This window comes from Chenopodium album, chromosome 26, assembly GCF_948465745.1.
Source record: "Chenopodium album chromosome 26, dcCheAlbu1.1, whole genome shotgun sequence".
Classification (NCBI taxonomy): Eukaryota; Viridiplantae; Streptophyta; class Magnoliopsida; order Caryophyllales; family Amaranthaceae; genus Chenopodium; species Chenopodium album.
The window spans coordinates 12,546,802-12,602,492 of record NC_137859.1 but is presented as its reverse complement, the minus strand read 5'-3'; the positions used below and the strand labels follow the sequence as shown (position 1 = coordinate 12,602,492).

Sequence of the window (55,691 nt, the reverse complement as noted above, 5' to 3'; positions counted from 1 at the left end):
GGATGGTGTGTTCTTGGTTTGTTTGGTTTGTTTTGCCAGCTAGTCTAGCAGAGTTTAATTTATTTTGTATTGGTGGTTAAAGATTTAATTATTCTTTTTATTTTTCAATATAAAAAATATTATGATTATTGAATATATGTTTATTGAACTTATTGAAATATATGTTTATTGAACTTATTGAAAATATGTTGACCTACAATATATTTCCTCCAACATTACATATTAAGTAATAAGAAGCCTTATAAAATCAAAAAAATTTAATTGTATGAAAGACACTTTGGCCATTATTGAATCTATTTTTATCATTGATTCAAGGTATCAATTATTGCTGTTATTAGTGGACATTATTGGCAAGTTGTGGGTTAAGAGGTGAATTAAGCTATAAGTTAACTAATTTTAGGTTATTAAAGTTAGCAAAATTAATACATATGATTTATAAGGGGTATTTGGTTAACCCTAAGAAAAAAGAAAACTAAAGGCGTGGTTAACCCCAAGGGATAGGTGTGTCATTTGCTTTGATTTTTCTATTGCAGTTGATCATTTCTCTATTGAAGCTCTTCGAATTCGATTGATGTAAGGGATCAGGAGAATGGAGATGTTATTGAAGAGTCTAACGAAAATTTTTGAGGTTAACTTTACTAATTGACGAAATTATCGTGCTACCCTTAAATAAACATTACTTGTTTTTTTTTTGTTTTTTTTTTTGATGCAAATGAGGGGCTAAGCCCCGGGAAAAAAAACTAAACAATAATTAAACGTGGCAAAGCCACACCAACAATATCATCATGTAGAATACGTCCTAGCTCTATAGGAGGGAATTGAATCAACTCGATATTGTTGTTCTGGGTAACCCCTTGATTTGCGAGCCAGTCTGCAGCTCGGTTCGCTTCTCGATAAATGTGAATTACTTGAACTTGCCAGTTTGTGTCCTCGATTAGCTGTTTACAATGACGAATGATATGGTAGCCCTGCCCTCGGTGTGTCTCTTCATTATTAATGGCTGCAACCACGAGTTGACTATCTATTGGCGTTGGTCATAATCCTATCGTGCATTGCTAGCCAAAGGAAAACTTTCGCTCGTTGTTGAACTTTTAGCTTCCAGATTAGTCGCCACGAACCATCATCACCAATGTCATCATCTCTTTGAATAATTCGCATTGCTGATTTTATGGTGAATTTGCCTTTGGTACCATTACCCCAGTAAATAAGATCCCCCATATCATTATCCTTTCTTAACGCATGAGCCTCAATCAAACGAAGAGCTTCAGCAGGGAGTAAATTCGCAAAGGAATCCCACTTCCATCCAATTTGTTCATCCCAAAGCTCCTCCACCGTTGCACCATCAAGGTGCTCAGGAATTTCAGCAGTAGCAACAGTTCGCAGAGGATTAGGCATTGCCCAATTATGATCCCAAAAAAGAGTAGAAGCACCATTCCCAATAGCTACTCTAGAACCCTTCGAAATATAAGTAGCATTTTCAGAAATTCCCCTCCATACATTGGACATATTTGTTTTTTTTTATGAAGATATATAAACTTGGACTTTCTCATTCCTATGTACAAGGGAATTGATTAAGTTTTCATTAGAGTTTATATAAGAGTATAATACAGCGAAATCCAACACTTTGTGGATGATACATGAGTATGCTTACCAAAAGTGTTGTAAGAAAAAATATTCTTACCATAAAAATGTATGTTGGATTGATTACAATTCTACCTACGAGTATAAAACTGACAACAAATTATATTTCAGTAATTTCACACAAATCAATTAATAAAAAATATCATTCAAATGTACAAAATACTAATTTTATTAAATAAAGATTACTCCGGAGTACAATTTTTTAGATTTTGTCCACCTCTCCCTTTTATTTTATTTTTTTTTTTTTTTTTTGACGGCTTGTCCACCTCTCCCTTAATATGAACACAAGAATCTCAAATTCCATTTCTCTAACAATTACACAGTCACACCAAGAAACCAAAAATCAAATGAAATCAAGGGAGAAAAAGGAAAGAAACACGGGTCTAATAAATTTGCTTTTAGAGGAAAGAAACATAAATACGTTACCTTTTTTGTTGTAATCTTTTTTTAATTTTTGATTTTTTCCCATATTTATTATGAAACCACCACCTCCTATAAAACCTCCAACTCTTTCTCTCATTTTCACATTTTTCACCATTTTCCTACACTCCTTCCCCTTTTTTAAGCTACCCTTTTTCATATAAGACCAAAAATTTTAAATATCCACTAAAAAAATCCTTAATCATATTTTTTGTTGTCTTTTTTCTCATAAAAAAGTGTCTTTTGTATATTTTGTTCTTCAACAAGATTGAATTTTTTTCTATCATTTTAATTTCTGAAAAAAAAAAGTTTATCTTTTTATTTTCTGGGTATTTGTTTTTTTGAAGAAAAAAAGAAATAAAAATTAAAAAAAATTAAAATTTTAAAAACCATGAAGTTTTGCAAGACATATCAAGAGTACATGCAAAATTGGGAGAGAGAATTTCCAGGAGTTGGATTCAAAAATTTGAAGAAAATTCTGAAGAAGTGTAGACATGACATTGAATCCCACAATTCCTGTGATGATAATGGTGATTTGATTCCTTCTAATTGCCCTCATCAATGTCCTGGTAATTTTTCTTGAATTATTTTACACTAGTATTAATTATTGTAATTAATTAATTATTGAATTTACTCAATTTCTATGTTATTTGGACAAAATAGATTAATTTGACAGAGATGTTTTCGAGTGGATTTTTTTTTAGTTTTTTCTGGATTTTGATTGATGGGGATTTGATTTAGCTTGAGAAACAAGTTTGTAATTATGAATATTGATGAATGAAAATGAAAAGTTTTGCCTTTTTGATATAATAATTAGCTGGAAATCATTAATTTATGGAAAAGATTGAATCTTTTCGCACTTTGGGTGATCAAATTTAATTGTAATTCCTTTTTTGGTTGATTTGGCGAAATCCTCTGTATTGGTGCTTTGCAATGTCAAAAGTGTTTATATTGTTTTTATTCAATTTCTCGACCCTTGTAAAATACACCTTTTGTCCTTATTTTTTTGGTTTTTGCTTCAACAAGTGTTATTTTTAACTGGATTTTATTTAACAGTAGTCCATTTTGTATCATTGTCAGTTAATTTTGTTGTCGTACTTATATTAATCATGTTGATTTGATTGTCAGTTTTTAGTTTCGTAGTCGTACTTATATTAATCATGTTAATTTTGAAAGCCGATACTTAGACCGAACCTATAGAAACAAAAAACATTAATGAACATTGAACATACTCTAAAATTCATCTTATGCATTAGTTTTTTTAGGTGAAAATGTAGGACCAAATCATGTGTTCAACGGCATTATTAGATGTTTTTGTTCGTTATAATTGTATTTTTTATTAGGGAATACTTGAGAAATGGAGGAATATTGCTTATGGCCCTATTTGGTTAGCTGGTTGTATTAACTGATTTGATTATAACATACGGTTTCTGAGCTGATTCGAAGGTGTATGCGAAAGAAACTTTGAGATGATGGTGTTACAAATGCAAATTGGAACATAAGACAATAATGTTTGTTTTTCCCATGCCCTTGTTCAAAGTAATATTATTGCTTGGTAGAGGGGAACTGGAACCTAAGGGTGGGTTTTTTTTTTTTTTTTTTTTTTTTTTTGCGAGCTTTTCGTGTGGTTGTTGTTCGGTTTCTAATGATGAGAACTGATGATCCGTGTTTGCAGTATGCGATGGTACATTTTTCCCGTCACTTCTCAAAGAAATGTCTGATGTAGTGGGCTGTTTCAATGAGCGTGCTCGAAAGCTGCTTGACTTGCATTTAGCAACGGGTTTTAAGAAGTATTATGTATGGTGTAAAGGAAAGCAAAACCATGTATCTTTGATTCAAGAGGGGCAAGACCTTGTCACTTATGCCATGATCAATGCAATTGCAGTTCGGAAAATTTTGAAGAAATATGATAAGGTAGAATCTTGTTATTCAAGAGATTCTTTGGGATTCTTTAGAATTAATTAATTATTAAAGAATTAGTTGAGTGTATTATAAAATATGCTGATGGTATGCTTGCAATTGGATAGGTTCATTATTCTAAGCAAGGTCAAGAATTCAAATCACGCGCTCAGAGTATGCACGTTGAGATCCTCCAATCGCCATGGCTTAGTGAGCTCATGGCCTTTCACATTAATTTAAGGGATAAAAAGGCAAAGGCAAGAACGGGAGCTTATTTGTTTGAGGGCTGCGCTCTTAAATTTACGGACGGAAAGCCGTCACTGACTTGTGAGCTCTTTGATTCTGTGAAGGTGGATCTTGACTTGACTTGTTCTATTTGTTTGGTGAGTATACTTATATTGTATATACTAATGTCTTTTCGTTCTTCATTTGCATCTTCAACTTTATACAATCTTAGGTGTATGTCACTGAAAGTCTGAAATTAGCACGATATAATTAGCATGATCAAGTTGTGTTATTTTTTATAATATGTGTGAGTAATTAAAATTAGTTGCTTAATTTTGTGTCTTTTAAGCAATATTAAAGTATACTACTGACTTTTTCAATCATCTTAATCGTATCTGACTCATGTAAATACTCTTTTAGAACTTCAAAGGAAGATAAGTACTTCCCAGGTCTGGCCTTGTGAAACAGCTGCCTTGCAACATCATGTTGAAAAGTTGAATAGTTTTTCTTGTCACGAGTCATGACAGCATGTTACTCTGTTTTCCTCACCCTAGAAATTTGCTTTGTTTTGTGTTTTCCTTTACTCCCTTCATTCTCTTATAATTGCTCCATTTGACTTTCATGTTTGACGATACACAAGTTTGATTGTTAATATTGTTCACTCCATATGAGTTAAAAAACCCGTAAAAGTTAGTAGTATACATTCCTCTAATTGCAAGTTGCAACACTTCTCATTTCACGTTTGCCAATACATTATTTCAATTGCTAATATATTAATTACAAATATGTAAAAATTATAAAAATTTGACACTATGAAAGTATAAATTGAGAAGGATCTAACAAGGTCTCACAAGACTTTTTTTTTTCTTTCTTACTTATGATGTTATGAATCATCAAAGTTAGTCAAAGTGGAGCATAGGGATAGGTTAAAAGTCAAAGTGTTCCAAGTAAAAAAAAAAAAAAATTACAGTAGAAGTATGATTCAAAGAGCATAACAAATAAAGCTCAAAAGACACCGCTAATCTTTTTTATTTCCTGGAAGACCCCCTTGTAGGCTATACCAAACAACAATATGGAGGATGTTCATCAATATTAGAGCTCATCAACAATTATTATAGTTTTACTAAATACGATACTAATTGATTAAAAAAAAAAAAAAAAAAAAGTCGTGTTTGCTACTTTTTTATATCTATATGTTGTATGATTCTTGTATCTAAAAGAAAGTAAGTCATAAAACGATTAAGTTAGCTAATTTTTACTTCATATTAGTTACACCTTTTTTAAGTTACCCATTTTAAATTAGTTGTCTTTTTTTTATCTACATTAGGTTTACTTTTTATCCTTAAAACTATGTGTGTTAGATTGTGTACAATTGTGGCTTGCGAATTTGATCAATATGATAATTCTATCTTGTGTGTATTATCATTAATATTATCTGTATGTGCTGGAACTTCTCTAATTTTTTAGTACATAGCTGATCTGGGAAATTGACATTGTAGTTTCTCTCTTCTAATATTATACAGGATACAGTGTTTGACCCTGTTGCTCTTACCTGTGGTCATATATTCTGCTATATGTGTGCCTGCAACGCTGCATCTGTGACTATAGTTGATGGCCTGCAGGCCACATCTCCAAAAGAGAAGTGTCCATTGTGCCGAGAGGTAATCATGAATGCCCTTTCTAATTTGTTTATGTTATCTCGTTCAATCTTTATCGTATCATTTAGGACACCTACAAAATGCAAGCTTCCAGATGTATGTGTAATGACATATTTCAAGCTGTCAAATACATAACTTTATAAAGTAGAGGAGTACCTCCTACTATTGCCAATTGGTTTTAGTATGGAAGCTCCAAAGCCTTGTTTGTGGACCTAACTCTCCTCCTCCTTGTTCGGGTCACCCAGGCCCATTTCATATTATTTCGAAATTTAACATGGTATCAGAGCCCGGGTTGCGAGTCTCTTCTAAACTGGGTATTTAATCGCTACTGGATAAGGATTTACCTCGACAGGATGTCCAGCCCCTAAGAGGATTATTGATCTGGCCTTATCTAGTTAGGTCTGAAGTTCTAAGGACACTCATAAGTGAGGGGGAGTGTTGAAACCCATTATAGCCCACTTATGAGTGTCCCACATTGGAGAAAGAAGAGAGATAGTTTCACTTTATAAAGTAGAGGAGTACCTCCTACTATTGCCAATTGGTTTTAGTATGGAAGCTCCAAAGCCTTGTTTGTGGACCTAACTCTCCTCCTCCTTGTTCGGGTTGCCCAGGCCCATTTCATATTGTTTCGAAATTTAACACTGTCAAATACATAACTCTAGCTGTTATGAGACATGAAGTATTTGTTCTGACTGCAACTAGATAACATTGCTCCAATCGCTCACATTTGAGATAATTACATGATATTACAAGACTTGTTAGAGTGGAACCATTTTTTTATCACCTCCCCATTATTTGGACTAAGTAGTGACAGTGTGGCATTTTAGGAGTTCTATTAGAATCAATTACTTTGCCAGGAAAGGTGACATTGTGGCTTAAATAGCAATCATGGAGTATATGGATTTGCAAATAGGTTGCATCATACTTTGTATTTAAGAGGCGTTGATAGACAGCTTGGTCATTGTAATATTTTTTTCACCCCAAGTATCTGTTTTTCTTCATATGTTCCATTATTACTTCAGAGGGTGTATTTTAGTGGCAATGGGATATACATGTTTGAGGATAGACTTGCATTAACATGGATTAAGTGTTGGACTTTCCTAAGTTATTTTTAAACTATGTACCTATATCACATTACCCAAAAGGCTGTTAATGGCTTTTGAACACTCGAAGATTCATATTTTGTGGTATTTTCTTGGGGCAATAATTGTGCTAAAATTGTGACCAAGCTAATCTTAATCCTTGTCAGTAGCATTAAACCCATATAATGTTAGGGATTTACATGAGCTCTTTGCGCACAATTTAAAATTTGATCTGTGGTATAGAATCATTTGTTTCTTGAGTGCACATAAGAAAGCCGTAGAAGTTAGATTGGTAGAGACGTAGTTTTAGAGGCTAGTGATTCATCTAGATATTCTCAAATGGGAACTAACACTTTTATTTTAGGACAGGATTTAAAATTAAAAAAAAATCTGCTAAATATGATCACATTTTTATTGGTTGTTCAGGAATATCTGTTTTCATGTATACTAATAGATTGTGAGGAGGTTGCTTTGCTTTTTTACACTATATTCTCTCATCTAATTTGTTTGAAGTTGCTTTGCTTTTTTACACTATATTCTCTCATCTAATTTGTTTGAACTTACATGAATTTAATGGCCCTTATAAGAACTTAATTGAATATTATTTTAGTTGTATGCTGAACTTGGTAGCCCTTTAAAACGTATGTAACTTCTTTTATGGCAAAAACAATGAAGCCCTTTACATTCTTGATTGCTGATTGGCATTGTGGAATAATAAAATAGAGGCTGTTTCCTTTTATCTACACTTGCTAGACAATTCTTTTTTAAATGTCACTAGTTTATTGTCCCTTGAACTTTCAATATTATAAATTTATAATCTTTTGTTTCTATCAGACGGCCTCAAACCCACCTTCAGACATATATTCACTAGCTGCTGTGAAACGGCAACGACATGTCATCATTTGTTCCCTGTGAAATTTTATAGGTAGAACATATCACTTGGATGCTTACTTAACTCATTTGCCATTAATTTCAGGCTGGGGTCTACGAGGGCGCTCTACACTTGGAGGAGCTTAATATTTTATTGAGCCGAAGGTATTTTCCATTATTATATATAATATGCTATTTTTTCTTATGAAACCCCCCCCCCCCCTTCTTTTTTATTCATCTTGCAATTACTAACATATTGTGAGTCCTTTATCCATCACTTGTGTATAGGTGCCATGAGTACTGGGAAGAGAGACTTCAGTCGGAAAGGTTGGAGAGGATAAAGCAAGCAAAAGCACACTGGGAATTTCAGTGCCGAGCTTTCATGGGTGTTTGAACTAAATTGCGGGTGCTGATTCCATCAACCTTGTTAGGTGATCGACCTTTTGGATTTAGCTTCTTGGATTTGCTTTAATTTGATTGTTGAAAGCCTTGGGCCTTTACCCTGGTGCATAATAGCTTTGTCGTCTGTAAAATAAAAACTTTTTAACCAATAAGATACTTCATTGAGTGGTCAAACAGAAATCCTTGGTTGGACTGTAGAGTGTTTTAGGCAACCTCCATTTTAGGTGTTTGGAAAAAAAAAATCCATTTCTCTGGTTGGATTTTTGAGTGCTTTATGAATGTTGAGTGGATCATAAGCGTGTAAACTAAAACCCGATAAGAAAAAGCATGGAATGGGACTATGAATGATTATTTAGAGGTGATAGCGAGTCATGCTGGGAGCTGGAGTTTGGATAGTTTGGTCTGGCTGGCACAAACTTAGATTCGATCTCAAGCTATGTTTGAGCTTGTCAAGCTCATATATATTTTAGGTTTGGCTCTATTCATGAACCTTATTCTGAAGCAGTGCATCTTGTGTGCGGCTGGCCACACCATGTGACCACTTGTTAAAGAACAAAGTAACCCCTATAACACTTACTCAGTAACCCCTTGTAATACTGACACCCCAAAGTAACCCCTATAACACTGACAAAGTAACCCCTGTAAAACTGAACGAGTAACCCCTATAACACTAACGAAGTAACCCCTATAACACTGTGTGGCTAGCCACATATAAGACTTTTGTGATTCTGCAGATAGACAAATCAGAAATTGTCGGCCAGTTTAGACCTTGTAATACTTCTTACATAGTGATTGAAATACTTATTGGGGCAGTTTCTTTGGTCACGAATGATTTGGTGAGATAGTCATAAATGATAATTGTTTGGTGGCTCATGAAAGGTTGAAGAAGAAGAAAGCTAGCATGGAGCTTTGTTAATGAATATGTCTTTTAGTGAAGCGGTTTCTTTCAGTCACGGATGATATGGTCAGCTAGTCATAAATGATAATATGCCTTTTTTAACCATGTAGTTTTAAGTATGATAATTGTTTGGTGGCTCATGAAATGCCGAAGAAGAAGAAAGCTAGCATGTTATCACAATCTTTTATGTAGAATTAAATAAAGCCTATGAGCTTTGTTGAAAAAGTTCTTAGAGCAGCGGGTTTTAAACATCCGGGTGACCGGATGCAGTAATACAGTAGGAAGGCTTTCTCTAGAACATGCTATGTATATTGCACCATAGTTCTCATTAATGGATAGCATTCACGGACCTTCAACATGATTCCATTTCTAGGCCAAGACCATCTTTCCATATTGCTTGAACACCCTGAATAGATTATGTGATCTCGAGGAAAATGGTAAATTTTCATTTATTATCTTGTTCAGTAAATAACAATTCCTATGCTAGCCAAGTTTGTGTGGACCCTAAGGAAGGTCTTGGGAAGTTGATTGAAGAATCAAGAGACACTTGAGATGCTCGACGGTTGTTGATGGAAGGTTGACAAGTGTTTTTCAATATCTTGTTCAGGTGGTCTTACAAAGTTCATGTCGCTTCATCCACTTAGAAGATATATAGTATCAATTTACTGAAAGGGAAAGTAGCTTCTGGAAATTCGCAAGTAGGGAGGATTAAGTCCAAGGAGATGCGATTATGACCATGAACTTCAAAGAAGAATGAAGATACACTTCACTGTAATATATGCAGGAAGTAGAAAGTTACATGCTGTTGTATTTTACAGAAGGGTACTTGGAGGAAGCAAACGTAGTGGCAGGCGAAATAGACAACATATATTACTACCTTGACTTTTCAAGTGGAAGCGTACGCGGTCATCATATCATGTTAGTGTGATGATAACATTGAGGTGTCATGTTTGTAGGATGATAGCATTGTAGGAGGCACATCACTTTTTTTTTTTTTTTTTTTTTTGTCCTAAAATCCATACAACTTTTGAGGATAAACAATATCTTTTTACACTTCCTCTCGTACATTTTGACATATCTACTTACCATTTTGTCACGTGGGATTTTGTTTGATTCAACTCAATTTATATATTTAAAAAAATATAAATTAAATGTTAATATTTTTCTTTGTTACATATATGATTATCAATGTTTGAATGTGTATATTAAAAGGAAACAAAAGATTTACAAGCCTATATATTGTAAATTAATTTCAAGATTCTGTCAAGATGGATTAATTCAAGAAAATTGGGATCCATCTCAAGAAGAGAGAGAATGAAGGGAATGAGGGAATGAGAGAGAATGAAGGGAATGAGAAGAGACGGGAAATCTTAGAACTTGTACGGAGTATAGGAATAAGAGAGAGAAATGAACGATGGAATCCTAAAGTATTTATAAGAACGAGGGAATGAGAAATTTTATAATATGAATATTAATATCTTTGGTTGCGGAGTAATTTTTAAGTCTTGGTACATTTTAGATTTTTTATTATAGAATGTAGATACATCTTGGAGGTCATCGGCTTACCGCTCACAAAGCATGAATATGAGCCTTAGAGAGTTAAGAGCAAGAAATTGGAAAATTTCATGAACATTTTTCACTTGCTATTTTTGACCTGTGATGGATATTATGTAATTTGGTTTATAATTTGTGTCTTAGAAGAGTTAGAACAATATATTTCTCACAATGGCCGCCAACAATTAAGATTGCAGCTATGATTTGCCACAACAGTATTCCAAACTACATCAATAGTAAGCTACAATTCACAACCTTAATAAACCCATTCTAACTTTAGTATACACCACTTGTCAATCACCGATTTCATTTTTTTTTTTGCTACGCGACTGGTGACTATTGTTGCTTTATAACTATGAATATTGCAAGCAAGTCCAAAAACGGACAAGTGTAGGCCATGTGGACCATGTAGTTGCTCGCCTGATCTTAACTTTTGTTATGATTTATATAAGAAGATATTATGTGAGATTGGATTCACAAAAGAGTCCACTTTTTAACATTAAAATGCAATATCAACACTATAATGTCTATTATCATATATTAAAAAATTTAAAATATTGTATCAGATTTTGGAGCATTTGTCACATATACAAGTATTTGTATCAAATATTGCTTTGTATATCATATATTTATACTAGTTCTTGGCCCAAGAAATACTCTAAGTTAGTATTTGCTAATTAGTTTTGCATACATTAAGGGCCTGTTCACATTTACTTAATTTCAGTTCAGTTCAGTTCAGCTCCATTCAAATCAGTTCAGTTCAGTTCAGCTCCTAATTTCCTTTTCTCATAAAATATTCATTTCAGCTCAGCTCAGTTCAGTTCAGCTCCAATCAGTTCAGTTCAGTTCAGCTCCAATCAGTTCAACTAAGTTCAGTAAATGCGAACATGCCCTAAATTATCTATTTACGCTATCAAATTATTTTAGATGAAACACATTAATGTAGAGTATCCCTTATTTTAGTAGGAAATGGACAATTCATTTTATAGATTAAAGAATGAAGATTCAAGGGAATATAGAAGTTTTTTTTAATCTTAGTATATAATTAAAACTTTTGTAGTTTGATGATTTTCTATTTGCAACAATAAATTTCATTTGCATTGATTTACAAACTTTTCTTATTTATTTATATAGCAAAGAAAAATTAATTTATTTAAAGTCGTTGGCATTGCCTGAGCATGCTCGAATGTGTATTCACAAGAAAAAAAAAATTATTTTTAATATTAAATTACTTGACGAAATTAACGCATTAAAAGCTCAAAAAAGCAACATTAAAGCTTGAATTTCTATGTTTCTTCCTTAAATCCATCTATGGAAGATGATTTCGTAGTGTCGAAATTGAAGAGAGAGAATGCTCGAATTCCAGAAAGATTATAGCTCTAAAACTCAATAACTCATTAATGGAAAACAAATAGGCCTGTCAATTTTTTACCCAACCTGGTTTTGTGGGTCTTGAACAAAGTTTTTTGACCCATAACCCGATTTAATCCGAATCAGTATAACCCGCAAATTTGCGGGTTAAATAAACTCGAACAATCAACCCGATTTTATGGTTTTTAAAATAAATACAATTATGGAAAATTAATTATAGTTTATTGATTAAGTTTGATTGTTTGTCTACCATCATTCATTTCATCTCTTTCTCATTTATCTATATCATATAATTCTTGCTCAAATTCACACCAATCAAAAAAAAAAAAAAAAAGTTTCCTCTAGGTTTTCTCCTAGGGAGGGTTTTTTTTGCTCTCACTAGGGTTTCTCCCTTGGGAGGGTTTTCCTAGCCTGCATCGCTATGTTTTCTTAATTTTTTTGAAGGTTTTCCTTCCCTCTTCTTCCTTTTCTCTCCATCTCTACCATCTGTTTCCTCTTGGTCTCAATAGTGAATCTTTGTAGGGGCTTCCACTGGTGTTCTTACCGGTGGTAAGCTCCAATAACCTTTTAATTGCTTTCAATAAATAGATCTCGTCCTTGAGATGATGATCTTTCTCTAAAAGTTAATTTTCTTTTTATGTTTGTATGGCGTGAATTGAAGATATTGGGTTTCATAATCTTTATAAGGATTCGGAGGACCACATGAGTATTTTCACTCAAATGACTACACATTAATGAATTTTAAGCTGAATCAGTGTGAACTCACAGATTGTATTGCTTCAGATAAATTTTTTATTAAGGCGGCGATTGTTAGTCAAATCTATAATGTATTTAGCTTTAAGGTGTGTACTTGTGCTGGAATTCTTGATTTCTTAGGAATTATATGTAAGTGTCGCTTGACTATATTTTATTAATGAAATCATTTTTCTTCTTGTCCAAAAAAAAAAAAAAAAAAAAAAACCAATCATCTCCTACACTAATTATCGACCCATATCCGTATACTCTCTCCGTGTTTTAATAATTGTTACAGTTTCACTTTTTTCACTATTCACATAATGACTTTGACTTGATTATTTTACTAACATGTAACAAACAAATGTTATTGTATAAGACATTGTTGGATTCACTATAATGTATACTTTCATATTATTAATTTTCATTCCTATGATTTTACTAACATATAATTAGATAAACTAGTATGTATCCCAGATTCTCAGGCGATGCCCCTGGTTGCTAATTAGTGCACTTCTTGCTTTTATTTAACAATTATGTTGGACTATTTGTGTAGTTAGTGTGTGTAGTGGTTCGGGCATTGCCTTGGATGTCACCTTTTTTTTTTTGGTTTTTTTATTTTTTATTTTACATTATATGCATTTATATTTTAATCTTGAGAAAAATAAATGAATTATATTACCTCTAATTTACTTAATAAATGAAAGGAATATTATAATATTATGAAAACTTAAACATTAATAATAGTTGGTTGAGATGGTAAAAGTATTACCTAGCTTACGTTGCGCATATACGTTGGTTGATGACATGGCATTGTGACATAGGCACACATACTTTGAAGAGTGTCATGTGGCACCGAACCTTTAAAAGGAACGCCTTTATATATATAGTATAGATTAGTGGTCAAAGTTGTGTTTCGCCATGCATGTTAGGTAGAGGTGATCAATGGGCGGGCCGGGCCGAAGGCAAAAAAAAATTGCCCATTTTCCGGGCCGGATTGGGCCAAGCTTCAGGCCGAAAAACGTATGCCCAAACTCGCCCAAACTAGTCTAATTATATACTCCTAGACTCTAGTGTAGCTATCTATCCCTACACCCCCATCCCTAAACAATACATAAACAAACCCAACAACCCCATTTTCTGTACACACTTTTTACCCACCTATAGATTAAAAAAAAAAAAAAAATATTCAAATCATCATTTCATTTCATTTTCTCTCTCCTTACCCATTTTCTCTCTCTACACCCATTTTCTCTCTCTAAAGCCATTGATCTACTTTTTCAAACCCAAAATTTCTACGAATTTGAGACAAATTATCAATAAAAATTGTTCAATCACTACAAAATTCAACAAAACAAGATTGAAATTCGAAAGAATAAGTGGTTTTGTTCATATTTGGTTCAAAAAAGAGTATGAAACCTAGGTTTTACTAAAAAAAAATTTGTTGTGATTGTATTTCAAAACAATTATTGAAACATCAATTGCGGAAAATGCATCATGTAAGTATTTACTATTTACTATAGTTTTAGTAATTTTTGTTTAAAAACTAGTAAATCAAATCATTACATTCTTCATTTTTTTTTTTTTTTGTACAACAAAGAAAACAGTTCCAGAAAAGGAAAACAAAGATTCTGGAAGAATGTAAGTATTAATAAAATTAATTTGTAGTGAATTTTTTCTTTTGATGAATGTTCATTTCCATTTTGATAAATGCTCATTTATACATTAGTATACTATCATTCACATGTTTTATTTTTCAAAAAACTCTCATTTAATTAATACAAATGCTCATTCAATTCATATGTATTTAATAATTTATAGTCATTCGTGTAATAATGTTCATTTTTTCATAGTTTGAAGTGGAGAATTATTTTGATGAATGTTCGTTTTTATTTTGGTAAATGTTCAATCACATAATAATACATGGTCATTCAAAATTTCACATATTAACATACGATTATTAGAACATCAAAGGTGTTTGATGAATGTTCATTTTTATTGCAATACGAAGGAAATAATTTTAGAGAAGAAAATAAAAAATCTTGAGAAAAGTAAGCATTAATTAAACTAGTTCGTAGTGAGTTTTTTATTTAATAAATTTTCTTTTCCATTTTGATAGATGTTCATTTGTATATTAGTATACAATCATTCACATGTTAATACTCCCTCTGTCCCAAAAAGAACGACTCATTTGAGTTGATTACGCGGGTATTAAGGAAGTTAAGTAAAAAGAAGTAAAAGTATATTGGAAAGATAAATTTACATGAGGTTTGTAAAAAAAATTGAGAGAAAGTAATTAAATAACATGGAAAATCAAATTTTTATAGGGGAAGCTAATTTTGCACAAATATTGTAGCAAATTGGTGGGTGTTTTAATGCAAATGGGTCATTCTTTTTGGGACAAAGTTTTGGCCAAATGGGTCGTTTTTTTGGGATGGAGGGAGTAGATAATTAAACATGTAACAAATGAACACATATAATAGCAATAATGGTCAGTCACAATAATGCATTTGATCAATTACAGTTAAATTACCATATGTAAAAATATATATGATCATCTATAGTTACATAACTGAACATTATTTATGAAACTACAAAACATTGATAATCAATAAAAGTCACATGTACAACTTATAATCCCATAAACACAAATATATATATATATGTATACATTTATATTCAAATACAACTACAATAAACCTATAGTTAACTACTGAAAACAAACATTAAACATAAATGAACATTGGATGATGGAAATGTTCACTTTCGTGTTTATGAAACAATTACATGTAATAGTATAGCTGTATGGAAATGCATTATTATTGTAATTAAATTGAATTTATTTTATATTGGAAATTATTTTTAACAACTCTTTATTTATATAAATACAATTCTAAGACGTATGTATTTTTATACATCTTACTATAAAACTTACACATAGCTCTTGAAATGAACATTTAATGATACAAAAATGAACATATGTTGAAACACGAATAAACAAAAATGTACATTGGATGATGCAATACTTCTAATAATAAAAATGATTTGAACGCAACAATCCATATAAATAAATAAATTTGCTCTCATTTTTATTGATACAAAAATTCTTAAAATGCAATTCATAAAATGTACTTCGTATTAGTTTGAACAAAAACTCCTTATTATAAAAATGAACATCTAATGATTTATAAATGAACATTTACCATTATAGAAATGAACATATTATGAAAATTTACAGAAAATTCATAAATGAAAAGGGGCGGGGGCGGGGCACGCGCGGAGGGGTGGGGGGTGCAGGCAGTTTTTCTTGCCGTAGAGTCTAGGTAAAAATTTGTAAAACTAGTCGGGCCATGTGGGCTTTTCGGGCCAATTTCGGACCGGGCAAAAAAAACAACTAAAAATGCAAAAAATCCATTTTCCAAACCCGTCCATTTTTTAATCGGGCCTCCGTTACAGGTTATGTGCAACGATTTGACATAAAGTAGAGAGGGAAAATGTCTAATCGTTGCACATAACCTGTAACGGAGGTAGTAATAAAAATCAAAATTTTACTTCGTATACATTAATCTATTAGTTTTAATAGAACATCCAACAATATTAAGTTTCTAACAAAATATAAAGTACATGCTTGAAAATTTCTAACATTAGATATTTATTAAAATAAATAAATAAATAAATAAATACATTAAGGGCCTGTTCTCATTGACTGAACTCAGCTGAACTGAACTGAACTGAACTCAGCTGAACTGAACTGAACTGAACTGAACTGAACTCAGCTGAACTGAACTGAACTGAACTGAAATGAATATTTTATAAGAGAAGGAAATTAGGAGCTGAACTGAACTGAACTGAACTGAACTGAATTGAGCTGAACTGAACTGAACTGAACTGAACTCAGCTGAACTGAACTGAACTGGATTTCAATGTAAGAGAACAGGCCCTAAGTTTTTAGTTGGTTAAGTCTTTGGGATGATACCCAAATCCTGATATTGAATATCCTCTACATATTTGTGTAATTAGACTATGAAAACTTAATAAATACTTCATAATACTTTAGTATCAAGACATGCTCATGCGTGGTACTTCCTTATATTACTTATATTTGCATCACTTTCATTTATGCATTATTAACGTACTTTATTCGACTTAATTTTCTTACTATTATAAGCTGAATATATGTTATTGTGTAATGTATCATGGATTAGTTACATCTATAATGTCTATTTTCATATTTCAAATTTTTACTACGAGTAATAGACAATTAAAAATATTAATGCTCAAAATTATGTCCAGACAAATATACCAATTAAGTAATACAAATATTAATAATCGAAGAAGTCTCCATAGAGATAAAGGCTCAAATGATATAAGTTCTAGGTTAATAAGAGTTATCAAATCCATTAAGGTGAATAGAACACACCTTACTACGGACCACGGAGAGCTTTGACCTAGAGTAGTTGACCTAATTTAGGTTTAGTTGCCCTATAACCCTCTCTAAAACCCTCAATCCCTCATCTCCCTTCTCAGCAACACAACCTCAAAAAACCACAAAAATGGGGGGATCAAGAAGAAAATACAAAAAATCAAGAATTCATAAGGTTAAAGTAGGACTTCCAAAGAAGAACCCTAAAATCGTTAAACCAGCCTTCAATCTTCCCCCTAAACTTCGTGCTTTGATCGATCCATTAGGCACTAAATGGGACGAAAAGGGCAGTGTTATCAGCAATTACAAGCAATTTGGAGTTGTTTCTAACCCTAATCTTCTCAGTGTTCGTTCTCGTACTTCCCATATGATCGAGAGTGATTCTCTTCAGGTTCCTCCTCCTCGTCCTGATAATCCTGCTGATGCTAAAGTTGATGAATTTGAGCCGGTTGATTCAGGAAGTGACCTTGAAGAAGACGGTTAGTTCTTAATTTTTCTGGGTTTTGCTTAAATTTTTGTGGGTATTTCTTAATTTGTTGGGTTTGATTTTATTTATTTGTTCTAATTTTGGCCTAATTTTCATGTTTCATTGTTGTATTGTTGGTTGAAATTTATGTGTTTATTGCTCAATGATTATTGGTTTCTGTTGGAATGATTATAAGGTTAATTATAGTGTTTAGTGTAGATTTTGTTGCTTCTTGTTATTTGGTTTAATTATAGTGTTTGGTTAATTATAGTGTATAGTGTAGAAACAGGTATGAGTCTATGAGAGGAGTTTAGTGTATATGAGGGGTTTGGCTCCAATTGTTAGTGTTATCATGTTATTGAAAATTTGGCCTTTTTCGGGCTTTTCGCCGGTTGGTTGTCTCGGCAGTTTTACGGCGAGTCCTAGCCTGTAGAAGTAAGTTCTGCTTATACAGTTTTGGTGGTTGGAGGACCTGGGGGAGGGTGTTTGTGGTGTAGTAAACATGGATCCTTGGAATGCTTTTTGTAAGCATGAGGGAGGTCTTTGGTTGGGTTATAGTAGTGCTTCATTGTTGAAAGTGTTGATTGATTCAACTTGAGCCACATTAAACTATATTGAGGGCGGTATTGACCGCTAAGATGCTTTGTTGTCACAGAATCTACTTTCAGACATTTAGTGGCTAGTAATATTAGCAAGAGAAAGCAAGCAGACAAGACTTATTATTTTTACGGGTTTGGTTCAAGAGTTACCTGAAGTGTCTTATGATGAAATTTGATGACTTTAGGATTGACTGGGGATTCCATCTAATGATAAGCTGTCTTGTTAAAGTAATTTAAGAGATTAAGGGGGAGGGTGGGAGTGGGGGGTGCTTGAGCAATCTGAGCATCTTGGTTGCTTTTGGTTTTCGAATTAGAAAGAGGATTTTGTATGTCTTTAAAAATGGATGGAAAGAATTTTTAATTAAATGGTATTGGACTAGCTTGGACTAGCTTCCTATCCTTAAGATGATCGAGAATTTGGATGTAAAAATGATTCATCAACCAATGACCTAATGTTCTATGTGTACTTGCCTAGTTGCCTCTTTTCGTACAATGTCTTTCAGGAATGAGATGGTTGATCTACCTGATTTAAGGAAAACCTTGTACAACAAATGCAATGAGTACTTGCATTTTTTTAATACTAGGGCCTGGGGTATGGCAGGTACTTTGAAGGAGATCTATATGCATCTAAATATTTAAACGTTGTATGGTCTATACACTAGGAGAGACCTAGGCTACAATGGCGGATCATCCAGGGGGAGCTGCCCCTGGTCCAAGCCCAAAAACTTATAAGTAATTCAATGATATAGCCTTTTAAAAAGAAAAAATGTAGGAGAAAGCCCAACTATATGACTACTACGTACTGTATATGGTTTCTAACTCTGGAGTTTTTGACATTTCCACCTACTTTATTTCCTAGCATATAGATTCTCTAGTTATTATTATTACTTGTTTCCTTAATTTTTTTTTTTTAAAAACCTTAGGATGTGTACTAGTAGTGAAATATAAATTTGGCTATATTAATCTCATTTGTTTTTATTACATCAATTATATAATTGTATTTATATGTAACACATTTAATTTTAATCGGCCCCCTAAAGAATTTTTTTCAAGATCCGCCACTGGACCTAGGGATAATCTTTGAGATATTGTCACGTAGGAGATCTCAAACAGTTTTTAGCCCTATCAGCTGTGGCATGACGGTATAAGTAGTTGATTCTATGTCCTTTCCGTTTCCATAAACATGAATCTTTTTGTTTCCCTTGAATTAAGGAGGCATACACTCCTGAGTCCAAACAGTTTCTTACTTCTTATATTCTGTAACATTGTAGTTTTATGTATTGCTAAAAATGTTCGTGCAAGTAACATAAGTTGCTGCAACAATTAGTCATCTGGCAGTGACAAGCAATTTGCTTTGCTGTTTCCTGCTGCACCAGATTCATTTGAAATAGGGATCGAAGTGTTCAGCTGTAAATTTGACATCTGGCTGAATAGTCTCTCTTGCAAATCAATGGTTTTATTATTGTATACATGATGTTGATCTGTACATAAAACTCTATGAGCAATTAGCTGAGCTAATCATTACTTGACAACTGCTAGCAGGTAGTAACATATAAGGGAGTCTTGATTTAGAAAAACATATATTGTTTAGAGCTTAGGAGCCTTATCTCTTGTTGCTTTTTATGCTACTATCTCTAGTCCACTTGACAGCTGTTTGGTGATGGCCATTTGTGGACTGTATCAGACTTTTATCAAAAAACAATGCATCCCTGACATCTAACAAAACATGCACTAGGGGCTGTTTGCCACTTTTTTAAGGATAGGCTTGGTTGGATTTCCTATTTAGTACTTCCTCCGTTTCTTTATAGTTGCAACACTTCCCTAAAATGGAAATGTCGTAATAGTTGCAACACAATATAAAAGAGGTTTTTATATTGAAAATTGTACTATTATCTTTATTTAAAACACATGGCCCACTTGATTATGCTCCTAACAACCTTTTAACCCCATTTTAAGTGTATTATACCATGTGAGGTCCACTTTTCTTAAATATCGTGATAAAGTGTGTGTTGCAACTATAAAGAAACGGAGGAAGTATAATAAGTCAGCAGCTTTAGAGGTGTCCACTTGTTGAACGCTGTATGGAACACTATCTCATGCTACACAATTTGATTGATTGGTATTATTGAGTTGGAGACTTGGAGGTATGAAATACTCCCTATCATGAATCATGTAATCTATATACACAAAGTCACAAACACATTCAGAGGGCTGATTGATAATTGCTTATGCTGAGTGATTTGAAGTTCCGTGGCCTGTCGGAATATGCTTTCTTTAGTTTTAGACTTTTAGCAAATTTATAAAAGAAAATTCAGAAAATTAGGAGAACAAGTAAAGCAATTCATGTACTTTATTTTATTGGTTGCTTTAAGTCAAGGTTGGGTCTTGATAGATCTACAATTACTTGTAGCCTTTGGGATGCTGAATGATAAGGACACCCTGTTTCAGCAGCGAAATGAAATGATTGTTTTAAATCTTATCCTTTTTTTACTTTTTTGGGCAACTGTATATGCATGATGCATAGACAATTAGACACTGCTGTGGTAATTTTAATTTTTTTCTGAATTTGCCTGGTGTTGATGGGATCATAGTATTATGTTTGTAATTACCAGAAGCCTATACAAGTCTACTACCTCCTTCCCTCCTGTTGACTGATAACAAGTGACTGCATTTAACTTTGTTTCCCTCGATAATCCTGATGGTTTATGTCGTCCTTTAATACTAGCTCCCATAGAATGCAAGTCTGCTAAACACTGGGCAAGCATGTTATTTTGCAGCGTGTATTCTATTCGTCAGTATCATTGATTTGTGGTTGAGAAAATCACTCACCATCAGCACATAATGTAGTACAATCTTTATTGTATAGATTTGAAATCAGCGCTTGGGAAGAAAAGAAGGGATGGTAAAAAAGTACCATCACAGCCATTGACGACTATGCAGCGTGCTCATCTTCTTCCTTTAATTGAGAAGTATGGAGATGATTATGAGGTATGCATGTGTGCTTGCTTTTGTACCATTTCAAATGCCTGCCATCCATTCTTTGTTCTCACAAACTTGTTTTTCTGTGACAGAGGATGTTTAGGGATACAAAGCTGAATAGCATGCAGCATTCAATTGCCACACTGAAGAATTTGTGCCAAAGATATTATCAGTGGAAAGACACAAATCCATTGATAACGGGCAAGCTTGCTTGAAATATTTTAGGTAGATGGAAGCACCCTGAGCCCCTGACTCAAAGTTCCAACTTCATGCATTGTACGATGAGATTGATATTAGTGGATCAAATGTATTTTTTTTATAACTCCCTACAGTTATATCAATTTTAATGACCGCAAAGAAATTGTCCTAATGTTACGTGTGATATCTGGCATTTTTGAGTCTTGGTGTATGCTGGTTCTACCATCATGTTCGATGCGAACCATGTCATTTGGCTACCAGTCTTGGTTCCCAGCTCGTGGTCTTGATTGAGGTTTTATGTGTCGTACTTAAATCAGTTTTATGAACTTTCTGTGAAAATTGGAGACTTCTTGACTCAGTCTATCTCATGTTGAATTTCTAGGATATGAAGTATGAGTACATTTTTTAGTAATGCATATGAAACAAGTTTGCGACTATATACCCACACCGACTATATACCTGTGTATTAAAAACTAAAACAATTGCCCTAGTAATTGTGATTTTCAACCCAAACCATATAGCCCTCTTAATATTGGTTAAATATTCTTGTGTTCTACTTTCAACTCCCTAATGCCTTGGGTTTCATTCATTCCTCAGAGGTGCAAAAATAGAGTTTTGCAGCTACCATTAATGATGCATATAAACACTAAGGGGACGTCTGGTATAAATTCCGTAAACGGAATGGAAAAGATTTATATAAGTAAGGGAAAGGGTAATATGAGTTGATTGGTATTATAAATGTTTTTTTTTAAAAAAAAAAAAAAATCATATTTAAAATTTTAGTTTCTTATATGTTTAATGTTTCCCATATATTATGTCTTAACCATCCATCTATGACAACAAGAACGAGGTTGAGGTATTTCTTACAAAAATTCTACATCAGTGAAAAAATCTTCTTATTCCTATTATTGAAGTATAATTGTGTGTATTCTTTTTTTTTTTTTTTTTTTTTTGGCTATATTTTACACCCTTTTTCATTTGTCATTTTTTTTTCTACTTCATCAAGTGTAGATGTTTAGCCATTCTCTATTTTGGTGAGACTCCATATTGGTGGAGACATTAGTTGTTTGCTCTCTCCAAGGGTCATTGCGTGTGATAAGTGTAAGAGTTTCTCAAGTTTTGCCTTGAAATTGATCAGTTCGTACAGATTTGTTTGGGATTGTATTGGTTAACAAAATTTCGAATAGGTTAGATTTTTTTTTTTTTTTTTAAATGTTGCATTATTTCATCGACATGTTAGGAAGATATAATATTAGAATACAATGGAAGATCTATTCAATGTTTGTTATTTTGATGAAAGAACCTTTGGTTGATTAAGTTTACTATGTATATGTTAATTTAGGTTTTTCTTGTAGATGTTATATGACCATTTTTTAGAATAACGAATTTGATTTTTCTGTCGAAGAAGAAAAAAAACCTACAAGCCTTGTCTTTTCTGTTCGTTGCTAACACCTTGGACTTATGGAATTTGGGTCATACTTAACCAAATAATGTGTATGATTAAACTCTCCTTTAGCACAAAGCTATGTTGTCGGAATGTGAGAAGTTTTATTAGGAGTAGTGTTTTTAAGGCATTGCTTTTAAAATTAGATTAATAAATCTTGCTCATGTAATTAAGATATGGACCTAGTTTTCTTTTTTTTTTTTTTTTTTTTTTGATGTAGGTTTCATAACACTTTCATTGAAAAATAATACAGTATCTACAAACTATATTAATAACATTTATGCTTGAGAAATTTTTTTTTCTCTCTTTAATATTATTTCTCGTTCCAATTTACTTGTAATAACAATTTTACATTTATGTTTAGCAATAAGTTCAACCATTTATCTCTTTAACTATTATTTAAAAATTATAAAAAGTTGACATTATAATAATACATTAAAACGAATTTAACTCACTTGACTAAATTTGTCCTACATATCAATCACTATAGATAATCAACATAAATATGTGAATAGTAGCACATGTCAAAATGTTCTACCTACTAAACTTAATACTCCATCCGTCTATTTTCTTAAACTTAACAATGTAACTAACTTTCTAACTATTTTACTATAATTTTTAATTCAAATATATATTATAATAATTAAGTAGGGTCAATTAACCCTACGACAATTAATAATTCATAATTCATGATAATAAAGCAAAAGGTCATCCATCAAATGTTCACCTAAAGCAAGTTCTTGATGCTTGACAAACACAATATTATAGGCCAAAGAATTGTGCTTGTCAAACAAGGTATGAATTCCATTATTGCCTAAATGAAATTTCGAAGAAGAATATAAACTTCTACTAATAATAGTTTATAGTCGAATATTCAAATTCTTGAGGGGCAAAACATGACGTTATGGTTGTTAGTTTGTTACTCTATATTGAGTAGTATTGTTCCACAAGAAAATTTACAATAAATTGAAATTTTCTAAAAGTGGACTAAAATTTTTTAGTGCTTTGTAATATTCTACAAAGATTCGTCGTTTACTCATAATTTAGAGTTGTTCTGTACTTTGTAATTTATATGGTCTCCACATAAATTGGTACGATGAAAACAAAAATAAATTGATAGATAGATAAATAAATAGATAAAAACTAAACCACATAAAGAAGAAACTAACCGACGAACAGGCTAAAAAACTAAAATTATCAATCGTTTTGTAACACAGAGTGGTTGTAGTAAATTGCAAGTAGTAATCAATTTCATGTGATCTCACTCGTGACGCAATTTCATCAACAGCTAGTTTTTGAGCCCGGGCGATGCCATGGGTTATCATATAGGGTTGACATTAATATACATTGTAATTTATAAATCAATTTTCTTGTAATTAAATTTGTTGTTCAAATTGAATAGTCATTTGTTACATATTAATATTTTTTATTCAAAACAATACATAAAAAATAACTTAGCTTGGTGGTGATACAATTAGTTTCAGAATTAGGGGTTGTGTGCATGTGCAAATCTTGTGGAGAGCTTTTTTTATTTTATTATTTATTTATTTTATTATTATAAGTGCATGATGTGGTGTGGACGTTCTTAGGAACACCTTGTGCATGACGTGGCCTAATGAGGGGAGTCTACGTGACACGTGGACGTTTTTATAAACGTCTTTTAATATATTAGTATAGATTAGTTTTTAGGCATCGGGCAATGTCCCGAGTTATTACATTAATTTTAATAAAATTAAATGACATATAATATGGTATAGCTTAGGGTTCGTTTGGCATCGTTTTATTAAAATGACATATAATAAGGTGGCTAGCAATATAGTTTTGAAACTTGAGATCTTGAGTTCAAACCTTGTCTGATGCATATTTTTAATCACATAAAATGAAATACTTGATTAATTGAGGAAGGTGTCACGTGTCACCTAAACTTATTTATAATACCTTTTAATATACATAGTATAAATTACCCACCTTTTTCTTTTTCTTTTTTTTAAACAATCATCCATTATTAAGTAGCGCTTTTAATATTTTATGGATACTAGGGCAGCTAACGCGCGCGATACGCACGCATAACTAGTCATATTCGAAACTCTTTCAGTTTGACCTCACATAATAAATTTAGTTGTTAGCAGCATTAATAAGAGAAAATATATAAACACATATATTATTTAGGGGTATACATGTCTAAGACTTAAATAAAATAATTATCATCAATGAGGGTAAATAAGAAAAAATCAACATTTAAAGGAGTATAATTGTCCAAACACTATTCATTAAAAAAAACTTATACGTACATATTAATGAGGGTACGTATGTAAATACAAATTTTAAAGAGTATAATTGACAACACACTATTCATAAAAGTATTCTTATACTACCTCCGTTAACTTTTAGTTGCAACTTTGGAATATTATATATCTCACAAATAATACCCCAAAGTTTATACTAAAAGTTAACGAAGGTAGTACTTTTTATAAGGTAGGGTAGTAGGGAGGTAGGGATTTGTTAGTGCAAGTTTTAAGAATTGGCTTTAAATACTTAGATCAAATGAAAATTATTGTCCTTTTGACTCTTTTATTATACCATAAAAGGGAATTAATTCTTAATTTTATATGGAGACACTAAAACATAAACCAAATAACATTTTGGAAATATTTGTGCAAGAATATATGTTGAATTTGACAACATTGTAGTTAAACTTTGGATTATTGTATTGACAAATCACATTGTATATACTACGTACTTCCTCCATTTCTTTTTACTTGTAACACAGTCTTGTGGCACGTGTTTTGAGGTCGGGTTTATGTAATGTAAACGGATGAATTATTCATTATAATTTTTACAAATGATACTTAACCCTATTCTAATCTTCGTGTAAAAATTATATTGATAAAATCGCTCGTTTACTCTCACTAATCATCTCCTAAAACTGCGTGCTTAAAAGGTGTGTTGCAAGTAAAAGAAAACAGAGGAAGTATATTTTAAGAGATTTATGTATACATTGTGGGTTTCCAATTGTAGTTGATAAAGTCATTCATCAAGTTTTAAAAGATTTACTGCATCTTGCATTGTTTAGAGTTAAACTGTAATCGCAAAATTCATTCAACTAGACTTGGCTTCTTGATAGCACAAGAGGGGATTTTTCTTTTTTCAAAGACGAAATGGCACAAGAGGTTTAGCTGAAAGTAATGCATTGGTAAATGTGAGATTGGTTATAGTTAATAATTAAGCTAATACTTCCTCCGTTTTTAAATACTTGTTTCACTTTTCTTTTCCGGCCGTTTTTAAATACATGTTCCATTTCCTTTTTTTGGAAACCTTTTATAATATTTAATTCAATTCTCACACTTGGTGAACCCAACATAATACTCTATCTCCTCCTATTCTTCCACTACTTTTGCTTTTTATAATTTTTTATTAAACTACCCCACTATCTCCCTATTACTTTCTTCAATTTCTCCTAAAACTCCGTAAATGGAGAAATGGAGCAAGTATTTAAAAACGGAGGGAGTAGATCATAATATGATAGTATAAAGGAACTGTGTGATAGTATAAAGGAACTGTGTGACGCATATATGGGTCCACATGACAACTAAATAATATCCTATACCCAATATAAAAAACTAGGGGTTTAGTTGTTGGGAAGATTAATGGAGATTATAATAATTCATATGAACATCTTTCTAAAATTGACTAATTTATTGTTAGCGAGTCAATAACTTATTGTACGTGCATGGACACAACAGAATAGCTCACATTAGTTTGGAGAGCTATTTGTTAATCATGTAATTCCGTCTCTACTTCATTCCTTTGTTTTGTTTACAATTTCTTATAGGTCAACAGTTTTTCCTACACTGACTTTTAAGAAAATGTACAATAAAGTTTTATAGAAAGCAAACTTACACTACATATTATTCTTAGTTTTTCATCAAGTACTGGTACTAGTTACTTGTATTATCCTTTGTACTTTTTTTTTGGTGTTTAGAAAGCCACAAGGGTGAAAATCAATCTCATGATCTCTTGAAATCAGGTTGAAAGCTCTAACCACTTGAGCTGTCCCCTCACTCTCATCATTCTTTGTACTTGTGTTGAGTTAATATGAGTCTGATTGACCTAAATAAGGTTGGGGTTGATAATTAACTTCTCCACTTTCAATCAATTCTTTTTTTTTTTTTTTTTTTGAACGGGATCAATTCCTTTGTTCTAAGACCATCTCCAATGGTGAGACTCAACTTTGAGTATTGAAATACAAAATGAGTTGTTTTTTACCTCCAATGGTGAGATCATACCCACTTCTCGATTTAGCAACTTATGTTAAGACTAATTTTCCAATGGTGAGACTCTCTAAAATATATAAATGTCAATTTCAATTTATGACCTATCAATTATTGTAAGAATAAAAAACAATAAAAAAAATTGTAAAACTTAAATAAATTACAAAATATATTAGAATTTTGACAAGGGCCCACACTTTTTGTCAAATAAGACTCAAAGTTGGGTATCTAAACTTAACAACTTTTTTTTTGGAGTTGCTAAGTTTAGATACCAACTTATTGGTATACATTGCAAAAAAATACCCTCTCTCTCCTAAAAATACTCACTTGAGTCTCACCATTGGAGAGGATCTTAGCAACTTTCTTTTGGAGTTGCTAAGTTTAGATACCAACTTACTGGTATACATTGCAAAAAATACCCTCTCTCTCCTAAAAATACTTACTTGAGTCTCACCATTAGAGAGGGTCTAAAGTTAACAGTACAACTAATTAACTATTCTCTCGATCTACTTAGAGTATTACTCCCTCCGTCCCTTAATACAATGACTCTTTTTCTTTATTATGTGAAGAATAAATACTCAAAAAAGGCATTGTATTAAGGGATAGAGGGAGTACTAATTATGTTCTAAGGTTAACAACCTCCCTTCATAATTGTTAAATTGGTTATCGTTTGAATAAATTAATTTCCGTAGGTGAGGTCGATTTTATTGCTAGATTTCATCCACATTGGCCACATGTATTTTGTTCACTCTTTATGACACATCATTTTCATTATTCTACCATTTTCACTAATATTGCTAAACTGTTCCTGTCTAGTGCACGTAGTAGGGAAGGGGCAATTACACGTTTTTTTAACAAATAATAATAATAATAATAATAATAATAATAGGAAAAAGCTAACAAACGCTCCGGAAGCGTTAGATAAGCCGATTAAAAGTAGAAACATTAAATTAAAATTAACATTAATTACACCGATCGACGAGTGATTTTAGTGAGGTTAATTAACCTTATATGCTTACCTAATGCAAGCTCTACGTCTATAAAACACAATTGGTGAGGGATAGAGTGGACTAGTGGAGTATGAATTGACTAGGGAGCTCTATCTTTCAAGTCAATTAATCATCCATCAATCTTGCTTGAAAATCAAGGTATAGCAACTTTTTCCTCAATGAAAACTTTCAAAGGATGATGCTTCCTCCGTTTTTCTTATAATGAAACAAATCTATAATTTTTTTTTTTTTTAAAATGTTTGTTGATACATAATTTTAATTAATAATATTTTCAATCATTCTCGCTTTTATTAAACAAAAAAAAATCTTTAAATTTTTTTAAATGTTTATTAATTCATAATTTTAATCAATAATATTGATAAACAGGCCAGAGTTACACCCATCACAACTGTCCACTTTATACGACCAAAGAGATTCCACCTCAAAATCATATGGCAATGAGTGGAGTAGTCCATTATAAAAGGAGTAAAGCATACAACTACTCCCTAAACTTAGCCAAAAGTTGTAATTTACTCACTAAATTCTTAAAAGTTACAAGTTACTCGCTACTCAGGTGGTTAGAGGTCATTTTTTAGGTAGTAACCTGATATAGCAGAAACTCCCTAAACTTTGCCTAAACTATTGTACTAATAGGTAACTCCTTAAACTTTGGTTTTTTTAAAAAAAATTATTTAATTTAACAAATAAAAACAATCTAATCATACATATGAAAGCCAATGGTCGGGAACTCTAAATTTAAATTCTAAAACTAACTATATTTTTGACTTGGACGTAAATTATTTATTTATCTTTTCCTTTGAATTAATTTGGTTCAGTTTTTTTTATTTTTTATTTTTTTTATTAGATGATCCATATACATTATCATCAGAGTAGAAAGAATGGCTTACCAAATCAAACAATCAAGAATCAGATTGCTCTTCAAAAATAGTGTGCCATTATATATCACATACAAGTAGTTATTAGTTTGAATGTTTGATTTATTATACACATTAAACTCAACAAAATTTATAATTAGCAGACTTTAACTGAGAACATAGTACTAAAAATCCCTTATCGTCTCCTTAAAGAAATCCCTCATTGTCATAAGAATTTGTAGCTGCTTGTGTTGATAAAAAAAAAATTAATAATTAAAAAAATTAAAAAAAAAAAAAAAACTACTTAATATTCCAATTTTTTGTGATACAATCATGATCTAGAAGAAAGTTTAGAATTTTTTGTGATATTGTTTACTTAGATTAGTACGTGGCTATAAAGTTTTTTAACTAAAAAGCCCAAAAACAGAAAATTAAAAAAAAAAACAAAAAAAAAAAAAAAAAAAAAATTGAACTAAACCAATTCAAAGAGATGAATAAAAACAAATAAATAAATAACTTCCTTCCAAACCAATACTTTAGCTAGTTAAATTATGGAATTAAATTATATAATTTTTTTTTTTGAAGAAAATTAAATTATTTAAATAGCCAATATTTTGTCACGTACTTCGTATTATATTAAGGTTTTTTTTTTTTTTTTTTTTTTTTTTTTTTTTTTTTACAAGAGTTAAAGCAGAATGAAAATAATTATTTAAGGAAGACAAATTAGAATTAGCTATTTATTCAAAAAAAAAAAAAAGACTTTGCTATAGTAGCCATTTTTTTTCATTTTTACAGAATAATTCAATTTCTTTTTTTCTTTACTTTCTAATTTACAAAATAATAACATAGTATCGAAAATGCATTGGAGTATATATAGCTGTTATTAGAATTTTTTTTGTTTAATAATTTTTTTAATTGAATGGCTAGTTGATTAAAAATTATGTGAGGAAGTTTAGGGAGTTATATGAAAGTTTAGGGTGTGCACTAACTTTTATGTCAAAAAGTTTAGGAAATTCTACCAATTAACCTGTAAATGAAGGTCACAAGAGGTTATAGTGAGTAACTTGCAACTTTTGAAAGTTCAGTGAGCTAACTGCAACTTTTGGCTAAATTTAGGGAGTAGTTGTGCTCTTTACTCTCTTATAAAGTGGACACAAGTTTCTTCTTTCTATCCCAATACAAACTCTTAGTCTTATAAAGTGGACACAAGTTTCTTCTTGACCACTTACATGTGGGTTTTCTCATTGGCTCAACAAATATTTTCAATCATTCCTGTTTTTCTTAAAATTAAATCTTTAAATTTTTGTAATTGTTTGTTGATATACTCGTATAATTTTAATGAATAATATTGTCAAACATCAATAATCAAGAATTACAAAATTTGATTGACACTCCTTTATAACTTATAAATAGTACTATTATAATTTAACTTTAAATGTGTGTCATCTAAAAAACAGAAAAAGAACAACATTCTATATTCTATACTAGTGGAATATTCAACTTCTCGAGGAGAAAAACATGAAGATAAGATTTGGTATATGAATTATTAATCATGCAGCAGTATAGATCAAAGTCCCACAAAAAACTTACATTAAAAGTTTCTAAAAGGCTGACAAAATATTCCATAATTTTTAGTGGCATTTTCTACTTGTAAATAATGCAAAAAACGTCGTTTACTACTCACATCATTTGTACTACGTAATTAAAAATCGTGGTCTCCACATATAAAAATCTCTGGCCACGAAAATTACAAAATATACCGAATTTCAGGATTTATACAAAAATTGTTCATTTATTCTAGTAGTAATCACTAATCAGTATCACGTGACCTCACTCGTGACGCATTTTTCTCAACAACGGTTGCCCATTTTTTCATCTTTGTTTGAAAAAAAAAAAAAAAATTGTCGTAACATCTTGGCATGTACCAAGTTGCTATATTTTGTTACTGTATATCATACGAGTATAAGACTATAATCCCCGGCATGTACCAAGTTGCTATATTTTGTTACTGTATATCATACGAGTATAAGACTATAATCCCCGCTTTATCTCTACGTAATACATAGTATTTTTTTATACGTCAAGAATAAAAGAATAAATTAATTGCCTTTTCAATATAACTCTTAATAAAATATAAAATATGTACAATACTTTCTTTGATTTGCCCCTTGCTTCGTCTTCATAGCAAACATTTCATTACTATTCCGCAGGGTTGGACAAAGGTTGTACAAGCGTCGCATGAGATTGATTTTACCTTGTTCCAACATTAATTAATATTCTTTTTGTTTTGTTTTGTTTGTTTATTTTTTATTTTGTTTTTATTTTTATGTCTTTGTAGTTGTTTGTTTTTGGTGTTTTCAATGAAATTTTAACATGTAAATAATTAATCGGGTGCTTGGTAAAATTATTAGAATTTGATATTTAAAATGTACACATTATTGAGAAAAAACTATTGAGACCTGAATGGATCTAGACTCCTATACGTGTAATCAACTTTTTAATAAAGTTTAATAAAATTATACACATCCTTTGTTTTTTAAATATTCCTTAAAATATTCTTGGAGAAAGTTTTACCATGTCAATATATTTTGAAGATTCAAAGCCAAGACATGGGATTGTAGTGTCTCCTTCTGAATACTAAACTAACCTTGCTATTGTCATTAGTCAACCAAGTCAACTGCAAAATATTTTATTGTAAAATAAAAATGAAAAAAAAAGTTAATAATAATAAAAAAAATTGATGCTAGTATTCTCACTATGGATCCTCTTAATAAAAGCTCCAAACTTTTTTATTAGCTTAAGGCAACTCCAATTATGGGGTATCCTTCCTAAAATGGTCCTTAGCTTGTTATGACTTGCTTAGTGAACGAAAACGGCCCGGTTTACATGCTTCGGTTTTCGAGCCGGGTTTATACCAAAAATGTATCGATTTCATGCAAGAGCTTTCAAAATGTTAACCGTATTATTTTTGCTGTCATGAGCGCAACTGATCAAAATATTGTATTTAAAGTAATAAAAAATAAGAATGTGTTACACTTAGGGCTTGTTCTCATTGACTGAACTGAGCTGAACTGAACTGAATTTCAACGTAAGAGATTAGGGCCTTACACTAATGAAAAAAAGGGGGTAGGGAGTAATAATTGGAGTAACAATTGAGCTTAAAAAGTCTAGTATACCTTAAGGAAGGAACTAAGAAGTTAGAAAACTAAACACGTGATTTAGATTTATATATGAATATATCCAGTTAATTTAGACAATTCTGTTGAAATGATATACACACACTCACACAGTATAAAAAGAGATTACTGACCACCCTTTGCATCTTATAATAATTAAACAAAGCAAATTAAAAAAAAAAAAAAAAAAGAAGTCTTCTCTTTTCATTGCTGTCGTCCAGACAACAACACCTTGAGCCATAAAAATTTGACCACGTCGCTACACTTCTAATATTGCAACCCTTTAAATCAAAAATCAGTCCATCTTTTTATATTTATTATTATATGTTCACATTTTTATAAATTTATTTAAGCCTTCTTTCTCCACCTCTTCTTCTTTCTCTTCTCTCTTCTCTCTCCTTTCATTCATTAATCTCTTTAACACTTGCAAAACACGAGTTTTTTTTGCTTGCAATTGCTTCACTTAATCAAGGTTAGTCATTTTCTCATTATTATTTCTCTTCATTTCTATGTATTAGGTTTGATTTTGACATTTTATTTTACTCCATTTATCAAATTTTAAGCATATTTGCTTATATTTTTATAGGTTGGTATGATGATATGAATATATGATTTTTTTTGCATTCGGTTTATATATCACGCGTCGATGGATTTTATTAATGCTTTACTACACGTCTATGCTTATTTTTTTATTTTTTTTATTTTTTTTTTTGTTTAGGGAGCCATGAGGGCAGGGGTGAGAATCGATCCCAGGATTCCCTGAAACCGAGAGGGAAGCTCTAACCACTTGAGCTATCCCTCACTCTCCCTACTACATGTCTATGCTTAATATGAATATGAATAATTTTTTATGTTTTAGTTACTTATTTAATTCATTTTTCTAAAAATACAATCTTAAAAATTTTGCACACCTTGCACCACTTAAAAAAAGTGTATAAATTTTGAATTTTATACAAATATATATACAGTACCCTTTTTTTTTTAGTAAACGAATTACTTGTGTATACTTTTATGTATAAATTTATTTGCTTTGATTTAATTCTTCTTTTGGCGGTAGAATTCGTGAATATATATGTGGGGCGATTAGGCATAATACGAGTAATAAAAGTAATACGAGTAATAATTTATTTTTAATGTTGTTTTGAGGGATTTTATTGTAAGAATGAAGACATAGAATCTTTCATCGGATCTCTCACTAATCCCGTATTTAAAAAAAAAATGTATTTTGTTTTTTTCTTTTTTGAAAGAATTAAAAAAGGTACTTGTAATATAGTACTGCAATTATGTTTACTGGATTTTGTTAATCATAATTTGATTTAGTTTGATTTGATTGGTCGAGGCCCTAGGAAATCGTGGGTAAGGTCAATATTACTGCTAGAATTCATCCACGTGATTTTTTGTCCCTATTCTTGACTAGATTAACAATATACGGTACAAGGTTTAAGTTTATACGATTATATATCGTTAGTTTAATGTACAACATTAGTAAAATCATTAATTACAATTAAAAAATGTGTTATGTTATTGGTTTTATACATTTGATAGGGGTACAAGATAAATTGGGGCTTGTTCGATTATTTCATTACACTAATATTGTGTTACACTTTGAATTTTTTTTTTTTTTCCCATCTACTCGGTATATGATAATTACAATAAAAGTAATTATTATTAGATTAATTTGAAACAAATCGAGATATAAATATTTTATATTTTACATTGACGAGCATAAATTACGGTTTCTATGTCAAGAGTGCAAGTAGCACTGGTAGAGTTGTATACTTGTAGTCCATGTTTATCAAAAAGTTCTTTGGTGAAGTAGATAAAGTATAGTAGTAGAGGACTCTAATCACTCTAAACTCTATAGCAATCATTTTTGAAAATTGTCATTTGTCAAATTACAGTCACCTTTAAAATTTACGATTTATTTTCCTAGTAAAAGTTTTGTTGTTTTTAGTAAGCTACCACTATTAAATAACTCCATGTGTTTTGACCAAAATGATTTGGCTACCCGTTTAGCCTCTCAGTTATTCAACTATTTTTTTTTTCCTAATAAACTAATTTGATAGAAAATTATTTTTTAAACCAAAAAATTGACGCATAAAGCTATCAATCTTAGATGTGGATAGAAAATTATAATTAAATAAAAAGGCTAAATAATGATGAGTAAAAGATTTATGAAAAAAAATGATTAGTAAAAGATTAAAAAAAAAAAAGAGAGAGAATTAGGACAAGTTATGCTCACTTATTTTAGGTATAATACTTTTCTAAAAAAAATAAAAATAAGAATAATACGTTCAGATAAATTATAAAAGCACACACCCTTATTAATTATTAAAAAAAAAAAAAAAAAAAAAAACGGCAAAAATAGGACACACTAATCAAATCTTGGCTCAAATTTGGTAATTGATAATGATTATTATATTAGGCGATTTAGACAATATATTTTTTATTGGTGGTTGTCTTCAAATGTAAAATTATAAAATAGTGGTTGTTGGTAGTCTTTATCACCTCTTAAGCTTTCGTCATTTTTGTTCTACGAAGAACTTTCACCGTTAATATTTGGAAGAAACATATAGGTAATAGGTACATGAATTAAGTTTTATGTAATTGTAATTATTTTTTTTCCCCCTCTTGTATCAATATTACTCATGCAATTAACTAGCTACTCCACCATCTTATCTCAACAATCAAATTGGGGTCGACCTCATCGGTATCAACCACACATACACTACCGGCAGAACCACGGTCACCCCTACAACCCTCAACATCACTGACACAAATACCACAATGCAACAATGTTCAAAGTTTCTGGTAGAGTAAAGTTGTAACTTTACATGTATCCGTCTCTTAAAGTTTGTCCCATATAATTAAGCTAGAAAACAACAAAAGAACAAACGAACCCTTCTATTCCAATCAAGAATCAAAGACAAGCTAAGGTAGATTAGTAAAACACATAATTTGTTATTTTATACTCATTTTTCTATAAAAAAAAAAAAAAAAGGCATTCTAGAAGAACCTACCACGACACCACTAGTTAGTACTTAGTAGTTAGCAACACCTTCTAAATTACTACTAGTAATAGACTAATAGGTTAACTTTATGACTAGTCCTTTTAATTGTTGTCCAAACATCACTAGCGATTTAAAATTTGACCACGTCTATCGCACATTAATTTAATTAATTATAGACAGTACGTCAGTACCTTCTATTAATTGTAGTCAGACCTTAACAATTATATTTTCTCCATCTCTCTGTCTTTTCTTGGATCCACCATTTCTATCTGCCTAGTATTTAAACTAAGGTTTGTTTCTGCATTTTGTCATTACTTCTGTTTCTATTTTATGAATTTTGTCATTATGTCCTTGTGAGATAGGTACACGTTAAAACACTCTTTTTTTTTTTTTTTTTTTTTTAGGCACACGTTAAATCACCTTGTACAAGAGTCGTGTTTTAATTTTTAGAGCCTCTAATAGAATTTGATCCAATAACTTTGAGTAAACTAAATCAGGCCGAATGAAGTTACTTGTACGAATAGTTTAGTTCCACCTACCTTATAGGAGTACTAATTGTTTTTACAGTAGTTTTTATACAAGAATACAAAGATAAAACTTGTAGTTTCGTATCAATACATTTTTTTTAAAAAATGTGTCAGCTTTATATCATTTTTACAAATACGGTAAATTATTTGATGTTTTAACATTGTTCTCAATAGCAGTACTTTTTTTAGTGCCTCTATATTTTTTATTACTAATTTTGGAATATTTTCCAACCTTTTTAAAAATATTCTCTCATACGTAAGATGGTTTGGGATTATGAAATGATGATTTTAACCACCATTGATTCAGCTCAATTAATTTTCTGTTTCATCGATTAAGCTAAGTTTGGAAACCTTATCTCCTGCTCTTGATTTTGTCCTCTCTTTTGTTGGGAAATCTATTAATTGCTATGCAATTTCCCTTTCAGAATTTCTTAAGTTTTTATCCTTCATTCTCTTCATAGAGGTCGGTATGACAAAGTTTTGTATAAGCCGAACTTACAATACGTACAGAGTATTTTTCCTAGAGTTTCTTTTAACGGTCCTTTTTTTAAGTAATGTCCCGAATGTTAAATTATTACGAAGTGTAAGTTTGTTTCACCTAAAACTTGCTACCTCGCCGAGTTCGCGGGGTTTGAAAAACTCTATACTTCCTCTTATCTACAGCTAGTGTAATGGAATAGTCTTGAGGGTCATTATCTACAGCTAGATTTCATCCACATGTATTTTGGTCACTATTTATTGCATACATCATTTTCATTCAATCATGTCTTTATTAATTGCCAAATTATATGTTCATATATAGTGCAAGTAGTAGCTAAAGGGGGCAAGTACATGTTGTATCTCCAAAAAAAGTTGTTAGGTAGCCCTTTTTTTTTATTTATTTTATTTTATTTTATTTTTTGACATCATTATGATTTATGACCCCCGTACTTTTTAATGAGATAATCAAAGTGAGCAGGAAAAAAGCTATATTTTGGTGACAAGCTTTTCTTCTTTTCCAGCCTAATTCACTAGATTTGTAGGACACCCACATTACAAAAAAATTCAACTTTAATGCAAGTAATGATGCTTTTAATTTTTATTTTATTTTTTTTATTTTTTTTATTTTTTTTTATTTTTTTTTGAAGGGAATGCTTTTAATATTTTCTGGTATCAAATAAATCAACTTTGTTACTATATGTTTAATGCTTAGCTTGTATGATATATACTATCACAATTTTAGCTAATTGCCTAAAAGTTGGCACCCTTTTGCCTCATAACATGGAAATCTTTTGAATTTAGTTATATGAGATTTTGTTAATTTATTTGGTTTTGTTCATAATTATTTTCCTAAACTTTTTTCACAGGAAGTTGAACTCAAGCATTGATACATGAAAAGTATTGAAAGTTAGCAACTTTGTGTAGGACATTAAAGATGTCTTCCAATTCTTGGATTACTAATCTTTCATGCTCAAATCCTTCATCACAATCATTGTTACAATGGGTTAAATTCATATTACTTTCTCCATGTCCTCAAAGAGTTCTGTTTTCTTCTGTTGATGTTATCTTCTTGGTTATCCTCTTTGGTGTTTTCTTGTACAATTTCATCTATAAGGTTGTCTTAGGAAATCGCCATGACTCGAACATTAGGAAGAACTCCACAACTACGAATCGAGCTCGTGTTCAGACAAATGTTTGGTATAAACTATCCATCATTGTAACAACTTTGTTAGCATTTGCTTATTTACTTGTTGCTATCATAGCTTTTGGTAGTAAAAGTCATGATTTGTCTTGGAACATTGTGGATAAAACATTTGGGATTGTTCAAGTATTGACTTATGTTGCAATAGTGATCTTGATTGCTCATGAGAAGAAGTTTGAGGCTTCTAAGCACCCATTCTTGCTTCGAGTATATTGGGTTGCTAGCTTTATAATCTATGCCTTGTTTGTTGCTTCGAGTTTGATCCGTGTAATTTCTTACAATGGAGATGTTGGATTTGATTATTTGAGGTTGGAGGATGTAGTTTCCTTTGTCTCTTTCTCTCTTGCCATTGTTCTTCTTGTGGTTGGGATTAGAGGGTCAACAGGAATAATGGTAGCAGGACATGAGACAGTAGAGAATAATGGAATTTCATTGAGTGAACCACTTTTGGAGAAACCGAATGTTAGTGGTTTTGCTAATGCTTCATTTGTATCAAAGACCTTCTGGTTTTGGATGAACCCTCTACTTAGTAAAGGATACAAAACACCTCTCACGGCGAATGATGTACCATCCCTTTCACCACAGCATAGAGCTGAGCTTATGTCTGACCTCTTTGAATCCAAGTATCCTAAGCCACATGAAAAGTGCAAGAACCCGGTTAGGACTACCCTTTTAAGGTGTTTCTGGAAGGAAGTTGCATTTACAGCTTTCTTAGCAGTTATTCGAGTTTGTGTCATGTATGTTGGTCCTGTTCTTGTTCAGAAGTTTGTTGATTTTACTTCGGGTGTGGGTAGCTCTCCCAATGAAGGGTATTACCTGGTCCTCATTCTTCTTGTTGCTAAGTCGGTTGAGGTATTGACTTCACATCAATTCAACTTCAATTCTCAGAAGCTTGGGATGTTAATTCGGTCAACCCTGATCACTAACTTGTATAAGAAAGGGCTAAGGTTGACATGCTCGGCTAGGCAGGCTCATGGAGTTGGACAAATTGTGAATTATATGGCTGTTGATGCTCAGCAACTCTCTGATATGATGCTGCAGCTTCATGCTGTTTGGTTGATGCCTTTGCAACTTTCTGTGGCGTTAGCTCTTCTCTACAACTATGTCGGTTTAGCTATGGTCACTGCATTCATTGGAATCATTGGAGTTTTACTGTTTGTTTTCTTTGGTACAAAGAGGAACAACAGGTTTCAGTTCAATTTGATGAAGAATCGTGACTCTAGAATGAAGGCTACAAATGAGATGCTTAACTACATGCGAGTGATCAAGTTTCAAGCTTGGGAAGAGCACTTCAACCACAGGATCCAATCATTTCGAGATGCTGAGTATGGTTGGCTAGCTAAGTTCCTTTACTCTATAGCAGGCAATATTGTGGTGATGTGGTCCACGCCTGTTTTGATATCCAGCCTTACATTTGGTAGCTGCATCCTTTTGGGAATCCCGCTTGATGCAGGGAAAGTTTTCACCACTACAACGATCTTTAAGATGTTGCAAGAACCAATCAGGACATTCCCTCAGTCTATGATTTCAATTTCACAGGCTATGATTTCACTCAGAAGGCTTGATGATTTTATGATGAGTAGGGAACTTGCAGATGAGTTGGTGGAGCGAGTTGAGGGTTGTGATGGTGTTACAGCCATACAGGTTGAAGATGGTGTATTTAGCTGGGATGATGAAGGTGGAGAGGAGTCACTGAAAGATATAAATTTAGACATAAAGAAAGGACAGCTTGCTGCTATTGTTGGCACTGTCGGTTCAGGGAAGTCATCTTTGCTTGCCTCAATTCTCGGTGAGATGCACAAAATAAGTGGAAAGGTATATTCACTAATCTTTTCTTTTTCTTCTTGCATTGCTTGTTAAGCATTTATGTGTCTTTTATTGACGCTTTGAGATTTTTTTAGCTTTACTTTCTGTATACATTAGCTAAAGCACTGCATTATGTAGTTACTCGGACAATATGGTATAATTGTATTTCCCTGCTGCAGGTAAGAGTTTGTGGGACTACAGCTTATGTAGCACAGACATCTTGGATACAGAACGGAACCATTGAGGAAAACATCCTGTTCGGTTTACCTATGGACAGAGAGAAATACAAAGAAGTTCTGAGAGTTTGCTGCTTACAGAAGGATATGGAAATGATGGAATTTGGGGATCAGACTGAGATTGGAGAACGTGGCATCAATCTCAGTGGTGGTCAGAAGCAACGGATACAACTTGCTAGAGCTGTCTATCAGGACTGTGATATTTATCTTCTTGATGATGTCTTTAGTGCTGTTGATGCTCATACTGGATCAGACATATTTAAGGTTAGTGATAGTTTGACTTTGATATTTTTTTTTTCCTTCTTCAAGTGTGTTTGTTTCCTACATTATCATTCGAGGTTAATTGTAAAGTCAAGTCCGAGTACAAGGTTTGAAACTATCTGAAATGGAGTCTTGTAGTAAAACTTGTAGACCAGTATATAATTGAGCTGTTGTTGCTTTACTCAACGTGTCTTCAAAAACAACTGATGTCGGCTCTTCACTACGATTCTGATTTTTTTTCTGTTGATCTACTGCAGGAATGTGTAAGAGGAGCTCTGAAGGATAAAACAATCCTACTTGTGACTCATCAAGTGGACTTCTTGCATAACGTTGACCTCATCATGGTGAGCCATTTTCCTGCATCAAATTTTCTGGTGTCTGCAATGCTCCATATTATAGCTCTATCAAATTTTTAATGACAAATTTGTTGCCTGACCAGGTCATGAGAGACGGTATGATTGTGCAAGCAGGGAAATACGACAAACTTCTAGAAGCAGGCACAGATTTTAATGCACTTGTAGCTGCCCATGATACATCTATGGAACTTGTTGAAGCAGGCACTAACACTGAGCTTTCCGAAGACTCTACACAGCAGAAATCTCCTAGAGAATTACCTACTCACGGCGAAGGTAATGGCGTGAGCAGTTCTTTGCAAAGATCTAAGTCAGATGCAGCACAGAAATCAGAAAAGGGAAATGCTATGCTCATCAAAGAGGAGGAAAGAGAGACTGGGAAAGTCAGCTTACGTGTGTACAAGGATTACTGCACTGAGGCTTTTGGATGGTGGGGTGTAGTTGCGGCTTTGGTGTGTTCTTTGTCGTGGCAAGCTACTGTGATGGCTGGTGACTACTGGCTGGCTTATGAAACTTCTGAAAAGCATGCTTCTTACTTCGACCCTTCTTTCTTTATTAGTATCTATACTATCATTGCCCTGGTTTCTGTTGTATTAGTCCTAGTAAGATCCTTCTTTATCACTTTGTTTGGGCTGAAGACAGCCCAGATTTTCTTCTCTCGGATTCTCCACAGTATTCTTCATGCTCCCATGTCATTTTTCGATACTACTCCTTCAGGAAGAATTCTAAGTCGGGTGAGTTTTGTTTTAGTTTTTTTTCCTCATATCCTTTTCTTTTTCCATAAGTCATTTATATAACATTCAGATAGCTCAACTGTCCTTACTTTTTGTTTTCATATTTTCCTCTATGCCAACTGCCAAGTAGCGTAATACTAGTACTGATTGGAACTTCTCATTGCTTTCAGGCATCCAGCGATCAGACCAATGTTGACATCTTAGTGCCTTTTGTTTTGAACCTTACAATTGCAATGTACATAACACTGCTTAGCATCATCATTATCACTTGTCAGTACGCCTGGCCAACAGTGTTCCTCTTGATTCCGCTAGGGTGGCTGAATTTGTGGTACAGGGTAAGAGTACTGGCCTCTCTTTTGATCTTTATATTGTATTTTTGGAAGCAAAAAATTAAGAAAGGTTGTAAGTAATGGTCAGAAGTCTCAAAACAATGGTAGCAGGATATATGAACCTTTAATTAAAATATGAGAATGGCTAACTCACTCTTTTTCAATACCAGAGGACTTACCACATGTTTGACTTGGTTGGCCAAAGCTTGCTTACTTGACCTTGCTTACTAGCCTTGTAACATTGTATACTGTACTGAAAATATGTGTTTAATTTGCAGGGATATTATCTTGCAACCTCACGTGAATTAACTCGCCTTGATTCAATCACTAAAGCACCAGTCATCCATCACTTCTCAGAAAGTATTTCTGGCTTCATGACAATACGTTGCTTCAGAAAGCAGGATAGATTTATTCAAGAAAATGTGAACCGGGTGAATGCAAACTTGCGCATGGATTTTCACAACAATGGATCAAATGAATGGTTAGGCTTCCGTTTGGAACTGCTCGGGAGCTTGCTCTTGTGCTCATCAGCCTTATGTATGATCCTGTTGCCTAGTAGTATCATTCGACCAGGTAATTTCTAGCTTCAGTGGCACATTTGCCCACTTTTTTTCTTGGTGAAATCCATGCATAATCTAAATAGGGATGCTGAACTCTAATCGTGCTTTTCAGAGAATGTTGGTTTGTCACTATCGTATGGACTGTCCCTCAACTCTGTACTGTTCTGGGCTATGTACACCAGCTGCTTTGTAGAAAATAGAATGGTTTCTGTTGAGAGAATTAAGCAATTCACCGAAATCCCATCTGAAGCTGAATGGAAAATCAAGGACCGCCTTCCTCCTCCAAATTGGCCATCTCAAGGAAATGTTGAACTCAAGGACTTGCAGGTCAGCTAGTTCACATGCTCGTGTTTTGTATCTTTAAGCTACATACAAATTGTACCTTGACCTTGATGCTCCTTTACTTTCTTCTAATCGACAGTAAAATATGTTTACAGGTCAGATATAGGTCCAACACTCCTCTTGTACTGAAGGGAATAACATTAAACATTAGAGGAGGAGAGAAAATAGGCATTGTTGGGCGAACAGGAAGTGGAAAATCAACTCTTATTCAAGTGTTCTTTAGGCTTGTTGAGCCCTCAGCCGGGAAAATTATCATCGATGGTATTGACATTTCGACATTAGGCCTTCATGATCTTAGGTCTCGATTTGGGATCATACCTCAAGAACCTGTTCTTTTTGAGGGGACTGTGAGGAGCAACATCGACCCCATTGGTCAATATTCAGAGGAAGAGATCTGGAAGGTAAGATCAACTAACTGATGCTCTAAAGAAATGTTCCTTACTTCCTTAGAATCTTGCTGACTTTTGTTTCGCTATCTAATTCACAGAGCCTTGAACGTTGCCAACTTAAAGATGTAGTGGCTTCCAAACCCGAAAAACTTGAAGCTCCAGGTATAGTGTTATGATAACATTTATATCAAGAAACTTTTTCATTCATAGCAAAATTTAACTGGTAAGTAAATAATGTAATTTTTTTTTTGGCTAATGTAACAGTGGCCGATAATGGAGACAACTGGAGTGTAGGGCAAAGGCAACTTCTATGCCTAGGTCGTGTGATGTTGAAGAAAAGCCGGCTTTTGTTTATGGATGAGGCAACTGCTTCTGTAGATTCTCAAACTGATGCTGTGATTCAAAGGATCATCAGGGAAGACTTTGCGGACTGTACAATCATCAGCATTGCTCACAGGATACCAACAGTTATGGACTGTGATAGAGTTCTTGTGGTAGATGCAGGTAAAGATTCTAAGCTCATTTGACTAAAATAGTACCTTACTACCATTAATTATGCTCAAACAATATCATAACTGAAAAATAAATTATGTCTGACAGGATTAGCAAAAGAATTCGATTCACCAGCAAGGTTACTCGATAGGCCATCAATATTCGCAGCACTGGTACAAGAATACGCAAATCGCTCATCTGGTCTGTAGTCTTCAGTCTGAAATCTCTACAACAGCCATGCATTGATGAAACTTCCTCTGAAAATGAATGCTTTATCGTTCAGAGTTAACGTTGCATGTCCTCTGATGTTCTTGAGCTTGAGCATGATGGTGTTTTGATCAATAACTACTAATGATGAACGTCTCACACGGCCATTTTAAGCTGCTGCTGCTTAGGATTGGGGGATCAATTATACATATTACTAGGTAGATTAATAGATTAGAAATTCTTGAAAGAGATATTAGCATATATTCTGTTCTTTTTGTGAAAACTTGCTTCAAACAGACTAGCTCCATTTATTCCATAAAATGCTCTTCTGATTAAAATTTAAAGTCAATGCGACTTATTTTTGAATTTCTTGCATTTAGTTATATTGTAAACACAGAATTAATCAGTTTCTGATCAGTTGGAATATGAATTGATATGATGTAATTTCAATACTGCAACAACAGTGGGTAAATACTGTGGTATGAATAACAGCATAAAATTTAATATTATTATCAGAAGAATATAGAAATAAATGAGGTTTACCAAAGTATGATTTTCAACAGTTGCAGGAACTACGTAGTCTTTTAGAAAGCTCGCATGACAGAAAGAATGTATATATTGAAGCCAACGACCAAGATATGAGCAGAGAAAATGGTGAAATTGTTGCAGGAATAACAGCAAGATCAAGCAGCTTACAGGAAGAAATGGACAACCAAGGGGCACTTTACTCTGACGATGATAGAAGTGGAAATATAGCGTATTTGGGGCTGGAGGAACCTGAACTGCTGAAAGTAAGTCAGCACATAGATGGTTCCTTAATATCACTGATGAAATGGTGCAGCTTTGATGCCGGGAGTCTCTTTGACCCGACAAGTACCACTTCCCATTGGTGGGATACCTGGACCTGATGCATCTGCTGAAGAGAAAATGGCAGAAAATGATGAAATGTGTTGAAAAATATGCTATTTTGAATGGAGACGATAACAACGAAAGTTCAGATGGCATTCAACCAAGGCCCTGATTCTTAGAAGGTAACAAGGGATTACTCAACTATAGGTAGCTTGGCGATGCCACTGACAATGACAAAAATAAGTGCAGTGTTTTGTTATTTATGTGATTGCATGACTGTGTGAGCATCTCTGTGTCTGACTAGAGATGAGAGAGCTAGTTTGTAGAAAACATTTAGAATTCAGTATGTATAGATTGTAAATGAGTGAAATGTTATTAGAGAATAATTCACCAATTTACCATGAATCTATAAGTTTCATATTTATTTGCAACAGCATAACATACAGAGATGATACTATAACTCAAATTTCATAGAATTCTCATATTAGTCCGCAAAATGCAAATAGAAGTTACTCATCAGGTGATCAGGAGCCTCAAGTACAGTCGACTCAGAAAGTTAGCACAAAAGTGAACAACAAAGTGAGACATATGTTAGATTTCTGATCAATCTACAAGGAAATTTATACAAAAAATAAACAACATGACCACACAATCGCGAATAGGGAAAAAAGTACTTTAATGAAAATATCATGAATATCTTAGATTCCTGATCAATCTACAAGGAACTTTAACCTTGATTATGGAATTTAAGCAAGTGAAGCAAGAACAGAGGACTTCTAGTCATTGTATGCTATCTTCATGTCATGATCTTATCATGATTTGTATCATTGTATGTCATTCATTTCACAGTCCTCAGAGCATGGATGTGCCTACACTAAAAATTAATATAATTGATCACATTAAGGCGGGAGCTAGAATTCGAGCAAAAATGAATGAAGTGTGTTATGCATGATGGCAGAGGACTAATACCTATAAAATCAGCAAGTAGCCAACTACTCATGAAAGTATGAATAGTAGTATGCAAGATACCGCGAAACACCAAGCTCGTGCCTCCATATAGTGACACAAGAAGGCATATTCCAAAAAGCAATATCATGTTGCAGCATCATTCTAGTGCAAGCAGTACAGTTAATATAAAAGGCTAAATAAACACCAACAGGATCAAGCAATTTTCTATATCTAACTTCAACTTGCAATATTCTACTCTAGAATTCCGATTTGTTAATGTGACCTTTCTATACATAGACACATAGTCTGAAAGATGATCTACTTTAGGAGCCTTAGTCAATTTAATATAAACAATGTCAAATTTCCACACTCAACTTCTGATATAAAACCTCTATTAACTTCAAATTGTACTTAAATAGAATCCATTTGAATATTAAGAAGTAAAACAATCTCTAACAACGGAATAAATCGGATTTTATGTCTATATGCAAAGATGAACTTCAGCTAGATGATAGGCATGCTGCAATGCAGGAGGTATATCAATTGCAGCAATGAGCTAAAAAAATATGAAAAACACATAAAGATTTCTGATTTACATTTTATATGCAGTCCTTTATAAATTTTAATCTATAATTAGCTCATTTTACCTATAATATGAACTCCAATTTTGCTACTAAAACATACCTGACCCATGTTATGGATCATATGATACAAAATCGCCAAAACTTACCTATACCAAATATAACTAAGATCAAGAAATTGATCAAAATGAGGGACCCAAAAGCACTGACAAATCACCTTCATCTTGGTTGACCCATCCAAAAAACCAAGTTTGGTCCGCTTCTGTGCCTAACGGCCCCGTGCCCCCGAAATAGGCCATGGGCTTGGATCTACCAAATGAAAAGAATGCCTTTGAGATTTAATCTTTTCCAATTGCCATTTCATATGTTTAATTATTATTTGGACTATTTGAGAGAGCCCGCAAGGGAAGAGCTATGACGGAATTCAATCCTAGGTTTTGGGTATCGTTCTTTAAAACTTTAACCAATTAAGCTAGTTGACATCTACATTTTCATTTAGAATGGACTTTTGAGGAGATAGTTAGTGTTGATCCAACTTTTCCAAAAAAAAAACTTAATTATTTTAGTATATTCCTGAAGTAGATAAACTGAATAATTGTAGCCTTGATAATCTTTCTAGATTTAGCAGCTACAGCATACAAGTTCATCCTCCCCCCTTTCTATGCCTGAATCAACAGTACCATATCGGTTCCACAGTGTTGAGTCTTCGCCATGAAATTTAGCAAACTTTATCTCAAAACTAGAATCAGTACTAAATCCTGGGATGTATCAGGACTGAAGATCAGAACCCGGATGAGCGATTGGCATACTCTTGAACTAGTGCTCCAAAGAGTGATGACATTGCAAGTAAGTGTGAAGGGGAGTCAAATTCCTTTGCTTTCCCTATTCACAAAATAACATAACATAGGTTAAGCTAAAGCAGTTGTAGTAAACGTTTATAAGGCAAAAGGACCAACTATTTATATGTATATACCTGCATCTATAACAAGAACTTTATCACAGTCCATAACTGTAGGTATTCTATGAGCAATGCTGATAATTGTACAAGATGCAAAGTCTTCTCTTATGATCTTTTGAATCACTGCATCAGTTTGAGAGTCAACAGATGCCGTAGCCTCATCCATGAATAACAGCCGGCTTTTCTTCAGCATGACTCGGCCTAAACACAGAAGTTGTTTCTGCCCCACGCTCCAATTATCTCCACTATCAACCACTTTTTAAAGTTTAACAGAAGGGATGAATAACTTCTTAGTTTATAATTACTATGAAGACACACCAGTAGGAGAGGAAAAAATTATTTTACCTGGAGCATCAAGTTTCTCGGGTTTGGAAATAACCACATCCTTAAGTTGGCATCGTTCAAGACTCTGGATGAAGTATATACAAAAATAATAACTTAGCAAAATTCTGAAGGAAAATCTATTGCACTTCTCAGCGAGTTTTACCTTCCAAATTTCATCTTCTGAGTACTGGTTAGTCGGGTCAATGTTGCTCCTTACAGTCCCTTCGAAAAGAACAGGCTCTTGAGGGATAATCCCAAATCGAGATCTAAGATCATGGAGTCCAACTTTTGTTATGTCAATATCATCAATAACAATTTTCCCAGCACAGGGCTCAATGAGCCTAAAGAAAACTTGAATCAGAGTTGATTTTCCACTTCCTGTTCTCCCAACCACACCGACTTTTTCTCCTCCTCTAATGCCTAATGTTATCCCCTTCAGTACAAGAGGAGTATTAAGCCTATATCTAACCTGTAAAAACAATACTTTGTCAAAAAGATTAAAGCAAGAAAAAGTACAAAAGTAATGAAAGCAAGATAGACAACAAGTGTTTCATTCTGTTTTGTTCAACTTTTATTTGTGCTTAAACCTGTAAGTTTTCAAACTCAATATTGCCTTGTGCTGGCCAAGTTGGCGGAGGGAGACGATCCTCGTAATTCCATGCAGCTTCAGAAGGGATTTCAGTAAATTGTTTTATCCTCTCAACAGAAACCATTCTATTCTCCACAAAGCAGCTCATGTATATAGCCCAAAACAACACGGAGTTGAGAGAGAGCCCGTATGAGAGTGACAGTCCAACATTCTCTGAATCATGCAGAAAATGATCAGCACCCTTATTATGCATCAGACCCATAAAGAGCAGAAATGAAATTTATATTAAAACTCATAATAGAGCAATTTATCAGTAAAATTAGAAGAAGAAACCTGGTTTGATGATGCTGCTTGGAAGAAGGATCATAAATAATGTTGATATGCAGAGGAGCAAGCTCCCAAGAAGTTCTAAACGGAAACCTAACCATGCATTTGATCCATTGTTGTGAAAGTCCATGCAAAGATTCATGTTCACCCTCTTGACATTTTCCTGAATGAAGTCTTCCTGCTTTCTAAAACAGCGAATTGTCATGAATCCCAAAATACTTACGGAGAAGTGATGAATGACAGGTGCTTTTGTGATTGAGTCAAGGCGAGTCAGTTCACGTGATGTTGCAAGATAATAATCCTATAAAACACGGATAGCTTCTTTAAACAAAGTTGTATAGAACTACATGCATCCCAAGATATTCTTGTCACAATCTCAACTTCATTTTCTCAGAAATATGACATAACAGGATTTATTCAAGGACAGGCAGGTATGCTTACCCGGTACCACATATTTAGCCACCCTAGTGGAATCAAGAGGAACACGGTTGGCCAAGCATATTGACAAGTGATGATGATAATGCTTACTAGTGTAATGTACATGGCAAGTGCAAGGTTGATAAAAAGAGGTACAGACACATCAACATTGGTCTGATCATTGGAAACCTGTAAGACAGTAGGTTTTTATCAGAACAGCTTGCGATATGTTTCTTTCCAATAGCATATTATTTGACACTCAGCAGGAAATAATCTATCCAAATATTAGGAAATTATATAACAAAATAACTGTAAATAATAAAAACTCCATCAATAAAAGAAAAAGTACGGATCAATAAGCTCACCCGGCTTAAAATTCTCCCTGATGGAGTAGCATCGAAGAATGACATGGGAGCATGAAAAATACTATGGAGACTCCGGGAGAAGAATATCTGGGCCGTCTTCAGCCCAAAGAACATAATGAAAAAGGATCGAAAGAAGACCAATATAATAGTTATAGCTCCTATGATTGAATAGATACTAATACAGAATGAAGGATTGAAAGATGAAGCTCGCTCTCCTGAGGTTTCATAAGCCAGCCAATAATCAGCAGCCATTATAGATGATTGCCATGACAAAGAGAACAAAAAACCAGCAGCTAAACCCCACCATCCAAAAGCCTCCGTGCAGTAAACTTTGTAGACATGTAAACTCACTTTTCCGGTTTCTCTTTTCTCTTCCTTAATCAGCCTGGAGTAACCATTTTCTGAGTTGGATCTAACAACAGAATAGTCCTCCCCACTTGTATCTTCATGACTTGACAATGCTTTAGGAGACTTCTTAGGTCGAGGTGAATCTTTCGATAGTTCACTTATGCTACCTGCTTCAACCAGCTCCATAGAGGTCTCATGGGCAGCTACAAGGGCATGAAAATCTGTGCCTGCTTTTACAAGACTGTCATATTTTCCTCCTTGCACAATTGTGCCATCTCGCATGACCTGCTCATGGAACAAGCACTTCCATTTTAGCAAAAACATGAACTGTAAGAGACGCGTTATAGGAAAAAGAAGGGCTCACCAAGATGAGATCAACATTATGTAAAAAGTCCACTTGATGGGTAACAAGTATAACTGTTTTGTCTCTAAGTGCTCCTCTTACACACTCCTGCAGTTGATCAAAGAATAAGCTTAGAATTCATAGTAAGGAACCTGTTTATCTTAATAGTATTTGTTCCTCAAAGTAAAAATATAAGATGATCGACCTCATCAAAGGCAAGCTGCTAGGTAAATAAGTTATATTGATGAGTACAGGACAGACTAAATCAAACTCTGAGTAGGAAATTTTAATCCACTGCAGCAAATAGGACTAGACTACACTAAAATGTTGATCAATTCATCAAATTTCATGAACAGAACTTAAAGAACCACTAAAAAGCAATGATTTTGTAAAAAAAATATTGAGCAATGTAAAAGGGTTATATTTCTGGCTTTCGATTCTGACAATAACATTTGTAACCTATAGATGGAACAAGAAACATAGATGACTATGAGCATCAACTGCAAAACCTTAAATATGTGTGATCCTGTATGAGCATCAACTGCACTGAAGACATCGTCAAGCAGATATATATCAGAGTCTTGATAGACAGCTCTAGCAAGCTGTATTCGTTGCTTTTGCCCACCACTCAGGTTGATGCCCCGTTCTCCAATATCAGTCTTATCGCCAAACTCCATCATTTCCAGATCCTTCTCTAAGCAGCAAACCTGCAGAACTTCTCTATACTTTACTTGGTTCATAGGCAAACCAAAGAGGATATTCTCCTGAATTGTTCCATTCTGTATCCAAGACGACTGAGCTACATAGGCGGTAGTCCCACAAACTCTGACCTGCAGGAAAGAAATTATAAAATAACCTGAACATCAAAACAGATCAAATCTTGTATTTCATGGATATAAGACGTAGAAATTAAATTTACCTTTCCTTTAATTTTGTACATTTCACCAAGGATTGATGCAAGTAGTGAGGATTTTCCTGATCCAACAGTACCAACAATAGAGGCAAGCTGCCCTTTTTGTATGTTTAAATTTATGTTTTTCAGTACCGTTTCCCTACCTTCATCATCCCAGCTAAAAAACCCATCTGTGACCTCGATTGCTATAGCACTATAGCCTTCAACTCGCTCCACCGACTCTTCCACCAATTCTCTACTTGTCATGAAATTGTCCAGCCTCGTCAGTGAAACAACAGCTTGTGAAATTGAAACCATAGACTGTGGGAAAGTCCTGATTGGTTCTTGCAACATCTTAAAAAGTGTGGTGGTTGTGAATACTGTGGCTGCATCGAAGGAAACACCCAAAAGGATAGCGGTGCCAAATGTGAGGGATGATACCACTAAGGGTAAGGACCACAACACTACCATATTGGTCGCGACTGAGTAGAGAAACTTGGCTAACCAATGAAACTCTGAATCCCGGAATGACTGGATGCGCTTGTTGAAGTGCTCTTCCCATGCCTGAAATTTGATTACTCTCATGTAGTTTAACATTTCAATAGTAGCCTTCATTCTGGAATCCCGGTTATTCATTATATTGAGTTGAAACATTCGGTCTCTTTTCATGCCAAACAGCATAAACAGTATAACTCCTAAAATTCCGATTAATGCAGTGATAACAGCTGCACCAATATAGTTGTACAGGAGAATTAGTGTCACACAGATCTGCAAAGGCATTAACCAAACAGCATGAAGCTGCAACATCATATCAGACAGTTGCTGTGCATCAACAGCCATGTAATTTACAATCTGTCCAACTCCATGAGTCTGCCTCGCCGAGCATGATAACCTTAGTCCTTTCTTGTACAAATTTGTTATGAGGGCAGAACGGATTAGCATCCCAAGCTTCTGAGAGTTGAAGTTAAATTGGTGTGAAGTCAAGACCTCTACCAACTTTGCAAGCAGGAGAACGAGGACTAAGTAATATCCTTCGTAGGGTGAACTTCTTACACCCGAAGTGAAATCAATGAACTTGTGTATCAGAGAAGGACCGACATACATGACACAAATTCTTACAACTGCTAAAAAGGCGGTCAGTGCTATTTCCTTCCAGAAGCATCTGAATAGGGTGGTTCTAACCGGGTTTTTGCATTCTTCATGTGGCTTAGGCCACTTAGATTGAAAGAGCATAGACATTTTCTCAGCTCTGTGTTCAGGTGAAAGAGATGGGACGTCGTCAACATTAAGAGGCCTTTTGTAACCTTTACTAAGCAAGGGGTTCATCCACAACCAGAAGACTTTAGACACTAAGGAAGCATTTGCATAATCAGAAACAACCAAGTTCTCTAAAAGCGGCTCATTAACTGAAGTTCCATCATCGATTGTAGAAGCCTCTTGTCTTAAGACTGTTACCCCTGTCGACCCCCTAATGCAAACCACAAGAAGGACAACTGATAATGCAAATGACACGAAAGACAGTATGTCGTTCAACCTCAAATCAGGCCTTCCAGCATCATGATCAAACTTAACTAAACGTATTAGCCCTGAAACCATGAATAACGAATAGATCAAGAAGCTAGCAATCCAAAACACTTGCAGTGAATATCGGTGTTCTGTTGCTTCAGACCTCCTCTCAAGGGCAATCATGCCTGCTATTACCACGTACGTTACAACCTGAACAATCCCAAATGTTCCCTCTACCATCTTCCATTGAAATTCACTACTTTTACTACTGAAGGCTAAGACAGCAACTACTAAATGAACAGCTGCTAATAAAACTGTCACAGTATAGGATATTTTATACCAAATATCTGTCTGAACCTGAACTCGACTACTGCTAGCTGTTACAATTCTCGGTCTGGTTGGATCATGACAGTTCCGTAAGAAGACTTTACAAATAAGCTGATGTATAAAGGTAACAAAGATCACAAGCAAGAAAATGGCATCAGCAACAGAGAGAAAAACTCTTTGAGGACATGGAGAAAGAAAGATGAACTTAGACCATTGTAATACAGGTGAAGACGAATGATCTTCTTTCGCAACTGGACTTGAACATGAAAGAGAAGTGATCCAAGAATCATAAGACATTGTTCTTAAAATTGCTAACAGGATTATACCCTCTGTACTTTCTTGTTGTCTTTGATTATTTGCCTTCAACTTCCTGTCATATAAACCAAGAAATAAATCATACATTTAAACAGAACTTACAGAACTTTAATGCCATGTTAGAAATTATCAACATAAAAAAAAATTACTGATAATTAAACATAGTACTAGTAGTATACAATGGGTGAACTGTACATACTTAATCACTCTTAACGATAGAAAAACATAATACATGTATACTATGTGTATTAATAACAAGAACTTCAAGAATTAGAACAAACCCATAGTTATTTGTATAAAAGATTAAAAGTGTATCAAGTGTCACTATCATGTATAGCTTTATACTACGTACTAAACTATAAAACTACTATAGTACTACTCCCTTTTCGCTTATAAAATAGTAATCCCATTAATTTCTATGTTACTCGGACTCTTCACATTAACAACTATTAAACATATGAAGTAGCTAAATTTTCAATAATCTTTATTTAACAATTGGTCTTGAAAATTTTACTCGGAAATATAAAATAGTTGTACAATTGAAAACTTTCAATTATCTTTTACCCGGAGTAAAATAAATTTCAATAAACTTTATTTTAAATCCTACAATCTGATAAATTTATAAAACTCATTCAACAACTGGTCTTCCTCTTCATCAAAGCATTGTAGGTAAGTTTTAAACTAGTAGGATTTCGCTAATTAAGAGAAGTACGTAAGAATCGTAAATCGAATTGCATGACATACATGAAACGTACTAAAAATGCAAATCGTTAGATTCTAAGATTTAAATCGGGATTTTAACAACAATGGCTAATCATCATTTTTCTTCTCGTTCAATTAGGTGAGATCATCGTCGATGACATTAGGGACGATGAAAGTGCGAGTGAGTGAGCTTAGCAGGCTTGGAATAATCGACGGTGGAAGTAGCACGTTCCTCGGCCATGAATTTGAAAATTCAACTTCTCTGATTGTGGCAGCGATGCTATTCTTTGGAATTACGGCCGCCGAGTTCCAGTGAAGCTTCCCTCCATCCGTCACCTTGCAACCCCTAACCATCCTTGTTCCTTTCTTCTCCATCTTTCCCTCGTACTCTATTGAATTTTTTCTATTTTTTTTTTTTAATTTTTTTTTTTTTTTTTTTTTTTTTTTAACAAGCGATTTCTTATTTTCTTATTGGATAATGCTATATGTAGCCCTAAGGGCTATATATAAGCATTAAATACACTCTAGAAAATTGTATAAAATTATGAATTCATGATAAAAACACGCATAAATCAGTGTAATTAGTGTTTATATTTTCATGATTTCCTAACTTTTTACGGTTTTCTAGTGTAAATTTAATGCTTATATGTAGCCCTAAGGGCTATATATAGCATTTCACAAACTTTTATATGTGGAATGTGGCCAGCCACATAGAGCTGGCAATTTCACCCGAACCCGCGGATAACCGATCCATTCGACCCGAAAATATGGATAAAAACCCGATCAAAGGCGGATTATAAATGGATGACGGATGGATCGGGTGACGGATCGGGTCGGATTCGGGTGGACCTTCATCCAACCCATCACCCGATCCACCCATCCATCCATATATATATATATATATATATATATATATATATATATATATATATATATATATATATATATATATATATATATATATATATATATATATAATATTATTTACTACATCTTAACATCTAGAAGTTACTGATAGAATCATAGAATAGAAAATCATTTCTATGAGTTTGTTTCTCTCTCATCTAAAGTTCAAACCCTAGATCTAATTTCCGACTAGCCGCATCTTCAGAGCTACACCATTTCGACGAGTTTCGCTGTCATCAACCGCTCTAATTTCATCGGCAAACTGGTTAGAACACTTTATTATTACTCTTCTCTTTATTTTTCATTATTTTTGTTCATTAGTTAAATAATTCTCATGAATTTTCAGTAAATTAATTTTCGTTTCTTAGTTAAATCAGAAGGAACAAACATTATGTAATTTATAAAACAAGAAATTAAATCAAGAAAAACTTGCAGATCAAAGATGATAAAGTCATACTAATTAATTTCATGTTTTGCAAGTGGTTTAGGTAGTATACTTGTACGAAAAATCTGGAAATTAGATAAGAAAATATCTAGCTTTTGAGTTTTGACTTTAATTATAATTAGAATTTGGGATTGTAATGTATATAAGTTAGGTTTTTTAGAATAATTTGGACATTTGCGTGTGGCAATTTGCCAATTTCATATTCTTATAGTTAGATCTTGTTATAGTTGCATGTAAACTTTAATAATTTATGGTTGTGGAAGCCTTGAGAGGTTTGTTTTGTTAATTAATACTGATCTTTCACTTATATAACAACAGATTTCATGGACATGGAAGAAAGTAGTGTTGCGTCAAAGTCATCAGCTCCTCCTGAGATGGAGATGCCACCGCTATTAGCCTCTACTAAACAAGCGACTATGCCTACTAATGATCAGTCCACACAACAGGATTTTAGTTCACAACATAATTCCATGGATTTACCTCCACGTCAACCTAAAAGGCTCAAATCAGAAGTCTGGAATCATTTTGAGAAGTTGACAATCAATGGTGTAGCAAAAGCAAGATGTCTACATTGTAATAACCTCTTCTCAGGTAATAGTAAAAATGGGACCTCCCATTTAAAAGACCATATTGAGAATAGGTGTGTTAAAAAGCATGTAGTGAAGATCGATGTGCGACAACAATTATTGTCTATTAATCGTAGACATGATTCAACAAGAATAGAAAACCATGTATTTAGTCAAGAAGTATCAAGGAAAGAGTTAGCTAATATGGTTATTCTCCATGAGTATCCCTTGTCTATTGTTGAGCATATTGGCTTTAGAAAATTTGTTCATAGTTTGAATCCAACATTCAAGATAATCAGTCGTAATACTCTCAAAAGTGATATTTTGAAGATGTTCACAAGTGAGAAAGCAAACCTGAAAAAATTATTTGATGATCATGTGGGAAAAGTTGCAATTACGACTGATATGTGGACTGCATCAAACCAAAGACAAGGATATATGGCTGTTACATCACACTTCATAGATGACCAATGGAATTTGCGAAACAGAACCTTAAGGTATCCATAATATTACACTCTTTATTATATAATCTATTGCATTTTTTCATATTAGTTGTCTGTTTGTTTATATTTGTGTATTGATTTGTTTTGTTTCATACTAAATTGATTGTGCTTAATTATTTTTATGTCTAGGTTTGTTTATGTTCCTTGCCCACATACTGCCAACATGCTTGCTCAGGTTTTGGTGGATACTCTGAATATGTATAACATAGCTGAAAAAATTTCATCTGTGGTTCTTGATAATTGCACAACAAATGATGCCATGGTTGATATCTTGCATGAGAAATTTGATGTTGACAGTCTTTTATTAGATGGTAAATTTTTACATGTGCGTTGTAGTGCACATATATTGAATCTCATTGTCCAGGATGGGTTAGATGTGA

At 33.2% G+C, this 55,691-nt stretch overlaps 4 protein-coding genes across 6 annotated transcripts; 3 read left to right on the top strand and 1 right to left on the bottom strand.

The window, feature by feature from the left end:
• The first annotated feature begins 2,423 nt into the window (after positions 1-2,423).
• LOC145617590 (putative E3 ubiquitin-protein ligase BAH1-like 1) lies at positions 2,424-8,422 on the top strand. The gene is made up of 6 exons (XM_081672301.1): positions 2,424-2,630; positions 3,737-3,975; positions 4,089-4,343; positions 5,709-5,846; positions 7,902-7,960; positions 8,084-8,422. Exons 1-6 carry the CDS (start codon positions 2,453-2,455, stop codon positions 8,187-8,189), a joined length of 975 nt encoding a protein of 324 aa, XP_081528427.1. The 5' UTR covers positions 2,424-2,452; the 3' UTR covers positions 8,190-8,422.
• An 8,851-nt stretch (positions 8,423-17,273) lies between these two features.
• Positions 17,274-21,803, top strand: LOC145618236 (uncharacterized). Its single transcript, XM_081673009.1, has 3 exons — positions 17,274-17,654; positions 21,107-21,228; positions 21,312-21,803. The coding sequence occupies exons 1-3, from the start codon at positions 17,306-17,308 to the stop codon at positions 21,432-21,434; spliced, it is 594 nt and encodes a 197-aa protein (XP_081529135.1). The 5' UTR covers positions 17,274-17,305; the 3' UTR covers positions 21,435-21,803.
• A 10,682-nt stretch (positions 21,804-32,485) lies between these two features.
• LOC145618704 (ABC transporter C family member 14-like) lies at positions 32,486-44,388 on the top strand. Of its 3 annotated transcripts, none has more exons than XR_014107972.1 (13): positions 32,486-32,644; positions 32,891-39,206; positions 39,377-39,697; positions 39,952-40,038; positions 40,134-40,781; positions 40,952-41,116; positions 41,389-41,683; positions 41,783-41,997; positions 42,108-42,413; positions 42,500-42,563; positions 42,666-42,905; positions 43,002-43,318; positions 43,664-44,388. XR_014107972.1 is itself a non-coding variant. In XM_081673484.1 (13 exons), the coding sequence occupies exons 3-13, from the start codon at positions 37,125-37,127 to the stop codon at positions 43,100-43,102; spliced, it is 4,524 nt and encodes a 1,507-aa protein (XP_081529610.1). In that variant the 5' UTR covers positions 32,486-32,644; positions 32,891-32,908; positions 37,057-37,124; the 3' UTR covers positions 43,103-43,438. The 3 variants fall into 3 exon arrangements, 2 of the variants coding, with proteins under 2 accessions (XP_081529610.1, XP_081529609.1); XM_081673484.1 differs by lacking the exon at positions 43,664-44,388 and having other exon boundaries at positions 32,891-32,908; positions 37,057-39,206; positions 43,002-43,438; XM_081673483.1 differs by lacking the exon at positions 43,664-44,388 and having other exon boundaries at positions 37,057-39,206; positions 43,002-43,438.
• A 990-nt stretch (positions 44,389-45,378) lies between these two features.
• On the bottom strand, positions 45,379-52,171 carry LOC145616825 (ABC transporter C family member 4-like). Its single transcript, XM_081671550.1, has 13 exons — positions 50,069-52,171; positions 49,659-49,979; positions 49,171-49,257; positions 48,459-49,091; positions 48,118-48,282; positions 47,683-47,977; positions 47,348-47,562; positions 46,924-47,229; positions 46,782-46,845; positions 46,452-46,691; positions 46,267-46,360; positions 46,118-46,217; positions 45,379-45,453 (listed from the first exon to the last, which is right to left on the bottom strand). The coding sequence occupies exons 1-13, from the start codon at positions 52,169-52,171 to the stop codon at positions 45,379-45,381; spliced, it is 4,698 nt and encodes a 1,565-aa protein (XP_081527676.1).
• Positions 52,172-55,691: the final 3,520 nt, after the last annotated feature.

Bases quoted from the DNA above. Each gene is read 5' to 3' on its own strand.
- LOC145618236 (XM_081673009.1), top strand. From the start codon at position 17,306: ATGGGGGGATCAAGAAGAAAATACAAAAAATCAAGAATTCATAAGGTT. The intron at 17,655-21,106 runs GTTAGTTCTTAA...TTTATTGTATAG, and splicing joins AAGTGACCTTGAAGAAGACG to ATTTGAAATCAGCGCTTGGG. The intron at 21,229-21,311 runs GTATGCATGTGT...TTTCTGTGACAG, and splicing joins AGTATGGAGATGATTATGAG to AGGATGTTTAGGGATACAAA.
- LOC145618704 (XM_081673483.1), top strand. From the start codon at position 37,125: ATGTCTTCCAATTCTTGGATTACTAATCTTTCATGCTCAAATCCTTCA. The intron at 42,564-42,665 runs GTATAGTGTTAT...CTAATGTAACAG, and splicing joins CGAAAAACTTGAAGCTCCAG to TGGCCGATAATGGAGACAAC. The intron at 42,906-43,001 runs GTAAAGATTCTA...TATGTCTGACAG, and splicing joins AGTTCTTGTGGTAGATGCAG to GATTAGCAAAAGAATTCGAT.
- LOC145616825 (XM_081671550.1), bottom strand. From the start codon at position 52,171: ATGTCTTATGATTCTTGGATCACTTCTCTTTCATGTTCAAGTCCAGTT. The intron at 47,230-47,347 runs GTTTAAGCACAA...TTGTTTTTACAG, and splicing joins TTGAGTTTGAAAACTTACAG to GTTAGATATAGGCTTAATAC. The intron at 46,692-46,781 runs GTAAAATAATTT...AACTTTAAAAAG, and splicing joins CGAGAAACTTGATGCTCCAG to TGGTTGATAGTGGAGATAAT.
- LOC145617590 (XM_081672301.1), top strand. From the start codon at position 2,453: ATGAAGTTTTGCAAGACATATCAAGAGTACATGCAAAATTGGGAGAGA. The intron at 2,631-3,736 runs GTAATTTTTCTT...CCGTGTTTGCAG, and splicing joins TTGCCCTCATCAATGTCCTG to TATGCGATGGTACATTTTTC. The intron at 5,847-7,901 runs GTAATCATGAAT...CATTAATTTCAG, and splicing joins AGTGTCCATTGTGCCGAGAG to GCTGGGGTCTACGAGGGCGC.